Below are 72,089 nucleotides of genomic sequence, written 5' to 3'. Positions count from 1 at the left end.
TCTTCCAAATTTGACGGAACACCCTCCTCTCCCCTTCCGGACGAAGGACCTCCAAAACCTCCCTCTCTACCAACTTATCGTACATCGATTTTACCGAAAAGGAATGATCCTCCTCCAAACTGTTCTACCTGTTCTACATAGATAAATAGCATAACTGTTCTACCTGCAAACTATTATCTCATGAAAATTATATAGCGCATCACTCCATAAACACACATGTCTTTGAGATAATTAGAAACTATACCAAGTTATAACAAGCAACATTACGACATATAAACATATCATGCTTCATAGGCTATTATAGAGTAGATAAATAACGAGGATTTTGCTTACAATCTCTTTTTAACTAATCAATATAATCATGTAATTAACTAGTAGTACTGCTACTATTAAAAGATAAAGCAGATAAACCAGATCAATATTTGCAATTCACTTAACATGTAAACACAATTTCCCTCAATGAAATCGAAATTAAACCATCCGTACAAACATAGAAAATACTTTTGTGAATCAATCAACATGAGCAACCAACCAAGAAGAAGAGCCACTTGTTTATCAACAACTATTCCTACAAAAAAAACTGCAACAGTTCAGATCCAACACAAAATCTAGCAGAAGAAAGATCCAAATACACATCAATCTTACAACAATAAGCTTCTAACTCTTACAAACCTTTCTCTTTGAAAACACCCAAGGTTTTATATCAACTTTACATAAACACTGATTTGATGAATCATCAGTTCCAACACTAAAACCTTGACCCAACAAACCCATACTCCATTGAACTGCATTTTAACCAAAACAAGATTGAAATAAAAACTCAAATGACCCTCGATGTAAACAATCATGTGGAAAATAACGTTAAATGAATACAATCAGACCAGATGTTAGAAGAGGCAAAAACAAGAAATAACTCACCTTCAACGGTGAAGCAACATCGAATGAGAGGAAATGGAGCGGGATGAAGGAAAAGAGAAGAGAGGGATGAAGGAAAAAGGAAAAGAGAGACAATTAGTGGAGTGTGGGGCCCACATTGCCACATGTCATTTTTTTATGTGGGTGTAGGAGTGGTATTGCCACCTATGGTGGTATACCTATCAGGACTCTATATATTTATAATGGTAGAAGAAGAAAAAGAGAGTGAGTGGCTCGTAACTTTATGGCATATAGTAATAAAAAAATATTTGAGGGGTAATGGAATATAATAATTTTGTTGACTAAAATGTGTCATAATAATGGCTAATTTTCTTAGTCAAAATATAATAATATATAATTGATTACTCCCTATGTTTCTTTTTAGTTTTCCTTCTAAGGTTACTTGTATCTACCAATTAAATCAATAAATTATTTCTTTTGATATACTAAGTGTTGGAACAAAATGTGTTTAACAATGAACCTTAAAGAGTTTTGATCATAACAAGGTATTAAAAATTGTAAATTGGACTAGCTAATATTTGTTCAAGTGTACATGACCATAATTAAAAAGTTACATCATTTATTGGTTCTGAATGAGCAAATAAAGAGCAAAAAGGATCAACAAAATTGAAGCTTAGACGCTCCTGAAGGCAATCTGCTCCTGAAGAGAATAAGCGCTCCTGAAGTAAAGCCGCTCCTGAAGTTAGTAAAGTGCTCCTGAAGAATAGTGCTCCTGAAGACAAGAGGTCCAGAAGCTGCGTTATCAGAAGCTGCATCATCAGAAGCTGCGTTATCAGAAGCTGCCTCATCAGAAGCCATTTCACCAGAAGCTGAAGATCAACTGAATTTGAGAAATTCAAGGATTCAAGAGCTGTGTCATGGATCGAAATTCATCAAAGGACAACAAAAGATCAGTGGAATTTTGCAACGGTCATTTCAAAGATGTTTGAAGACATGTGCTTGCAATTTTGGATGAAAGCGTTGACATTGTACTTTGTACGAACTGTACAACCACCTTCTCCACTACTCTGTTTTGTGTCCACGCTACAAGATAAGAAAACAGCTCCAGAATACGGCTTTGCCTGCATAGATGTTCCTTTGAATAAGGAATGGATTTTAAATTGGTTCTTCATAGGACAACAACCAAATCAGGCAAAAGATCATTGGTGAAAGATCAAGCTTCAACAACGACTTTTTGATGTACTGGCAATTTCACAACGTCTCTTTCACACCTCTATATAAAGGAGTGAAGACTTAAAGATTTGGCAATGCTGAACGAAAGACTCACAACATTTTTATAAGTGTCAAACCTCTGCTGAAATTGTTCTGCATTCACTTAGAATTTCTGTGTCTTAAAGTCATATCTTAGAAATTCTTAAGTCATTGAGTCTGTATCTGATTTGTATTGTGAGCACCTCTGATTGTATATCAAGTGTTCAACCATAAACAATTTTCTGTGTAATTTTGTTTAATTAGAAGTCTCTTGCAGTTGTGCTTGAGCAGGGAAGTCTCTTGATTGTGTTCTTGAGCATAGGAAGACTCTTGCAAAGTGTGCTTGAGCAAAGGAAGTCTCTTGCAGGTGTGCTTGAGCAATTGTAATCAGATATTACTCTTAGTGAAATCTCCTTGGAAGTGCAAGGGGGACTGGACTACTTCCGGATTGTGGAAGGAACCAGTATAATTGCTTTGTGTCGTTCTTCTTCTCTCTCTCTATTTTATTCCGCTGCGTTCAGATTCTGATTATCACTTCAGAAGTTGTTTCATTTAGCTTCTGATCAGTGTGTTCAGTTTTAGGAGAAACGAAGAATTTTTCAAAACACAATTCAACCCCCCTTCTTGTGTTTTTCTCACCTTCAATTGGTATCTAGAGCCTTGGTTCTGTTGATAACACCTAACAGTGTAACAGTCCAAGATCTGAGAAAAACATGTCTACTGAATCTTCTACTTCTGGTCAAACTAGCTATAATAATGTTTCACATGATTATAGTGACAGTAAGAAATCTAGTGTTGGGAAGATTCCAAAGTTCAACGGAGATGCTGAAGAATTTTCTTGGTGGAAAACCAACTTCTATAGTTATATCATGAGCTTAGATGAAGAATTATGGGATATACTAGAAGAAGGAGTTGGTGGCTTAGTTCTTGATGAAGAAGGAGCTGCTGTTGATAGAAAGAAACATACTCCTGAGTTGAGGAAACTCTACAAGAAGCATCATATTATCAGAGGAGCACTTGTCACTGCTATTCCTAAAGCAGAATATATAACGATGAGTGACAAGTCCACTGCTAAAGCTATGTTTGCTTCTCTCTGTTCAAACTACGAAGGCAGCAAGAAGGTCAAAGAAGCTAAAGCTCTCATGCTTGTACATCAGTACGAGTTATTCAAGATGAAGGATGATGAAACTATTGAGGAGATGTACTCAAGGTTTCAAACCTTAGTCTCTGGGCTACAAATTCTAAAGAAGAGCTATGTTGCTTCTGACCATGTGAGCAAGATACTCAGAAGCTTGCCTGCAAGATGGAGACCAAAGGTGACTGCCATTGAGGAAGATAAAGATTTAAACACTTTAAGTGTCGAAGATCTTGTTAGTTCTCTCAAAGTTCATGAGTTAAGTCTTAATGAACATGAGTCTACTAAGAAGAGTAAATCAATAGCTTTTCCATCCAAAGGCAAGTTATCAAGAGCTCTCAAAATGGTTGAATCTGAAGAGGAAGAACAATCAAGTTCAGATTCTGAACCAGATGCTGCTGAAATGGCCATGCTCTCCAACAGACTTCAGTATCTGGCCAAGAAGAACAGAAAGTTTCTAGCCAGAAGGAGTAACTCCAGAAGCTCAAGAAAAGAAGATCAGAAGGGATGCTTCAACTGTAAGAAGCCTGGACACTTTATTGCTGAATGCCCTGATCTTCAGAAGGAGAAGTCAAAGGACAAGTCAAAGAAGTCAACGTTCAAACCAAGCAAATTCAAGAAGCAGATCAAGCAGAGTTTAATGGCAACCTGGGATGATTTGGGAAGTAAATCTGGATCTGATAAAGAGGAAACTGATGAAGATGCAAAGGTAGCAGTTGGGTTAGTTGCCACAGCAACTTCAAAAGCTGGATCAGAATCAGATTCTGAAGATGAAAATTAGGTATATTCTAAGATTCCCAGAGATGAACTTGTTGAGTCACTTAAAGAACTTCTTACACATTTTGAAGTAAGAACCAATGAGTTGAAGGATTTAAAAGAAAAATATGCTGATTTGGTAAAACAGCAAAAATCAACTCTATTGGATCTGAAAGCTTCTGAACAAGGACTTAGGGGCTTTGACTTCATGTGTAAAACTTATGAAGATCAGCTCAGGTTCTTATGTCAGAAGCTACAAGAAAAGTGTAATGAAAACCCTTTAAGCAACCATGAAATTGCTCTTGAAGATTTTATCATATCTGGCATTGACAGAAGCAGAGTGGCTTCTATGATTTATAGCATTTACAAGAACAATGGCAGAGGAATTGCTTTTCCAGAAGTGAAACTTGAGAAAACCAATCTTAAATCTTGTTGTAAATGCATCAAGGAAGGTCTGAAAACCTTCTTTGTACCTGAAGGTGCTGAGTTGGAAACTATTGTTCAATCAGAACCTGAAGCTTCTGGCTCTAAGGCTAAGATTACTTCAAAGCCAAAGAACTCTAAGCCAAAGGCTATGATCAAATCTGAATCCAAGACTTCAAAGATCAAGATCCTGAAAAGATCAGAACCTGTTCCTCAGAGTCTGGTGAAACCAAAATCTGAGGTTCTGAAGTCTAAGTTTCAGAAGAAGACAGTTACTGCTTCTGAAGTACCAAAACCTAAGGTGATGGTTAATCAGAAGCAATCCAACTCACAGCACAAGGTACAGGAAGTGAAGAGTAAAGCCTCAAGTACTAACCTTTCAGGACCCATAGGACAATAGGTACCTAAATCTGAAAATGTCAATGATGCATGTATGTCTAAGAGCAGCACCAAAGCAAAAATCATGGTACCTAGACAGCGGTTGCTCAAGACACATGATAGGAGAAAAGTCCAGCTTCCTCAGCCTAACAATGAAGGAAGGAGGAAGTGTGAAATTTGGAGGCAACCAATCTGGCAAGATCATAGGTACAGGAACTATTGGTAATTCCTCTACCTCAATTAATAATGTATGGTTGGTAAATGGTCTTGAACATAACCTTTTGAGCATTAGTCAATTTTGTGATAATGGTTATGATGTGCTTTTTGAGAAAACCAACTGTACTGTAATCAACAAGGAAGACAAATCCATTGTGTTCAAGGGAAAGACAGTTGATAATGTCTACAAAATCAATTTTTCTGAACTGGCTGATCAGAAGGTGATTTGCCTTCTATCAGTGAATGATAAGAAATGGATGTGGCACAGAAGGTTGGGACATGCTAACTGGAGATTAATCTCTAAGCTTAGTAAGTTACAACTTGTCAAAGGGCTGCCAGACATTGAATATCATTCAGATGCACTCTGTGGTGCATGTCAGAGAGGGAAAATTGTGAAATCATCTTTTAAAACCAAAGACATTGTTTCAACCTCCAGACCCTTAGAACTACTCCAAATTGATTTATTTGGACCAGTAAGTACTGCATCCTTATATGGAAGTAAATATGGATTAGTCATTGTTGATGATTATAGCAGATGGACTTGGGTGAAATTCATAAAGAGTAAAGATGTTGCTTGTGATGTATTCAGTAGTTTCTGCACTCAAATTCAATCTGAAAAAGAATCAAAGATTTTGAAAGTCAGAAGTGATCATGGTGGAGAGTTTGAAAATGAGCCATTTGAAGCTTTTTGTGAAAAACATGGAATTGTCCATGAATTCTCTTCTCCTAGAACTCCACAACAAAATGGGGTTGTAGAGAGAAAGAATAGAACTTTACAAAAAATGGCCAGAACCATGATCCATGAAAACAATTTACCAAAACATTTTTGGGCAGAAGCAGTGAATACAGCATGTTATGTCCAGAAAAGGATCTATATCAGACCTATTTTGGAGAAAACAGCATATGAACTTTTTAAAGGAAGAAAACCCAATATCTCTTACTTTCATCAATTTGGATGTACATGTTACATTCTGAATAACAAGCTCTACCTAAAGAAATTTGATGCCAAGGCCCAAAGAGGAATTTTCTTAGGTTACTCTGAAAGGTCAAAGGCATATAGAGTGTATAATTCAGAGACACTCTGTGTTGAAGAATCTATGCACGTTAAATATGATGACAAAGAGGTTGAAGATAAAACTTCAAAGCAAGGTGAAAGTTTTGCAGAGATACAGGTTCCTGAAGTTACTCCAGAACCTGATCAGATAGATGAATCTGAAGATAGTCCAGAAGCTGAACCCACATCAGAAGCGCAAGATGAAGCAGCTTCTGATGAAGCACAAGATGGCTCACATCAAGCAGATCCTCGCAGAAACACATTCAAGCACAAGTCTTCACATCCTGAGGAACTAATCATTGGAAACAAAGATAGTCCAAGAAGAACAAGATCATACTTCAGACAAGAAGAGTCAATGATTGGACTGATCTCAATGATTGAACCTACAACAGTTGATGAAGCACTTTCAGATGATGGATGGATCTTAGCTATGCAAGAAGAGTTGAATCAATTTCAAAGAAATGATGTGTGGGATCTGGTACCCAAACCTCAGCACAAGAACATTATTGGAACAAAATGGGTATTCAGAAATAAGTTGAATGAGCAAGGAGAAGTAACAAGAAACAAAGCAAGACTTGTTGCACAAGGGTATAGTCAACAAGAAGGCATTGATTACACTGAAACATTTGCTCCAGTTGCAAGATTGGAAGCAATCAGGTTACTTTTTTCCTATGCAGTTAATCATGGCATAATATTATATCAAATGGATGTCAAGAGTGCATTTCTTAATGGTGTCATAGAAGAAGAAGTGTATGTCAAGCAACCTCCTGGATTTGAGGATATTAAATATCCTGACCATGTTTTTAAACTGAAGAAATCACTATATGGCTTGAAACAAGCTCCCAGAGCTTGGTATGATAGACTAAGTAATTTCTTAATCAAAAATGATTTTAAAAGAGGACAGGTTGATACAACACTCTTCAAAAGGACCCTTGGGAAAGATATTCTTGTTGTTCAAATATATGTTGATGATATAATATTTGGTTCTATTAATGCATCTCTTTGCAAGAAATTTTCTAAGTTAATGCAGGATGAATTTGAAATGAGCATGATGGGAGAGCTGAAGTTCTTCCTAGGCATTCAAATTAATCAATGCAAAGATGGAGTTTATGTTCATCAATCAAAGTATACAAAGGAGCTTCTGAAGAAGTTCAAGCTTGAAGATTGTAAAGTGATGAACACTCCAATGCACCCTACGTGCACCTTAAGCAAAGAAGATGAAGAAGCTAAAGTAGATCAGAAGCTGTACAGAGGTATGATTGGTTCTTTGTTATACCTCACTGCATCGAGGCCAGATATTTTATTCAGTGTATGCTTGTGTGCAAGATTCCAATCAGATCCTAGAGAATCTCATATGACTGCTGTCAAGAGAATCTTCAGGTATTTGAAAAGAACAACTAATCTTGGACTCCTTTATAGGAAATCCTCAGATTATAAGCTAATTGGATTCTGTGATGCTGATTATGCTGGTGATAGGATTGAAAGAAAGTCAACCAGTGGCAATTGTCAATTTCTGGGTGATAATCTTATATCCTGGGCTAGCAAAACACAAACAACTATTGATATGTCTACAGCAGAAGCAGAATACATTTCAGCTGCAAGTTGTTGTACACAACTACTTTGGATGAAACATCAGTTGGAAGATTATCAGATAATTGCTAACAGTATTCCCATTTATTGTGATAATACTGCTGCTTTTTGTTTGTCTAAAAATCCAATTTTGCATTCAAGAGCTAAGCATATTGAAATCAAACACCATTTCATCAGAGATTATGTTCAAAAAGGAGTTTTAGATATACAATTCATTGATACTGAGAATCAATGGGCTGATATATTTACAAAGCCTTTAACTATTGAAAGATTTGATTTTATAAAGAAAAATTTGAACATGCACTTTGTGTCTGATTAAATGTGTGCTTGCTCCTGAATAGGATTTTAGGTTCTGAAGTTAGTTCAGAAGCAGTAGTCCATCAGAAGCTCTTTATTGAGATTCTGAGGAAAACTCGCTTCTGATGATGACGTCAGCATCTGAAGTCCAGAAGCTGGATTTTATGCTTCTGAATAGTAGAGTTAGTGGAAACGTTGGGAGTTACTTTTTATGGTAACTTCTGGCCCACTAACTTGGCAGTTGCTCTGAAAGTTTCTGACGTGGCCTGTCTGTATTGGTGTATAACTTAAAAGGGCAATGATGATTTAAAAGCTTCGAAAAGTACTTTCACGCGCCCCCAATTTGTCATTAATGTTGATTGTTTGTCTCTTTTGAATTGCAATCGTTTTTACTCTTAACACTTTGTCAATTCACACACTAGTCACTCACAACAAACACATTTGCTTTCAAACCTCTTGCGAAGTAAGCGCATTCTCTCAACCCTAGAACCCTAAAATCATCATCTTCTTCAATCAATCAAATGGCATCATCAAGCTCAAAAGTTTCAGAATTTACTGCACGAAAGGTTCCTGAGTATGACTACAAAGGAAGAAGCATGAAACTAGAAGAATGGGAACTACAGGTTCATATAGAAAATCCAGTGGATTTCAAATCACTAGCTTTTCATAAGTGTTGGATCAGAAGCTACTATGAAAAGCAAGGACTCATGAAATACTTCAAGATGTTGAATGGACCAACATACGAAGCATTAGTTAGGCACTTCTGGGTAAGAGCGAAAATCTATGACAAAATAGCATCTCTAGCTGAAGAAAGTCAAATGGTTTTGATTTATCCAGAACTGGAGGGGAAGACGAGAGAAGAAATGGGACTTGAGCCTTTTACCGGTGTTGAAATCAGGTCCAGTATCTGTGGAATTCCAGTAAGGATTGCTGAATGGCAGATAAAAGCTGTACTTGGTATAGAAGCTTCTGGAAAATATTCTGGAATTAATCTTTCAAATGCTGCTGAAGAACGCATCTGGAAAGCAAAAGCTAATTTGGTCATATATAATTCCACGAAGGAAGGAAAATATGCTGACTTAAACATGGAAAAGAAGATGCTTCTGAAGATTCAGAATGAAGATTTACTTCCATGTGGTGGAAATGAGAAACCCAATTTGGCTCAAAAAGTCTTTCTCCAGCACTTCATCAAACAGGAAAAGGTGAATGTGCCAAAATACATGTTCAAATATTTGATAGAATATCTGAAAAAGAGTCAGCTACAGAACAGTCCTTGGGTTCCTTATGGAAGCTCTTATCAGAAATATTCTATCAAGGAGGAGTTTTGGACAGGTTAAGCAGTGTTGAAGCCTTCACGGATAAAATGATTGACACTAAAACTGGGAAGTTCATCAATGCTCATACACTCTTGCATATGAAGCTAATCGGTGAGGTCACCAAGCTTCAAACTGATTTAAGTGAATCCCATGTCAGGTCTGATCTTATGAGAGATTTTCCACCCATCTGCAAGAAGGATCCTATTGAGGTGCAGATGTACTACGTCAAAGATCACTATGAGGCAACCAACAAGGTCATCAGGTTGGATGAGGTACCTGAGGAAATGTATGGTGGTGCGGTGCCTCTAGCAAAAGGCAGAAGATCAAAAAGAAAAATGACTGCAAAAGAGTACCTGGAAGTTGAGAAATCTGCAAAGAAGGCAAAGGTCACTTCTGATAAGTTTAAGATTGGTGGTTCTGCAATGCCATCAATTGAGGAAGTAGTTGAAGACATCAATTCAAGTGTGATCCTGTGTATTGGTATTGCTCCTGAACAGCCTGCTATACCAAAAAGGAAGAGGAAACCAGCTTTGAGGAGGACCAAGGATTTTCCTCATGTTACCAAGAAAGCTGAAGCTGCTTCTGATTTGGCTTTGAAGGATTTACAAGGGAAGAAGGCAAAAGCTGAAAAAGTCTTGGAAACTGCATCTGAGCTACAAGAGTCTGTAGTTTCAGAAGCTAAGCACTTGATGCTGATGGCAAGTGAGTCTGCTCAGAAGGATTCTGATCCTGAACCAGAAGAGGTAGTCAATATATCATCAGATTCCGCATCCTCATCATCATCAGATTCTGATGATGATATACCCATAGGACTCCTTTTTCGAAAATCAGTAAAAAGCCATTCAACATCAACCAAGACCAACAAAAAGCCCTCTCAGTCAAGCTCTTATGAACCAGCTGGTCATATAATGAATCAGAAGTTAGAAGAAATGGCTGAGTAGAGAGACAGAGTCATTGATATTATCCTCCGCCATAACCCTCAACCTCTTAACATTCAACCGCTCAACATGATCATACCAGAAAATGTCAAACCTTCCTCAGAGAAAGCCTCTAAGACAACTCCAGAAGCAGCTGCTTCTGAAAAAGTTGTTTCAGAAAGCCCCCATCAACAAACACCAGAACCACACAAACCCTCCTCAGCTCCACAACAACAATCACTCATAACTGACATTGACCCCCAACCTAACATTCAAACACAACAAACTTCACCACAACAACCACCAATCAATACTGAACCTGAACCCCAACCAAACCCACAACCAGAGCATACAGAACCTCAACCAAAGCAAGCTTTGTCCCAATCCACTCCAATGGATATTGACAACCATCAAGTCAATCTCCAAGTTTCAACCTCAAACGCACACATTGCTTCTGACCAACCATCCTCTTCAACTCAATCTGATCATAACCTCACTATTATAACACCTGAACCTGTTAAGGATCTGTCCCTTAGTGACTCTGACCAATCCTCAGACCTAGAAATCCTTGAACAACCACCCCTAAACATACTGGAATCTGAGTACATTGATGTTGAGTTACTCAAGATACTCTCAAAGATGCAAGATCTTGTACAGAACAGAAGGATGATTGATCTGTCATCAGCCTATGAGGAACAATGGGAATCCTTGCAGAAGAGAGCTACTGATCTGATAGCATCTGTAAGAAGAAAATGCATCAGAATCAAGACTTTTGCTCTAAGAAAGTTTTTGAAGGATATGAAGTTAGCCAAGAAAAGTCCAAGGCTGCTTCTGACAAATGAGCCATTCTACTCAGAAGCTGACTACATGACTAGAAAGGCTAGGATGTTCAACCTACTAAGACAGAAGATGGCACAACAACAGTAGGAAGCTAAAGCAAGGGAACTGGAACTTCTCCAGAGGCAATAAGTTCATGAAGATCTGTTGAAGAAACAAGCAGAACAAATGGAGAAGATGATGAAACAACAACAAACCAAACCTTAGTTGCACACCCTAGTGTTTATTTTTGTTTGTTTTTTGTTTTAACTGTTTCCGTTCTTGCTTCTGAACATCGTTTGTTTCTGAATGTTAATAACTTGCTTAGTTAGTTCTGATCCATCATGCTTGATATTCTGCTCATACATTGCTCTGAATTACTTTATATTCATGATTATATTTTTGATAAGTTTATAGGTTCTGATTATAGTTATACTCTCTTCATGTTTAAGTTTTTCTCAAAATCTTTTTGTCTTTATTGCTTATTTGATTTTTTTTTTTTTGCTAATGGCAAAAGGGGGAGTATTTGTGATAGTATTTAAAGGCTCTGAGCCCCATTAATAATATTTGAAAATTTTGAAAAACTTATATCCTTTCGTTTTACCTAAAAAGGGGTGTATCAAAAGGGGGAGTATCAAATTTCAAATAAAAATTAATTGAACCATTCTTCTTATCTATAAGTTAATTCTTTCAATTTTAAGCTCTGATATTATTATTGCGCGCTAAATGAATTTAATTAACCTGGATAGAACTTAGGGGGAGCTTACAAACCTCACCTTAAAGACTATCAGACTCAGGGGGAGTTTGAGCTTACAAACCTCAGATTCTGAGCTTACAAACCTCAGAACTCCAAAGTCAACTTGTTAATTAGATTAACAACAATTGATCAATTTTAAATACTATTGTTTGTCATCATCAAAAAGGGGGAGATTGTTGGAACAAAATGTGTTTAACAATGAACCTTAAAGAGTTTTGATGATAACAAGGTATTAAAAATTGTAGATTGGACTACCTAATATTTGTTCAAGTGTACAGGACCATAATTAAAAAGTTACATCATTTATTGGTTCTGAATGAGCAAATAAAGAGCAAAAAGGATCAATAAAATTGAAGCTTATACGCTCCTGAAGGCAATCTGCTCCTGAAGAGAATAAGCGCTCCTGAAGTAAAGCCGCTCCTAAAGTTAGTAAAGTGCTCCTGAAGAATAGTGCTCCTGAAGACAAGAGGTCCAGAAGCTGCATCATCAGAAGCTGCATCATAAGAAGCTGCGTTATCAGAAGCTGCCTCATCAGAAGCCATTTCACCAGAAGCTGAAGATCAACTGAATTTGAGAAATTAAAGGATTCAAGAGTTGTGTCATGGATCGAAATTCATCAAAGGACAACAAAAGATCAGTGGAATTTTGCAACGGTCATTTCAAAGGTGTTTGAAGACATGTGCTTGCAATTTTGGATGAAAGCGTTGACATTGTACTTTGTACGAACTGTACAACCACCTTCTCCACTACTCTGTTTTGTGTCCACGCTACAAGACAAGAAAACAGCTCCAGAATACGGCTTCGCATGCATAGATGTTCCTTTGAATAAGGAATGGATTTCAAATTGGTTCTTCATTGGACAACAACCAAATCAGGCAAAAGATCATTGGTGAAAGATCAAGCTTCAACAACGACTCTTTGATGTGCTGGCAATTTCACAACGTCTCTTTCACACCTCTATATAAAGGAGTGAAGACTTAAAGATTTGGCAATGTTGAACGAAAGACTCACAACATTTTTATAAGTGTCAAACCTCTGCTGAAATTGTTCTGCATTCACTTAGAATTTCTGTGTTTTAAAGTCATATCTTAGAAATTCTTAAGTCATTGAGTCTGTATCTGATTTGTATTGTGAGCACCTCTGATTGTATATCAAGTGTTCAACCTTAAACAATTTTCTGTGTAATTTTGTTTAATTAGAAGTCTCTTGCAGTTGTGCTTGAGCAGGGAAGTCTCTTGATTGTGTTTTTGAGCATAGGAAGACTCTTGCAAAGTGTGCTTGAGCAAAGGAAGTCTCTTGCAGGTGTGCTTGAGCAATTGTAATCAGATAATACTCTTTGTGAAATCTCCTTGGAAGTGCAAGGGGGACTGGACTACTTCCGGATTGTGGAAGGAACCAGTATAATTGCTTTGTGTCGTTCTTCTTCTCTCTCTCTCTGTTTTATTCCGTTGCGTTCAGATTCTGATTATCACTTCAGAAGCTGTTTCACTTAGCTTCTGATCAGTGTGTTCAGTTTTAGGAGAAACGAAGAATTTTTCAAAACACAATTCAACCCCCCTTCTTGTGTTTTTGTCACATTCACTAAGTTGTTTATGGATTCATTTTATTCCCTGCGTTCAAAATACATATCGCAATTTTACAATGAGTATCATTCAATTAACTTATTTTGACTATAGTTTTTAAGTATTATATAAATACAAATGTTAGCATGTAAGATGTTGTTTGATTTGTTTCAATGAATATTTTCAAAATATCAAATTTTTATATTTTTTATTATATATAATTAATGATATTAATGGTCAAAGTTGTGTATTAACATGAATGCAATGGTTAATTGTGTCATTGTGACATGTATTTTGAAACAGGCGGAGTAAACAATAAGCATTGAACAGAAGTAGAACAACACAAGACAAAACATCACTACTTAATGCAAAAAAGAACAGGGAAAACTTTTATGGTATTGAATAATTTTTTATCTTATACGGTTTTTTGTGGACAAAATGTTATTTTGGATTACTTGTAGGTGAAACAAATAACTGTGATAAGGTTTAGTGAAGGACAAGAATTTCAGTGTTTGTCGTATCTCATGCATTCAGTTTGTCATGTTCTTGAGCTAATTTTACAAATCAAACGATGTATAACTGAAGTTGTCATGTTTTGTCATTTATTTTTTAGCAGATCAAATGTAACTGTCATACCCCAATTTTTGACCTAAGACTCCACATTCATATGCCATTTGAGCCTGATTAGTCTCTGACTTTTCAGAGAAAAATTCAGCAGAAAGGTATCTTAAAATACATCAAGTTTGGTTCCGAGTTAGGCCCTCTTCTCTCTTTATATTTTTATATTTTTAGTTTTCTTTAGTTTTTTATTATTTGTTATTTACTCTTTAATTTCCATCTTTTATTTAATTTTATAATTTTAATTTTTATTTCTAATTTTTATTTTATCTTTTAATTAGGCATTTTTCATATTTTATTTTGGTCACTTTTATTTTATTGTCCAAGTCAAAAAAAAAAAAACAAAGTGTCAATAGGTCAAAAAATAAAATGTCCAAGGTGCAAAAAAATTTCAAGTCAAGTGTCAACTTTAACATTCCTTTTTTCAAAATTCACCATAATTGTCCATCAAAAACCATTAAACCACTTTTCCATTTTCATCAAACTCCTCACCTATAAATATAGCTCTCATTTCTCACAATTTCACACACCAAAAGTTCTCGAGTTGTCAAAGAACTTTTCTCTCTTCTCCCTCATTTAGCTTGTGTTGACGAGCTATTCTTTTCTTCTCCCTCTTTTTCTGTCCCTTCGGAAAAGTCCCTTCGGGATTTTGTCCCTTCGGTAATTTTGTCCCTTCAGTTGTCCCTTTCTTTTATTTTCTTTTATTTTCTTGCATTTTATTTCTTTTTAGCATTTTTGCATTTCATTTTATATCTATTTATTATTATCATTTAGCATTTTAATTATCGTCATTTATTTTCCAGCAATTAGAATGTATCTAGGTTCAATGTAAACAATATAAATGAGAAAAGTGTGTGTGTGTCCTTTTATTTCTTTACCGCTTATATATATATATATATATATATATATATATATATATATATATATATATATATATATATATATATATCCAAAAATGCAAAAAAAATAGATTAGGGATTTTGTGGTGATCCAACGTCACTACAAAAATCCACGCGCTTTTATTTTTATTGCTCCGTTAGTTTAATTTTCATTTATTATTCCTAAACAACAAAAACATTCAACTAACAAAAATCACAAAAATATTTTCATAACAAACCTTAATTTCTCAAATCAAGTGATCCCATTTTTATTTTATTTTCTTACTCAAACTTTAATCAACTTAATTATACCTTGAGTCTATTCTCTTTCAAATTAAAAAATACAAACCAGATTCTTATTTACCACTTGGCTTTTTACTTTAAAACTTTTTTCAAAATTAATAAAAAAAAAACACAACCAATCAAATGTCAATTTCTACCCCGAACTACGAGGTTTTGATCCCTTACGGGTACGTAGGCAAAGGACCATGTCCTTCCAAATCAATAAAAAATGTAAATAAAAATGTTCATTTTCTTTTTATCACTTTAAGTCCTTCTTTTAAAAAGCAAGCAAGTTTAAGCACAAAAAAGTTAAATAAAATCAAGAGGTTCTCGTAGAGTACTACGAATATTTAGGGTGCTAACATCTTCCATAAATATAACCAACCCCCGAACCCTTAATCTTTAAAAATGTGGTATTTGAACTTTTTTCCACTTTCTTTTTGAAAAAAATAAAATGTTCAGTCGTGAAATAATTTAGTGAGTCAAACGCTAATCAAATAGCCTTGATCTCCGAAAAATAACGCGACAGAAATGGCGACTTCACTGGGGACCCCTTAAGAGGGTTAAGCCTAACTTGGCTTTGTTTAAAATTTTGTGCTTTAAACTTGCTTAAAAAATCCAAAAAATAATAATAAAAAAAAAATAAAAGATGGAAATTATGTGTATATTTGTTTTTCCTTCTTCTTTCTCTTTTCTTAAACGTGAGTGGTGAGGTAAGTCCTACACCCGGACTTGAGGGAAATTTAAGATAGGACGGGGTATAATCATAGTCTCGTGCCAAGAGTACTCTTCGGTTGTGGCACATGTGATAACCCCACTCAATGGAGGAATCTTGGAAGTATACTTTGTCAACGTCAGTACTCATGTTTGGCATGATATTTTCAAGTGACTGTCGAAGTTGAGAACCTTTAGCTACCTTTAACCCATCTTGGCCTTTTAGGACGTAGTGCAGTGGCTACTCGAGAGTACTCTTGTATTGGTTGATACGCGATACTACACCCAAACGAGACTATCCTACGAATATTGTTGGAATGGGAGTACTCCCGTCACCTGACAAATATTCGGAAGTGGTTGAAAACTTTGGGAACTTGGTAGAACCCTTGTTACAAGTGCAAATGAAACCATAGTCCTTACCAAATGACGTATTTACCCTAAGCTCCAACATTGTAGACTTAACCCCACCATGTATTCTATGTTCTTGTTGCATTATCATGCATACGTGCATACATTCATAAAAACTCTTTCTCATCAAAACATCGAAGGACTTAGATAAGTCGTCTTGTAAACATCAGAAGTGTGGACCTTATGAAGAGGGACATCAAGGAATACAATTTCAAAAGTCTTAAAATAAACCTTAGCTTTGTTGGGGACTTTGTCTTTGGCTTTGTTTTTGTTTTTAAGGGAATTGTTTTTTTTTCTTCAAATTATCAAATGAAACAATGTCCCTTATAATGTTTACAATCACTTTGATAAGTTCTTCAATAAAAAAAATGTGTCTATTTTTTGCATAAGCATCCTGCATCATTTGCATTTCATAGTCTCAAATTTGAGTCTCACAAAATTTTCTTTTCATCAAAAGGGTTAAGCCGTCTCAACAGTGGCCCGACGTATTCGTTACCAGTCAACTATCTTGTACGACACTCAGACAAATATTAAGAAGAAAATAGAATGTTTTGAGCAAGAAAGTCAGGCACTCCGGGAAGAAATGACAACCGTGAATACCAAGTTGGATGAGCTAGCATCTATGAAGACAAAGATGGAAGAGTTAACTAATCTGGTAAAGTTGTTGGCAGTTGCACAGACTCCACCACCTCCTCCTCTGCCTGTCAGCACCGAGGTCGAAGCATTTGTTTCTACTGGCCATGAATGGACATTTTATGTCGACACTCCGAAGTACTCTGCACCACAACGCTCCATGCCCGGGGGCATGCCCTTTTCTGCCGGTGAAATACTCCGCCCTACTGCTTGTGAAGGTCCAATGCCTACTTTTCAACGTGCAACTCATGTTCCTCTGCAAGTTACAATGTTTCCTCCAGCTGCTGTGACCTATTCAGCACCTGCCGTTCATACCATTCCACAAGAAAAGGAACCAATCTTCCATTCTAGGAGTGTGAGGGCCTATGAAAGGGTTAATGACCTACAAGAGAAGTATGATGAGATGCGGCGGGAGATGAGAGCTCTCTGTGGGAAAGAAACTTTTGGGAAGACGGCTTATGACCTCTGCTTGGTACCAAACGTCCGGATACCCCACAAATTCAAGGTCCCAGGTTTTGAAAAGTATAAAGGGAGCTCATGCCCTAAAGACCACCTGACAATGTATGTAAGAAAAATGTCCGCATATGCTAAAGATGATATGGTCCTTATCTACTTCTTTCAAGAAAGCTTGGCTAATCCCTCATTGAAGTGGTATATGAATCTGGACAAAACTAGCATCCGAACTTTCCAGGATTTGTGTGATGCTTTTGTGCAACAATATAACTACAATGTAGACATGGCTCCAGACCGGAGTGATCTTCAGGCTATGACCCAGTGAGACAAAGAAACATTCAAGGAATACGCTCAGCGGTGGAGAAATGTCGCTGCCCAAGTCAGCCCACATATAGAAGAGAAGGAGATGACCAAACTTTTCTTAAAGACTCGCAATCAGTTCTACTACGAGAAGATGGTCGGAAGTGTGTCCAAGGACTTTGCAGAGATGGTCGGTATAGGTGTACAATTAGAAGAAGGAGTCTGAGAAGGACGATTGGTCAAAGAAAGTGTCCCCGCTAGTAGTTCGAAAAAGAAAGAGCAGGAGGTTAGTATGGTGAAAGGGCGGCCTCAGCAAAAATATCCGGCCTATCAACAAGTGGCTGCTATTACACCTGCTACCAATGCCATTCAACAACCGCTTTATCTGCCTCAACAACCGTATCAGCAACAACAGCCTCGACAACAGGCTCCAAGGACATGATTTGATCCAATTCCCATGAAGTACGCTGAGTTGCTCCCATCTTTACTCAAAGGAAATTATGTCCAGACCAGGCCGCCTCCTCCGATGTCCGAAAAATTGCCAGCAGCTTTTAGAGTCGACCTCTCATGTGTCTTCCATCAAGGGGCGTCAGGTCACGATGTTGAGCGTTGTTATGCTTTGAGGAATTCAGTTCAAGATTTAGTCAAAGCCAAGATCCTGTCATTCACAGACTTGAATCCAAATGTGCAAAGCTAATCTGATATCGAATCCCGGTACCTAGTATTGTGTCACATGGAGTGATTAGTCGTAATTGGGTCGATGTTGACGTTCCTTCCGCTGCTTTTCGTTCAATTAATGTTTGTTTGTTGCTTTTCGCTTTTCAAAAATATCCTTTCGTTCTGCCCGAGACGAAAGTGAACTTGTGTAGGGCTTTTTGCTTTAAGTATTGTCATCATTAATAAAAAGGTTGTTTTGATCCCGACTTTGTTTTATTTTGTGCTTTTTTTTGGAAAAATGGTAATACAAAGAACCTCAAATGAATAATCTTTTCCAAATGTCTGCAATTCTGTTTGATTAGAATTCTCTTGTAGTTGTGCTTGAGCATTAGAAGTCTCTTGATTGTGTTCAGGAGCATAGGAAATCTCTTGCAGTTGTGCTTGAGCAATTTGAAGTCTCTTGCTAATTGTAGCAGTGAGCAGTTGTAATCAGATATTACATTATAGTGAACTCTCCTTGGAAGTGCAAGGGGGACAAGACTACTTCCGGTTTGTGGAAGGAACCTGTATAATTGCTTTGTGTCTTTCTTCCTTCTCTCTCTGTTTTTATCCGCTGCAAGTTAGTTCTGAACATCACTTCAGAAACAGTCTCTATTTGCTTCTGAACAGTGGTTTTCAGCTTAGGAGAAAACGAAGAAAAATCAAACACAATTCAACCCCCCTTCTAGTGTTTTTCTCACCTTCACAGTGACGCTACCAGATTAATCTTCAGTATTTCTTATTCTTAAATATCTATAAACTCAAAAAAAATGGGGTGGCATGACCATTCTCCATTCAATTTTCTGTCGACATTAGTCTATGGTATGTGAGTTTGAAACCTATTCCTTTTTTTTAGAAATCTATTTGAATTTAGCTAATGTAGATAATGTATATTTTTTTTCAATTTTTTTTTAGGGAGTATATTTTTTTCAATTGTTAACATAATGATTTTAATGTTGATATATTTTCGAAGAAATATTTATTTATTATAATATATATTAGCACATAAGACCTTTGCGAAGTTTTAATATAATACTCCTATATTAAAAGACGGGTGTAATACAAGACTTATCTCACTTATGCATCATAAAATTATCCGAAAGCATAGTAAAATAAAACTGCAGCTAGGGAAAGAAACGGTGGCTTGAGTTGAGAGTAGTAAAAACAAGTGAACTGAAACAAACACTGCTTTTACGTTTCAAACAGAAGAGAAAAAAAAAAAAAAAAGTAATGGCTGAATACGAAGCAGAAGAGAGATACGAAGGGAACGGCGGTGGAGCCGGTGGAGGAGAAGGCGGAGAAGGAAGTGGAGGAGATGATCCTTTTCCTTCTTCTGCATCTTCTCCTCAACCTCTCGATCAACCCGTTTCCAAATCGCGGGTACGCTTTCCTTTTCAATTTCCAACACTATCATATATCCAACTAAATTTGATTTTAAATTGATTCATTCATACTCTTCGTTATAGGATTTATATTGTCATAAAAAAATTAGGGTTTATTGTAATTCAAATTTGAAATTAACCAATTAGGGTTAGATAATAATTGGTTTTTAGAGGGTTTCTTAATTGTTAATTGGAGTTAATTGTGTTTCAGCTTGGTTGATTCCTTTTTATCAGTCTTGCTAGACTTTTTTTAACTAACAATTGGGATTTATTGTAAATTTGTAATTCAATTTTGAAATGAATCAATTAGGGTCAGTTAACAATTGGTTTGTGTTTTCATGATCGTTGATAATTAGGTTTAATTGCATTTCTGCTTGGTTGATTCCTTTTTAATATTCTTTCTTGGTTTTTTAAATTAACAATTAGGGTGATTGTTCAAAAAAAAAAATTAACAATTATGGTTTAATGTAATTCAATTTTGAAATTAATCAATCATGGTTTGTGTATTAATGAATAGGTTATATTGCATTTCAGCTTTGAAATTAACCATTAGTGTTAGTTAGATGTTTGTGTTAGGATTGCTTATATTCGAGCTATCAAGGATATGTATAAGGAAGTCTCGACTAGTGTGAGAACATAAGGTGGAGACATTGAGGCAGAGGCGGAGCCCTTCATGGGCTGGGGTGGGGCACGGCCCACCCGGAAAAATAAAAAATTAATGATCATAGCTCTACTTTGCTAGATTTTATACAATTTTGTGTCGGTTTTAGGTTTCGGTTGATCCAAATTCTCGCAAAGTGGTGTAGTGGCCCACCCGAAAAATTTAAATAATTCAATTATAGGTCTATTTTGTGAGTCTTTAAACAAATTTTCAACGGTTATAGTTTTCCGCAGTTTCAAAAGTGGCATACGTGATTTTTGTGATGCTTATACTTGGCATATTGTCATATCAACTGAATTTTCTCATTTAACCGTCGTAATGTACAAAAAAAGTTTCATATTTTATAGTAGCTGTTAAATACGTAATTTTATAAGTATCCACCCTAACGTTTTAGTCAAACTCCGTCATTTCAATTTCGTACTTAATGCTTATTACAATTTTAATTGGTGTTTATATATTATAATTAATTTTAGTGGCCCACCTGAGGTTTTTTTTTTCTGTTTCGGCCACTGCATTGAGGATTTTCCCATGAAATAGGATTGCACCAAGGTTCAACACCAAGCCCTTATCTTTTCACTTTAGTTTTGGATGTACTTAAGGAAAACATTCAAGAGCGGACACCAAGATGTATGCTTTTCGCAGATGATATAGTCCTACATGGAGAGTCGAGAGAGGAATTAAATGGGAGGTAGGAGACTTGGAGACAAGCCTTAGTTATGTATGGCTTCCGCCTGAGCAGAAGCACGGCATAGTATGTTGTGTTGGATGCGTGGCAGGACTAGACAGGATAGAATTAGAAATGACAACATTAAAGAGAGTGTTAGGGTAGCACCTATAGTAGAAAAGATGGTAGCAACTAGACGTAGGTGGTTTGATTAGATAGAGGGGAGTCAAATCACTAGAGGTAGAGGAAGACCTAAAAGAACTATTAGAGAAACCATCAAGAATGATCTAGAGATCAATGAGTTGGAGAAAGACATGGTTTTTGATAGAACACTGACGTTGTTTGATTTATGTAGCCGACCCCACATAGTGGGATAAGGCTTGGTTGTTGTTGTTGTTGTAAGGTTGAATGCATTTCTTTTTTGAAATTAACCATTTGGGGTTAGTTGATAATTGATTTCTGTTTTCTTGTGTTACTTAACAATCAGCATTGCTAAATATTACGAAAGCACTTGTATACAAAAGGCGTGAATGTGTCTTCTGAACCATTTTAAAAAAGTTTACATTGCTAGGTCCATCGCTGGCTGAAATCATGTGTCCTATATTCTGAAAATCTACGGCTGACAATCGTTCTTGTGTTTCTTTATTGAGTCTCTTCATAAGAATGATCAATTTCCATTTTGAAATTAACCAACTAGGGTTAGTTAGCAATTGGTTTGTGTTTTATTGTTAATTAACAAGTAGGGTTAAATGCGTTTCTTCTTTGAAATTAAAACCTATCTACAGAGGTAGAGAGGGATTTTTTTTCCCTTTTGGTTTGAGTAATTTATAGTGGAATTGGACTCTTACACATAGCTTATGTTGTTTTTTTTTTTGTTTTGGCAGCATGAATCTCGTGATTATGATAGAGAATCTTCGAGAAGCAGAGAAAAGGAACGAGAGAGAGACAGGAAAAGAGAAAAGGATAGGCCCAGAGATAGAGACAGAGAGAGAGATCGTGGTGATGGGGAGAAGGAAAGGGATCACCACAGAGATCATCGACATCACGACAGAAAAGATAGGGAAAGGGAAAGGGGTAGAGATAGGGATGATGGTGATTCTCACAGAAGTCGTGACCGTGACCGCGACAGGTTAAAAGCTCATATGTGATTTGCAATATTGATGCCTTATTTATCTTGCCCAGTCATGAATTTTTAGTAATCTTGTTTTTTTTGGAATTGTTGTTTTTGTTCATTTTCAGTTTTCCTTAAAAAACTAGTTTATATTACAGAAGAAGGGATTATGATCGAGAGGAAAGGCATAAGCGTAGGTCTCGGTCTCGATCTATTTCACCGTCTAAGGATAGATCTGAGCATGGAACAAGGTCACGGTCTCGCTCGAAGAGGTAAATTGCGTAAACAAAAGCATACTTACCATTTAAGAGTCCGGAATATGGCAACACATTTGCAAGTATTAATGCATGTCACAGCTATTTGGAAAATTATTAATTTCTGATTCTTAAAAACATCCGGTGCATGTAAGGTTCAATATTATTATTTTAATTATTATTAAATTATTATAGTTCAATATTCTAACAGTCTAATTACATGATAAGTGTTTCTTGGTGTGAGGTAGTATTTATTTATATTTGAATGCTAACATTATTTACTTACAGCAAAAGGGTTAGTGGTTTTGATTTGGCTCCCCCTGCTTCAATGTTAGCTGGTCCTGCGGCTGTTACAGGTATTTGCTCTTGTATTTTGTACAAACTTTGTTTATCTTAACTGCTTTCTTTTTTTGTTGGTCGTAGTATGGGAAAAAGTTCATATCAAATTGCATGCTCTTATCTTGGTAAGCTATATTCAGTTATTATCCGATCATGTTACTCTTTGAGAACTCGTCTCCTATGGTGTGCAATTTAGTCTTCTTTTGGTTTACTTGTTGATATCCTGGAACTAAAAGATGCTTTGGTTTTTTGTCTTCTGTTTGGTGTTTGTTTTTTTTTTGTTTCTATGTCTTGTCTTATGCTCTAAGAAGGCAATGTTGGGCTACTTGCCCCACTGTGCTGACAATGGGCGTGAGCCGACATCTGTAGCTTTTATGTCCAAGGAGGAATCAATGCACCGGTTTTTGGTGGGTCTTGTTCGTCTTCAACTGGAAACTATATCTACTTTGGACTGGAAACTATATCTACTTTGGTAGACGTACATATATTATCTCCAAAACTTGTTTAAATGTTCCTTCAATTGTATGCCTATATTAACAAGGTTAAATTCTGCTTAAATAAATGGAAATTGGAGCAAAAGGACTCATTTGATACTTAATCTAACAATTGTTATTCAAAAGATAAAAAAATAAATTTTTTCTTGAGGTTCTAAGTTGTAATATGCCTATATTTGCAGGTCAGATTACTGTGCCAAATCCTGCAATTCCTGGAGTGTTGCCAAACATGTTTCCAATGGGTACTAATCAGGTATATCTCCCTTTATTTGTTCCTGTCCGTGGTTTTGTATGGTTTGGCTTATATTGATTTCTGTCTTCCTGTTTTTCTCCTTCGTAAGATGCCGCAGTTCAGTGCTCTCCCTATGATGCCAATTCAGGCTATGACACAACAGGTAGAGAAAGACATTTTAGTGATATACTGATAATTTTTTCTTTGCTTTTAGCGTTGTTGTCTCTAATTTAGGCACTTCATTTATGTATGAAATTTATACAGGCTACTCGACATGCTAGGCGGGTGTATGTTGGTGGACTCCCTCCTACAGCCAATGAGCAGGTACTGGCCTTTAGCATCATGATCTTTGACCTTATCTTTTTCCTTGCTGCTGGTTTTTGGATAATTGTAAATACTGCATGAAATAGGTTTTGTGGAATTGTTCATATTTTTCAATGCTCAAATATTATATTTATAAGATTGCTCAGAGTACATCCCTTTTGACATCTGAGTGACTTTTAACTAAGCTGCCTTGTCGAATTGTTTTTCTTGTTTCATCGTATGACCAACCATTTACAATCTGTTATAATGTACTTCGTGTCTTACTTGAATCTCTGAACGAGAGAATGAGTGAGTTGGCAATCTGCTAAACTGCCGCCTTGTCAAATAGTTTTTCATATTTTATCAAATGGCTATCTAGAGTCTTATCTTGTATTCTATTCGATTACTTTATTGGGAAGCTTTTACTTTTACTTATGAATTCTGGGACCAGTTTTAATATGTCATTATTATTGACCAACAAACAAGTGGAAGACAAGACTTTAATTTTTAAAGCTGGTTTTGTTCATGTTTGTTTTGCCACTAACATTTTTAAGTGTTTTTTCATGTTATACTGCAGTCTGTTGCTATTTTCTTCAGCCAGGTGATGGCTAATATTGGAGGAAACACTGCTGGTCCAGGTACATACAATCTTCAAATATGATATACTTCAGCCTGTTAAAATTTTAGATTGACCATCACTGTTAGGAACTAATTTTTGGCTGTGTGTGTATGAAGGTGATGCTGTGGTCAATGTTTACATTAACCATGACAAAAAATTTGCCTTTGTTGAGATGAGGTCCGTTGAGGAAGCTAGCAACGCAATGGCTTTGGACGGGATTATTTTTGAGGTTTAATGAGACTTCTCTCTGTCCCTCTTTCGTTTTTTGAAGTAAATGAATGTTGATCATCTGAATCTAAACAAATTTGATTTAATTTTAATTTTAACTAGGGGGCACCTGTCAAAGTCAGGAGACCTACTGATTACAACCCTTCTCTAGCTGCTACGCTTGGCCCAAGCCAACCTAACCCAAACCTGAACCTTGGCGCTGTTGGCTTAACACCTGGGTCTGCTGGTGGACTTGAAGGTCCTGATCGCATTTTTGTTGGTGGACTTCCCTATTACTTTACAGAAACTCAGATCAGGGAGCTTTTAGAAACTTTTGGGCCTCTTCGGGGTTTCGATCTAGTGAAAGATAGAGAAACAGGAAACTCAAAGGGTTATGCATTTTGTGTTTACGCGGACCTTGCAGTTACAGATATTGCCTGTGCAGCTCTGAATGGAATTAAGATGGGAGATAAGACCCTTACTGTTAGACGAGCTAATCAAGGTACAACCCAGCCTAAACCTGAACAAGAGAGCATTTTAATGCATGCACAACAGCAAATCGCTCTGCAGGTATAAAATATTGCCTCTGAAAATGTTTCTATTACCAATGTTGTGGTGCCCATTTAAAATTAACGATTTTATACTTTCAATTTTGCAGAAACTTATATTTCAACCAGCATTAGTGGCTACAAAGGTGGTGTGTTTAACTAACGCAGTTGCTCCTGACGAGCTCAAAGAAGACGAGGACTTTGAAGAGATTATCGATGACATGAGGCAGGAATGCTCCAAATTTGGTAATTACTGATTTTATGTGCTGGTTGTCTACCTGCAATGCATGTTTATTAATTGCTTTATTGATTTGTTTCACAGCCATTTGTAGTCCGACATTCGTTGTATCAGGACTAACTTACACTCTTACTTTCACAACATGCGCAGGTACTTTGGTGAATGTTGTGATCCCTCGCCCACAACCAGATGGGGATCTATCCGGTGGAGTTGGAAAGGTCTGTATTCTGGACCTAACGTGGTAGAAATTTTTGTTGCCATGATACAATTTTTCTTCTTCCAGTTATCATTCTTGTTTTCTTCATGATGATGACGATGATAGCTGTTGTTATTATTATTATTATTATTATTATTATTATAAAAATTAAGGGTGCATGGCGTTTTTATGCTAGTGATATATTGATGTATAGTTACTGATGGAAAATGAATATATTTTGGATACCATTATATTTTGATGCATATAAAAGTTCTAATCCATGAAATTGACCAGCTAGAGTGCATGTTTTCTGGTGGCTTTTAGAGTTGTTTTTAAAGGGTTAAAATCTGCGGTAAGCTGCAGAGCTCAGAGTAGTGAACTCAATTAGGCTCCGTTTGGATTGAGCTTATTTTGAGCTTATGAAAAATAGCTTATGCAAATAAATAAGTTTTTATTTTAATTTATAAGCTCTCACTAACAAAAATTGCATCTTCATAAACTTTTTTTTTTCTTCATAAAATACCTTAACAAACTTATAAATAATACATAAAAACGTATTTATTTGCGTAAGTTGTTTTGTATAAGCTCTAAAATAAGCTAATCCAAACGGACCCTTAGTACTTTAAAATATGCTTTTTGGTGTGGTTTGGGACTTGAAAACATCAGGGTTATAGAATTGGTAGCAAATACACTTTAAACACATTTTCCAAATTCCAACACACACACACACACACACACACACACACACACTCCCTCTTTTGGTTAAAATTCAAATACATCTCACTAATCTACATGGGTCTCATAAATTTGGTGGAATCCTTTAGAATTTCAACCAATAAAAGGGGTTGTAAAATGTGAGTGTGATATCAGAGTTTCTATCATGGTTATAGAGCAGTTCTCATGTAATATTGTGCGCAAACAAAGAGTGACAACTTTTCTGTTTTTTCGCATTTGCAGGTGTTTTTGGAATATGTGGATATTGAGGGTGCTACAAAAGCCCGCACAGGATTGAATGGGAGAAAATTCGGTGGAAATGAAGTAATAGCCGTCTTCTATTCAGAGAACAAATTTACTCAGGGAGATTATGAAGGCTAATTGCCGTAATGTCACTTGGATGATATATCTTAACTTTTCATGTATGTTGTGAGATTTTCAATATACGTTTCTTTTTGTTATTTGTTGTAACCTTTAGTTGGGAGTGTAGAAACTGGTAGCTTTGGTTGTTAAATTTTTCATATAAACAACACTGGTTGATAATCTGCAATTTGTGATATCTTTATATGCTCTATCTGATATCTTGATATGTTTGAGCTGCTTTATTGATCATTGACGTAGACTTTAAATTATATTAATTTGACAATAATATCAAAACTTGTTTAAGTGACAGAATATTCGCATGTTCCAACTATTATATATATATAAAATACATGTAGTCCAGTCAGACGACAGTGCACACGTGTGCTGTGGTTATATGTTGATTGCATGCATGCCCCAAGTATCATTCCACTATGTTATACGTGGACTTCTAGCATTTTTCAATTCACACGCTAGTATAATCATAGTCATGTTTCTACAAAACCAAAATCATACTAAATCAATTCTACCAAAAGTCGTACTAAAACATATGAACCCAAATTTGTGAACTAAAGAAAAAAGGTAAATACTAATCATCATCCTACAACAAGCAAGGCACATGAGGTGAAGTTGAAGAAGCTTTTCCATGAGCATTTTTGCAATAAGCTTCGGTAGCTTTTCCAGAAATCGTGGTTATGTTAACTACATCCATCAAGATATTGGTGCAACCTGAAATCTCGTTGCAATTCAATTCAATTGCAAATTTACTTTGGGTAGTTCCGATAATCTTGTGATATGTTACACCACTTATTTGTACTTCAGATTTCTGGATAATCATATTCCAAAAATAAATCATTTAATTAGTATATCTCTTTATTCAAAAGTAACAATGTTATGTATGGTATGATTATTTTGTAAAAATAAAAAAAACATGGCATGACTATATAAGTCCTAATTTTGAAGGGAAAAAACATACAAGTCTAACCTGCAAAGTGTTTGCTTTGCCCATCACCAAATCCGTATAGTTTTGGTTAATGATGATTGGATGTTTGGTGTCTACAAGAATGATTTCTTCAAAAGAAATATATCTTGCATACCCAGATCCACCCTGTATAAATGGAAAATAGAATTAATTCTTGAACTAATCATGAAAATGTGTCACCAGACACACATTTGTCAACTTAATTTATTACTTGATTTCAAAACCTAAATTTACAAAATAACAACATACGGAGTATGTGCAAATTTTAATTTATTTAGATAATTTTTTTAGCCCCTCCAAATATATATCCAAGTCCAAATTTATTCATTTATTTCTGACCAAATTCCGAATTTGTGATATGTTCAATTGGTTAGTTCTACATAAGTTTCAAAAGAAAAAAAAGTTATTCTTTTTTGTCAAAAAAAAAAAAGTTATTCTTTGTAATATCATACAAAATATTTAAAATGAATTGAAAAGCCACAAAAAAAAAAGTAGTTAGTGTTATTTTAATTTATTCTTAGTTTAATTTTAAGCGAAATTTATTCTCAGTTTTCTTTCGTAATAATTTTTTTTAAAAATGGTTTAAGTAAATTAAAAAAAAAAAGAACCAAACACGGCTATAAAAAAATGTCAACAAAAAAAACCAAATAATACAAATTATGGTACATTTTATTATATAAACTTTATTACCTTACATTATTGTTAATCAAGGAAATTACGGTCGATGAAATCATTGGTGAGCTAGCAAACAAAACACTCTGAAAAATATGCATCAAGCTTTAGACCAAGTTGCTGATCTACTCATCACCAAGCCCTTGTTTCCTCTAAAATTTCATACACTCAAAGACAAGCTCAAAGCTGTTGGCAAAAGCTCTCTAAGTTGACTGTCCTGACTTTGAGGGAAAGTAATAGAGCATATGATTAACTTTGTAGTAACTATAGTTAATCGAATAAGAGAGAAAATAGTGTTTGTGTTGTTTGTGTTTGTGTGTTTAAGAAAGAGAGTTAGATTTAGATGATGAATGAAGAGAGAAGAGAGAAGAGAGAAGAGAGTGTGTTTTACTAATTCCTATCCACCGTGAAACAATGAGAGAGTGTGTTTGTATAATGATTCAATGAAAGTGAAACAATGTCGTGAATATATGTGGTAAATGTTACACATGTTTGTTTAAAAGGTTGGTGGCATATTTTGAGCATTAAATATTTTGTGCATTAAATAAGTGGCAGATGGTAAGTGTTACTCTGATGTTGGTTTACGAAAGAATACTCAAAGTTGGATATTTGAAGTTTCTATAAATATATCAACTTTTCGTTTTAGTTTTTCTAAAAAATTTCTTCAACTTTTAATCCTTATAAAATTTTCAATCACTACTTTTTGTCTCTATTTTTAAGTTATTTTTTTGTATTTTTTTAATAAAATTGTGCAGAAATGTGTAGAATATTGTAAAATAAATTCAAAAAAAATAGAATTATTTAACAAAACACAAATTAAATATGAATTTTTAATCGTCAAAAATATAAAAATTCATATTAAAATTCATGTTTTGTTAAAAAATTCTTATTTTTTTCCTTCAGATTCTTATAATATTATGAATTTTTTTACAAAATTTTATTCAAAAATATTAATTCTATATGAGTTTAGTTTAAAGGAGAGACCAAAAGTGAAGATGGAAATTTTTTTAGAGGCTTAAAGTTGAAGAAATTTTTTAGAGGGACTAAAACGAAAAGTTGACATATTTATAGGGACCAAAAACATATTTAACCATAGATTTTTCTAATAAGATAATTAACTCAATCAAACTCATTATGTTCTATCTACTATTAAATTCTCAATCCATACTTATATGCTTGCATAGGAATTCAGCTATGATATCAAGCTACTTCCTCCGTCTCAGATATGTTCAATTTGAGTTTTACATAGAAAATGATTAGTAATATTAATTTTAATGATAAAATATGTATCATTGACTAAAATATATTTATTAATTATAGTTAGTGAAGTAATTATAGATGATTGAAATACAATAAATAAGTACATGTTAGTGGAAAAAAAAAATCATGTATTGGTATTATAAATGGAACATACAATTTGTGACAAAAAATAAGAAAGAGAACATGTAATGTGAGATGGAGGGAGTATTTAACTATTGTGTTCGCGATGCGGTTTAAATCAGTTACGAAACAAAAATTATCTAATCCAAAAATTTAAAGACATTCGGTTTGGTTTAGATGTCTTCTTAAAAAATTATGTCTAATCAAAATTTCATGTAATTCGAAAAAGAAATCCAAAATTCAATAGTTACAAAAATACATGGCAAAATACCTCCGAGTATCATATTAGTTCTTTAAGTTTGTTAAGTTTTTAAATATAGTCTTTTAAGTTTTTTTAAATATCAAATAGGTCTTTTAAGTTTTTTTAAATTTCAAATTGGTCATTTAAGTTGTTAATTTAATGCACATATTTGAATTTTTTAAGTTTTAAATAGGTCCTTAAAATGGTAGTAAGAATCTATTTAAAACTTAAAAAACTATCGGACATTTGTATCAAACTTAAAGGGCCAAAATTGATATTTGACCAAAATACATTTAAAATCATCTAATAAATTAAGTTTCGCTGATTATTTGTCTCATTACTTGACAATAATAAAATCAGTTTTTTTTAATTTCTGGAGTCCTATAAGAATGTTAGGCTTAACATATAAATTGAAATTTAATCGTCAATTTTTTTAAAAATTTAATAAAGACATACTCCATAACGTAACATCTAAATATGAGACGAATACATTATTAACCCAATACATGATCAAGTTTCAATAATGGAACTCATCTAGTTTCAATTAGGAGATGAATTCATTAATCTTTCTTATCAATACATCTGTGAAGATATTTGTTTCCATTTTCTATCGTTGCTAAACTAGGCCCATTATTTGAGGTTAAGTGGAAATATATTTGTATTTATCTCAACCAACCAAGCATTTACTTAAGAGTATTACTTTTCCCACCCTATGTCTTTCCTCGCGCGCCCTATTTTTTTTTTCAATTTTACCCCTTGTCCGGATTCCGTAATCCGGAATCTATTGTTAGTAATTTTCAGATGTCTCCGGATTATAAAATCCGGATATGTATTTTAGCAGAACTTTTGCAATTTTAAGCTCTACAATTCGTAAAATAAAATGCGAATAAAATAAAAAACATTAATAAAAAGACACAAACATAAAAACAACTCATTTTATTAATATATGAACAATACATTACAATAATTTTCAAGCTTTTTAAGCTTATTACATAACATCCTAAATCTATTTCTAATCTCCTAAAAGCCTATTTCTAATCTCCTAAGAGCCTAATTCTAATCTCCTAAGAGCCTAACCACTGCTATGTGATCGGACATAGCAGTAACTTGGCTATTGGAGGAAAACCGGAGGAGGAGGGAAGAGGGTGCTCACACTTACGCCCAGGCAGGCGAAGCTAATAACCACACTGACCCACATGACCCTCAGATGAACCGCGCTTTGTTGCAGCGCGGTTCCATCCTCATTGATCGTTCATACAAACCCTGAAAGTTTTCAACGAGGCCCTTATCTATGAAAGGCCAACGATGGAAAACCATGGTTGTAGAAGGAAGAAGAGGAGGAGAGGGATGGTGTGAGAAATGGTGGGGTTTGGAAGGGTATTTATAGGGAGGGGTGGGTGAAAAACGGCTGGGAAGGAATAAATGCTGTCAAAAAACGTGGTAAAACACGTTTTTGACTTGACCACAGTAAAAAACGCGTGTGGCAGACCACCGGCCATGGCACTGAGGCGTTCCGGAATATACAATCCGGAATGATCCATCAAATTCCGGAATATATTTTCCGGATTAGTGCGATTATGGTGCTCTTATGGTGAACGAGGGGAACGTTTGCACTTCTTTGTAGGGCGAAGGACATTCCGGATTGTATAATCCGGAATGCTTCAGCATTGGCTTCTTTTGAAAGATTGCTTGGCTTCTTTTGAAAGAGTGCCATCAATTAGTGGTTGGACGGTTACAACCACTAACACGTTTTCATTGACTGTATTAATGACCTAGGACTTGTTTAAGGCTATAAATAGGCTTCCATCTTCAACAAACACCATCATTCTTCACTTCACCTATTTTCTTCCATTCTCTTCAAATTTTTTAAGTTTTGTAGGAGTGTTTGTGGTGTCATGGTCATTGTTAACCGTTCCTATGAACCCTGCAATTGCATTGCAGCTTGTGTGGGGTTCATATAACGGTCAACAGAGACCTCTGACATCAAAGAAAGACACAAAAAAGCGTATAGCATCTGGTCCGGATTCTGTTTTCCGGAACACATTTCACCACTTTTCTTCAATTTTCGTCGTATGTATTTAGTTTTTTACGAGATTTGTGGTGTCATGGTCATTGTTGACCGCTCATACGACCCTTGCAATTGCTTTTCAGCTTATGCGGGGGTCGTATAACGGTCAACAGAGACACTTGACATCAAAGAAAGACACAAAATATGCCTATCGAATTGGTCCGGATTGTATAATCCGGAAACTCTAACAATCTTGTCCGGAAAATGTAATCCGGACCAGGGGTATTTTTGGAATTTTTACAGGGCGCGCGAGGAGGCCATAGGGTGGGAAAAGTAATACTCTTTACTTAATGGGAACTTTGTTAGGTGTATATTCAGATTTTCCCTTATGAAGGATTGATCCATGACATATAATAAAAGTATGCTTTCCTATTGCAAGCTAGTACACTCATTAGTAGGAAAAAGAGTTTTCAAAACACGTCAATGTAATGAAGTTCATGTCAGACCATCACATTCACACACCTTATCACCTTATTTACTTCCTATCTGTGTTTTCCCTAGGGTTTGTTGGATAATACTTTGGTGACATAATGTCACCGTGACATTAAATCTGGTCCACACAAAGGGTTGTGTTGTGTGGCCCAGATGTGTTGTATGGGTGACATTAAATCTGGGCCACACAAAGGTGTGTGTTGTGTGGCCCAGATTTAATGTCACGGTGACATTATGTCACCAAAGTGCCACCCGGGTTTGTTGGGGTCTAGGAAAAGGTTTTGGAGGGAGTTGGTTGAAAGAAAAATATAATCAAATCTTGTATCTTTATTAATTGTGTGTTTTTATTTTTATTTTTAAAGTGTTATAAAATATAGATAGATTAGATTTAAGGAAATTATTTAAACCCTCTAAAACCATGCAAACTCTTTGTTTAGTTACCTCATCCCACTAACCTAACATAACACCATTTTAACACATCTGAAAGCATCTATTTTATGGGTTCAGATCTAAATAACACCATTAACCAACCTAACATAACGTCATTAAATAACAACGTTAATAAAAATATTTATACACCAAGTCACATAAATTACTTTGGCATGGTCATTTTCCTCATTAGGTAGATTATCAAAACATTATAATCTCTAAATCATGTGTATAATCCTCGAAACTTTCATTCCAAATAACCAATTATATTTGTTATATAACTTTAATCCGTATACTAGTTCCTTGTTGAATATCAAGGTATGGTTCGTTTGCAAGCTAGTCCATTTATCATTCAAACCCCTTTCATCAAACACCAAATGCATGTGATGTGATTCCCTACTTCATAATATGACACCAGATCAATATATTAGTAACAAAAGGTCCAACCAAACATAATTGTAGATCGTGTGATGCCTCTACTTCCTCATGGACATAAAAGAACAATCCTTCATGCACATAATTATCTACTATTGTAGAAGCAGAAGTATTCTTTGAGAAGATGAAAAATCCATGGTCATCACCATCATTTGTTTTTCTCTTCCTGTTTTTTCCCATTAACTTATGCACATAAATGGAGTCTAAACACAACAGACTAGCCAAATTAAATGCATGTGATCACTTGCTTGGGTTTGAGTCCAAATATATAGAAATGTATGCTCTCAATTTTTCAAAACTTTTGTATACCTATACAATCAAATTAGAAAGTAACGGTGCACCCAAAAAAAGTAATAGAGTTGTAATAATGCAGCACAAATAACAAAAATAACAGATTGCAGACACGTTATCTTTTTTGAGGAAATTGCAAACACATTATCACATTGTAAAGCTGGTCAACTTGTACTATACATAAGTAAATATCATGACAAACAAGCTCAAAAATTCTGCGAGTAATAACAGGAATTTTTTTTACTCATAAATGACAATTCAATACCATCTTCAAAGTTCTTGCATATAGTTTTTATTTTATTTTATGGTGTCTTCTGCGATTATCTTCACCGAACTCTGCGATCTCTGTCTTCCTGTCCTATGCCCATGGATTTCTGGGCAGCTGCAATGCCTTCAGGATCTGCAGTGCAGCAGGTAACATACACCACCATATTAACAAAAACAAAGCAAATATCAAAATTTGTTGAATATTCGTCCTATTTAAAATGCATAGGAACATCAGAGAAAAAAAAAAAAAAAACTTGGTTTGCTAAAACTACAAAAATATCATGCTAATCCAACGAGGAGGCGCAAATCACACTTTTGACCATGATAAGCATAGATATGGTTCTGTGCCAATAATTGATTGAGAAACACAGTTGGTCAATTTGGAAGCTGTATAATGCAAGAGAAAGTGTAAAATGGTTATGAGACTGCAATTCATATATAAAGGATGGCACCCACACAGATGACTTGAAGAACTTGACAGTTTTGCCAGAAAATCACTGGAGAGAATGTCTGAAATTTGAACTAAAACTATATTCAGATTAATGGGAAGAGGTAAAATGTTGAGCTAAAGCTATATTTCAATTGATGGGAGAGGGGAAATGAAAAGGAATATGATAAAATGATATCAATTACCACTGTTTAAACTGTTAAAAATATGACAGAATAGAATGTAACACCATGAAATCTATTTTATCGGACTCCAGATCCTGTGTTTTGCTTCAAGCCAACTTCTCAAGGAAATCTCTAGTTTGTGTTGAACCAAAGAGGCGATGTTTTATGTGAATGGAAGGTTTCAAGCCATATTATATGTAATAGCGAGCCATGGATTTGACTCTGAAATATGAAAGTTAATTAAATGGTGATGGAGGGACGTGGGAAGATGAGTTCGTACTACAGGTTTTTGTTTCAGGAAGGATTTCAGTTCAAAATGCACTTTGTCAGATATATTTGACTTGAAGAACAATGATGAGACATGTCAATGGTGGGGGATGTCACATTCACACTGAAATTATTCAATCTCGCGATAATCTTTGTGCAGCTGAATTGTTGGGTGAGGTGGAGGACAATGTCTGGGCTGGGGCGCATTTTAAAGTAAAGACCACTGTTGAGCGTAGAAACAACGTAAGAGCTGTTCATGCTCCTAGTCCTACGTATTTGGGCCTTTGAGTTTGATTTTAAGAGAAGAACGGAATAATAATCCTTAAAATAATGGGAACTTTGAAACATTTATTATATTATTATATGCAATCTCCAGCTGTGTAAAAAGGTGCACTGAATCTAACATACCAAAGAATTGAGTGAAAATGCGCGTAAAGAAGTTCAAGTTGCGAGAGACATTGTAAGCCATGACGGGTGGGAGAGGTTTCACCATTGTGTCAATGGTAAAAACTCGCTGAAGAAACTGCAAATACAAAAAGAGAAGTATATTACATTCAAAACTTGGTTTAATTGTACGATAGCGGAAGGGAAACAATGATAAAAAGGGGCAACATGTAATAAACATTTATGGTGCACATAGACATAAAGTCAAACAACAAAACAGAAATCATAGGTAATATATTAACTGCATGTTTTGATACATGGTAATGGTAGCAAGTGTCAAACCAGTGTGTCAATAATACACTGTAGTGGCAGAGCAGCCCCTAGAGGACATGCAGTAGTGGATCAGTTTAGTGTAGCGGCCGTAAGCTGAAATAACTTCTGTCCCAGCTGCTATAGTGGCCAAAATACCGGGTTATAGACGCTGTAGCACTGCACCTCCTAATGAGATAAAAAAAAATTATAAAAAAAAACCTTAAAATCTAGGGCTTTGGTTGGAGTATTTTAGGACTTTGCAATAATTAAACAACCCTAAAGTGCGTTTGAATTTTTCTCTCTCACTCTCATCGTTGTCATTTTCCACTGTGTCAGTGGTCAGCCATAACTAGCTGAATTTTTATACATATAGTATAAATTATATTATACACTATAAAAATTTCAAAAAAACTGTCATCCCACTCTGTTATCCTCCTGTAGAGTTTTGGGGTCGGTCACTACACTCCACGGTCTGGGATTGATTAGTTGATAGCACAATTTCAAACACGACTTCTGGTTGTCAAATGTGATTTTGATGCAAATCTAAATGCATAGTTAGTTTGAATCAAAATTGACATTGTCTCTAAATCTTGGTTTCACTGCGATGAAAGACAAAAATCAGGCAAAACTTGGGAGGTTGCAAAAGCATCACTCGGTTTTAAAACAATTATAACCAAATCATTGATACAAAATAGAGTTAACTAAAATTCCTTTTTTTTCAAAAACTCAGCTGCAAAACCTAAATTACATATAAAACCCAGAAAGAAAGCCTGCCTGAAAATGTTACAGTTTATAACGATCACTTAAAGGTATATGGTAATCAGTTCCAACACTAGCACAGCCAGTTCCTAATTTCACTGATGAGTCTATACTAGTTGATGATATTGATCAGTTACGGAGTATAATTCAAATTCAAATGAAATGAAATCTATCAACCGTGCATCCCATTAGTCAGCTATGAAGCAGACACTAGACACAATGACGATACATAGACATAGTGATAATTAAAAAAAAAAAAATTAAAGTAATTGAATAATCACATGTATTAGTGTCCTAATTACATGTCTGGCACACACATTCGATCTGAAGTGTTGGCGTCATAGTTTTAAATTGACATCCACAACTGCGCAAGTAATAGTTTTAGAAGTCTCCGCAACAACACTGTAACCACAATTTTGACAACATTAGCCCGCTTGCATTTTACCGCAATATAGAGGTTTGCAGCGTAACTACAACCACTTGGTTATAATGGTTTGATGCTTCAACTTGTATGTGCGGTTATGCTGCAAATCTTGTACAGTAAAAAAGAGTTTCAAGTTTTAACTTATAAACACATCCGTTTGTAATTATAAGCAAAAATGAGTCAAACAAAGTTGATATATTTGGTCAAAACCTTTCTTGCTGTGACACTTCTGATGGGAAGTGTTTGTTGTTTTCCAACATTGACATGACACATATGTAATCACATTAAATTAAATAAATGGGTCTTGTTAACGAGTGCCTCCGGGGCACTCTTTAAACATACTAAATTAAGAAATTATTTTTTATATTGCACTGATTACACAAACTTTTATAACCATTTAAGGCCCTGGGCACTAGTTAATAGGAGTATTTCCCTAAATTAATTCAAATTTTTCATGTGTCAGTGTTTTTGCTTCATAGGTCAAAATTAACTTTATTTGACCTATCACAACCTAATTTGAGTTTACTTTACAAACAAAATTGCAAACAGGTTGAAAACAAGTATGAATTATTTGAATACATTGAAGAAAAGAAGACCTGATAATTGCGTTGAAAACTGTAACGAAGTTCAGGATCAATTTCAATTCCATCATCATCATCATGATTATGAGTATTGGATTTGGAGCGAGGGACATGCATAGTTGAAGTTCCATCAGATTGACTGGTGACTTTGAGATTTGCGTCTGGGAATTGTTCGGTGGTAACCTCCTCGCCTCTCCATGGCGCCGATGACATCAGTTGCTTCTTCCCCTTCGCCATTCAGTGATGCTCGGTTCTTGCAGTGTCGATTTGTTAGAGCTTCAGGGTTCAGTGAAACGAATGTAAATAAACAAGATAAACATTATCCCATTCCTTTTCCACTTATATGCTTCCTCCTTCACATTTTATTTATAATTAATTTTGTATGGAAAAGAAATATTATGAATTGTTTTATAGAATTGTCTTTAATAAATACCATGTGAAAAATAAATTAAAGAATTAAAATAGTAATAGAAAGTAATAATTAGTTAAGGGTATAATATAAAAAGTAACTTTAATTCTTCATTGGTATTTTAAATCGGCTTATAATTTGAGACGAATTTTTTTTCCAAAACAACTTATAAAATACTCTTATTAATTATAGTTAGTGGAATAGTTAAGTTGAATGAAATTCAATAAATAAGAGTATAATGGTTGAAAAAAATAATAAACGTTGCATTAGTATTTTAGATTGACAATTATTTTGAGACAGAGAAAAAATGTTAAAGAGACAATTAAAATGAGACGAATATGAAAGTGAGAAAAACACAAGAAGGGGGGTTGAATTGTGTTTGCTTTTTCTTCGTTTTCTGCTACTGAAGTCACTGGCCAGAACTAGATAGAGTTCAGCTTCTGAAGTGATGTTCAAATTTTAAATACAGCCGATAAAAACAGAGGGAGAGAGAGTGAAGAAAGACACAAAACAATTATACAGGTTCCTTCCATAAACCGGAAGTAGTCCTGCCCCCCTTGCACTTCCAAGGAGAGTTCACTAAAAATGTAATATCTGATTACAATTGCTCACTACTAAAACTAGCAAGAGACTTTAAACTACTCAAGCACAACTGCAAGAGATTTCCTATGCTCAAGAACTAAATCAAGAGACTTCCTATGCTCAAGCACACAAGCAAGAGACTTCTATTCAAACGGAATTACAAAGAAAAATGTTTGAGGTTGAACACTTGATATACAATCAGTGGTGTTCACAATACAAATCAGATACAGACTCTTAAGACTCTAGAATTTCTAAGATATAAACTTTGATAAGAAATTCTAAGTCAACTTTTGATGCAGAACAATTTCAGCAGAGTTTTGGCGCTTTTAATTGTTGTTGAGTCTCTTGGAAATCTTCAAGTCTTCACTCCTTTATATAGAGGTGTGAAAGAGACGTTGTTGATTGCCAGCACATCAAAAAGAGTCGTTTGAAACTTAATCAAATCACCAATGATCTTTTGCCTGATTTGGTTATTGTCCTATGAAGGATCAATTTAAAATCCATTCCAAGTCTGGTGGAACACCGTTGCAGGCACAACTGTTGTTCTTGTCTTGTTATAGAGACAAAACAGAGTAGTGGAGATAGTGGTTGTACACTTCGTACGATTGTCCTTTTTCAACTCTCTCCACGAAAAAACATTCAATGCCTTCAAATCCATTTGAATTAGCCGTTGCTTCATTCTTCTAGTCTTCTGCAATAATAGGTGTGATTAAATCATTTGAACAACCTTTAAAGCTTCAATTCTCTCAGTTTCTGATGATCTTCAGCTCTTGATGATCTTCAGCTTCTGATGAGAACTACTTCTGATGAACTTGCTTCTGATGACGTCATCACTTGAGGAGCACTTGTCTTCAGAACCTCTTTTCTTCAGATGCTTCAAGCTTCCTTCTTGTTGATTTCATTGCTCTCATTTGTTCTTCCAGAACCTAATAAAGATACCAAATTTTTGTCTATGGTCCTATACACTTGAACAAATATTAGCATATCCAATTGACAATTTTTAATACCTTGTTATCATCAAAACTCTAAAGGGTAATGTTAAACACATTTTGTTCAAACGATCTCCCCCTCTTGATGATGACAAACATTAGTATTTAAAATGTTCAATTATTGTTAATCTAATTAACAAGTTGACTTTAAGGGTATGAGATTTGTAAGCTTCCCCTGAGTCCAATAGTACTTTAAGGTGAGGTTTGTAAGCTCCCCCTGAGTTCTATCCATGTTAATTAAATTCATCATTAAACACGTAATATCACTCAGAATAATCTCACATTAATAGACTAAGAGATGAGAAGAAGGTCATATTATTTAACTTGATTAAAATTAAATTAATGGGGCTCAGAGCCTATAAATACTATACATCTACTCACCCTTTCGTCATCAACAAAAAGATAAAATAAAGACAAAAAAGAGATGAGAAAATATTGTGAGAAAATTAATTCAAAAATAAGGCAGATAATATTAGTTCAGAAGCATAAAAAAAATAGGTTCAGAAGCATAAACAAAGTTAGAAGCTTAAACATTCAGAAGTACAAACAAGGAAAATAAACAAGCTAAAGGTGTGCAACTAAGGCTTTGCTTGTTTCTGGAAAGTATCAATCAAATCTTTGATGAGGTTGTTTGTAGATTATGCTTGCTTCTTCATTTCTTCCTTAAACTCATTGTTGCTTCTGATAAGATTGGTTCCCTCAATCTTGCTTCTTCCAATTGAGCTTCAGCTTGCCTCTTGTATTCAACAAATGCCGGTCTGTGCTCTAGAAGTTCTTTTTTCAGCTTCTTGTTCTCCTTATCTACTTCAGAATCATTCTTCAACTTCTGAAGAATAGGAGAATCTGTTTGAACCTTCAGCTTGGTCAACCACTTAAGATCCAGATTCTCAGAATGAACACTTGAAGAGATGATGCTAGATGCATCCAAGAACATGGGAGTGTCTGAAATGTAAAGATTGCTTCTCTCTTGAGTTCTATTTATTTCCACTTCCTGCATGCTTTTAACAACTTCTTTGAACCAGTCATTTAGAGTATTTTGAGCATTGCTGTGTGCTTCAAGAGATGACTTCTGAAGTTCACTCATAACAAAGTCTACTCTTTCTCTCAATCTTCTCCATTCCTTGACATAGTCTTCTTCATGGACTAGATTGTTCCTGGCCTTTACTAACTTGTTCAATTCCTTGAAAATACTTTCACATACATCTGTTAATATAATAGAATCTAGAAACAGGGTAGGTGGGGAAAAGATATTGATAGGAGCACAAGTTTGAAGGGCTTGGGTTGAAGATGAAGGTAAGTCTGTGGCATTGTTTTCAGTAACAACCATTTGAGTGGATGGTTCATGAGGTTGATCAAAGACAGACTCTAGAACAGAAGTAGAGGATGAGCCTAAGGATTGTTTCAGGAATCCAAGTCTAAACCATTGATTGGTTTGCTCATCTTCATCATCAGCAGAAACTGATGTGATTATAAAATCAGGTTCAGTAGAGTTGACAGACTGAGGTTGAGAAACAAATGTAGCTTCTGATGGTGGAGCTACATTCAAGGATTGCACAACAAGTGTAGGTTTCTGAGTGTAATCAGTGCAGGTATTTGAGGCCATTTGTATGTTTGGTGTTTGGTGTTGGTGGCTTTCTAAAGTAACTTCATCAGAAGCTGCTTCAGATGCTCTTTTTAGGTTGGGCTCAAATCCTGGTAATTCACCTGAACAGTGATTAGCCAGTTCATCCAAAAGAGATGGATCAGAAGTTTGGGTAGTTGGTTTGGAATGAGATGATGATGATTCATTAAGATTAGCAGACTCAGACACTGCTGGTTCACCTACAATCTCTGCATCAGCAGGAATAGATTGAAGAGGTTCAATTATAGGAGGTTGGAAAGGATGATCAGCAGGTAGTCTTACACAAACATTCACTCTCATTTGTGACATCTCACCTATTCTTTCAAGAACAGATGGATACATAGGCACAAATGTATCATCATCAGGCTTTTTCTGGTGCTTGGAAGATGGTGATGGGGATAAGGATTTTTGTAGATTTGCATAGACTCTATTCAATGGAATATTATCTATGTATGAAGAGGTTGACACCGAGGTTGAATGAGAGGCTGAGGTTGAACTAGATTCTATTTCTATTACGTTAGAGATGTTATGTGAATCATTATTACCTCTTGTTGCTTCTGGAGCATCAACTCCTGAACAAGTGTTTCCTCCCTTTGAACATCTTCAGTAGCATTCAGCAGATCACCAGTCACCACCAGCTGTTGAAGATTCTCTGATAGCTCAATCACCTTATGAGCAACTTCAATTGTTGATTCCTTCAACAAGTGCTCAGCAGGAACACCAATCTCCTGAGCAATTTCATCAGCCTTCTGCAGTGTAGCTTCATCTGCAGCTCTCTTTCTTCTGACTTCTCTAGTCACCAACTCAGTTGCAGTTTCTTCCTGATCATCATCTTCCATCACACAAGGTGATTCCTTCAATTTCCTAACAACATGTTTCCTATTCTTCTTAGGAATTGATGGTTGAGGAGATAGAGACTATGAAGAACCAACTGATTTGCCACTTCTTGTCCTCTTGTTCAGAATTTCAGCAGGTTCTAAGTCCTGAACTTCATCCTGGACCATTCAACATGTAGAAGTAATCATCTAAGTCCTGAGCTTGATAGTAACCTCTGAGCTCGCAACCATGATGAGCTAGAGAAATAAAATCCACTGGATTTTCTACATGAACATTCAATTCCTATTCTTCCAAAGACATTATTCTTCCTCTGATTTGATTCGATTCACCAGTAGCTACTTGCATGGTGGTTCCTTGATTTGAACTTGAAGTTGCCATTGATACTGATGAGGGTTTTAGGGTTCTAAGCTTTTGATAACATTATTTTTTGCTCACGTTTGTTACTAATATTTTTTTAGAGGATTTAAAGTCCAATCTTTAACATTATATTTTGCTCACGTTTGTTACTAATCTTTTTTTTTCAAGAAGATTTAAAGTCCAATCTTTAACATTATTTTTTGCTCACGTTTGTTCTAATTTTTTTTAGAATATTTTAAGTCTAATCTGTAACATTATTATTTTTTGCTCACGTTTGTTACTAATCTTTTTTTAAGAGGATTTAAAGTCCAATCTTTAACAATATTTTTTGTTCATGTTTGTTACTAATATTTTTTTAAGGACTTAAAGTCCAACCTTTACCATTATTTTTTGCTCACGTTTATTACAATTGATCAAAGGCTAAGGAAGAGTAACTTATATTAATATAATAATGTGGAAATATTGTTTTTTGTGGAAGTAATAAAATAATATGGAATTTTTTTTGTGTGGAAGGGATATGATTATACTAGGCAATCTTTGTCGGTTGTATTGAGGGAAACAACACAGATGTACAACATAAAATCGGCTGGTAAAAAAGTAACATGAGTTTTTGTTTTGTGCTAGTTTTTGTATTGAGTTTTTGTGTTATTTTATAATTTGCTAACAATAAGAACAATTCATAAGGAATTGTGTGTAAGTTTTCTCCTTAAATTAAATTTATTATTATTTATTTGTTACATGTTTCATTTGGATTTTAAATTAAAATTAAAAATTAAGGGTATTTTTGGAAAGAAAAATCCAACCCAAAAGTGTGCTGAAATGAGTAGTTTTCTTTATATATAGTATAAATTTATTACTATCTCTATGTTACATGTTTTATTTGTATTTCAAATTAAAATTAAAAATTAAGGGTATTTTTGGAAAGAAAAGTCCAACCCAAAAGTGTGATGAAAGGGGTAGTTTTCTTTATTTATAGTATAGATATATGGTATAATATTAATAGATATTATAGTCTCTTTTATGAGCTTAAGTTTTAAGATCTCTTTCTAAAAAAAATTTAAATTCCGCTTACAGAAATAATTGTAAATACTTTTGTATTAATTCAAAAATCATATGGGTATTACATACAATTTCCACATTGACATGCTATAACTGCAATCTAAAATTTTCTAAAAAAAAACAAATACCCTTGGTTGTCTTTTGGGATATCATCTTTTACAATAGACTAAAAGATGAATAAATACTATAATGAACTTTCATGATTGTTAAAGATTTTTAATAGCGATGTTTGCTAAGGTTAAGTAATCAATTGAGTTATGAAAAGAGATAAACTTGATTAATTGATTAGACATATTAGTATTAATTTCAAATTTTATTAATGACTTCTTGCATTTCCTAAGTGCTAATTTACTTGAAGCTATTAAAATAATAATTTTTTTGTATATATAAAGGGATCAAACCCTAAAACCTAATTTCTAACCCTAGTTCTCTCTGAACCTCTGATCGCTTGGCTAGCACCGGGAACCAGAGGAGAGCTGTTCGTGTGGACGAGTAGAGGCACTGCTACGTTGCTTTGTTGTGATCGAAATCCTTTTCTGAACTTCAAGAGGTAACAATTCCATCACTGATCATGTCAAATTCGTATGAAGGTGGGAAAACACAAGAAGGCGGGGGGTGAATTGTGTTTTATTTTTCTTCTCAAAAACAAGTACTAAGTTCAGCTTCTGATGTTAGATCAGAATCTTAAACAGAGTTCCAGAGTTAGAATGCATCAGTTAAAGATATGAGAGAGAGAGAGAGAGAGAGAGAGAGAGAGAGAGAGAGAGAGAGAGAGAGAGAGAGAGAGAGAGAGAGAAGAAGAAGAAGAAGAAGAAGAAGAAGAAGAAGAAGAAGAAGAAGAAGAAGAAGAAGAAGAAGAAGAAGAAGAAGAAGAAGAATAAATAATAATAAATAAACTAAAAGTAATAATAAATAAAAAATTGAGAGAAGAGGGTCCGACTCGGAACCAAATATGAGGTATTTTAAAATACCTCTCTGCCGAATTTTTCGCTGAAAAGTCAAAGACTGATCAGGGTTAGAGGACATGTGCCAAAAACCAAAATAATTTTGACTATCATAGTTCCATATCCTAAACAAAACTCGACAATAGTTCTCTAATCTCTTCTGCATATCTACTCCAAAGATGTTAGTCATCTTACTCCCTTGTAGTGTTCTCCAGCTAATTTCTCTGCATCATAAATGACAAACGTATGTTTATACTGTTAGTGTCAAACAAACAAATCCAAAAAGAGATACATTTAAGCATATAGATGAACAAAGAACATACAAATGGCATATTATGGTACTTTCTAATTGTGTGCATTACCTCCAACCTAAAGATCGAATTTTGAGCTGGTTTTTTTGCAGACACCTCAATAAAAATACATCTAGAGGGTCTGCAAAGTTTCGTGGCAAACCGACAACGTTTCGATTTATTTTGATTTTTCGACCGAAACGCGCAAAATCGCAATTTTTTTTTTTTTTTTTTTATGAAATTTGGGATAATCAATACCTTCAATACACACACACACACACACACACACACACACAGATATATATATATATATATATATATATATATATATATATATATATATATATATATGGGATGTATCAAATGAGAGGAGTGATCATTATGAGAGGGTGAGAGGACCAAATAATAACTTGCTTCTACTTGCTTAATATGTTGTATCTTCAACATATCATCTCTTATCACAAAAGTGATTCTTGCCATCTTACTACTTCTTAACGATCTATGCCAAGTCTCTACACAAAGAGTTTCTCTTGAGTTTGAGGGTTGAGTATGTGTTTTGAGGGTGATGTTTGGAGCATGGTTTTGAGCATGATAAGGTATCTTGGTTTGCAAGATAAGGACAACAAGTTTGAAAGGCATGAGCTTAAATTTATTGATAAATTTTTTTTGGTAATAATTTTATTTAGAACATTTTTTATTTGCTCCATTCGAAACATGCTACTTCGAAACTTATAATATCCGTTTTCAGGTTAAAAGTGTTTGTGTTATTTTATGTTTTTTTAATCCAAATTATAAATTCGGTTATCGACACTATTTTGGAGCTGAGGCATTACATGTGAAAAAATTTGAGCTCAATGTTGACAGGATCTTTATGCCGGTTGTTAATATTATTTTGGAGCTGATGTATTATGTGTTAAAATTAGAGCTCAGTGTCGTTGGGATCATTATGCCGGTGATTGACACTATTTTGGAGCTGAGACAATGTGGTTTTCCGTGGATATAAGGTAAAATTTCCTTAGTGAGATGTTGGGGTCCAATTATCCAATGATTTCAACATTCTTAACGGACCCCTATTTTTTTTGGCCCAAATTTTAGATTTATTTTGAATTCTGCTCTTCCCCTCAGCACATTTTGCTCGTGTCCTGCAGTCATGCCAAAAATGCCCTTGCGTTAGTTAACTAACGCATGTGTCTAGGCGAGCAACACAGTGGGGAAACCCATTATTTTGTTCGCCTTAGGTCGTTCCGGCGTTTCGCGGGCGGTTTTCTTGAGCAGTCTTTTTATTAAAATAAACTCCTCAAACCAAGATCCATAGTGGACTGAGTCAATATTATTTGTTTTAACATACAACTCCTATAGTGATGCTCAATGTGCAGTCACTAGTCGTTAAATACTTATCTGAAAGATGTTCTAGTTTATATCTTGTACCATTTAAGTACAATAGGTTACTCCTAATGAAGTAATCCTAGAGTCATAGTCTTCTTAAGGCACCTCATGACTCTTTCTATAGCATGGCAATGCTTTTCTTTTGTCTACTAGTAAACTTGCACAAGAGTTTTACGACTCTACAATTCGTAAAATAAAATGCGAATAAAATAAAAAACAGAAATAAAAAGACACAAACATAAAAACAACTCATTTTATTAATATATGAACAATACATTACAATCTCTGAACCAGAGGTAAGCCGAGGTGTAGAACACCTCAAGCCAACCATATGTATTCAAACTGATTCACGTGTTGGACTGCATGTAAGGCATCGACAATGATGCTTCCGCAGGTTCACCTACGGAAACCTTGTTACGACTTCTCCTTCCTCTAAATGATAAGGTTCAGTGGACTTCTCACAACGTCGCGGGCTGCGAACCGCCAACGTCGCCGCAATCCGAACACTTATTTAAAATTCTCATTTGTTATGTTTGCAAAATTTTCTTCTATTTTTAATGTGAATACTTAAAGCAAATTTTTTTTTAAAAAAAAACTTTTTCATATCTTTCCGCGATGATTATGTTATTCTTAAATACTATTATGAGTAGCTAAATCCATTAGAGGTTAGGACTGAGATGATTCGTTGTAACCCTAATTGATACCTTATGTTGTGAAACTCTATTTATTGTGAATGATATTCTAGTCTTTATTCAATTCAATTGTTCTTAATGCTTTTTATATCCTGATCAAATATAAACATGATTTAGTGAGAATGAATGACTACTGACCATAGCTTTCTACTTACCAGATTCAATGAGCCCGGTATTGCGCGCCTGCTGCCTTCCTTGGATGTGGTAGCCGTTTCTCAGGCTCCCTCTCCGGAATCGAACCCTAATTCTCCGTCACCCGTCACCACCATGGTAGGCCACTATCCTACCATCGAAAGTTGATAGGGCAGAAATTTGAATGATGCGTCACCAGCACTTGCGGCCCAAATTTTGAACTTATTTTTTCGGGCCTAGGGCGGTCGCCCTCCTCGCCCTGCCTCAGATACGGCCATCTTGGGGAGAATATTGCACCAGGTAGAACTTCAAGAGGTCATTTCAACCATATTATCAACAAAATTCAAAACAAGTTAAGTGGTTGGAAGCAACAATGTTTAAGCTTGGCAGGTAGAATCACTCTATGCAGAATTTCAAATGAACTGTAATAAATAAAGATGTAATCATATGAAATATGTGATCATATGAAATAATTATTAAATAAAGATAACATGATTATCACATAATTATATTCATTCATGCATTTATAAGCATACACGAGTCTATTAGATTCAATTCTAGGCATACAAATTACATTAACCTAATACATTTTTGTGTGGCTAAAATGCCACTCATATTCATGATAAAAACAAAGGTAATTAAGTATCTAATAGATGCAGTTTTAATTAAATTGTGTAACATACATTATTTATTGAATGAATCTAAAAAGTGAAAAGTTTCTTACATTTGAGACCGGAGGGAGTATTTATTTTGGTAATGTGAGTAAACTATATAATGAGTGACATAGATAAACATATATAATGTCACATACTATGATGTTAGAAAGTAACACAATGATTGTTTTTTCTAGTCCTTGTTACTAAAAAGAGATTTTTCACTTTAATCCTTAAGATTACAAATTGCTCAAGCACAAAGCAAGAGACTTCCAGATTGTCAAGCACAAAGCAAGAGACTTCAAATGCTCAGGCACAAATCAAGAGACTTCAAATCAAACTAGGAAGTTTAGCATGTGCGTTATACTCAGTACTGGATACATTAAAATTTACAACAAGAAAAGTTCGAATGAATATTATATACAACAAATCACGTTCATACTACAACAAAACAATGCATCTCGACCATACATAATGAAAATATCCTTGAATCCATGATATCCTGCAGCTATACGAATGAGCACTTGCTGAAATATCCATCCGACTTCAAGCTTGCAAAACCATCCTGCTTATCTGAAACAAATAAGGATTGGGATGAGACATAATGTCTCAGTGATTTCTACCTAATCCTAGGCTATAGGTAACCTCGAGGAAATCCTACGGTCACCACGTGTCTACAATACAACCTGACGGTTGATTATATGTGTGTGGTCATGCTTTCCTAGACGGTAGTGCATACTAGATCCATCATAGGTTCATCTTTCTTGTCATAGGTCTTTACTAACATCATACGTGTCATGGCGGTTAAGGGAATCCTAAGACCGCTATGCCAAGATACGCTAAACGCATCGAGGCCTAAACATAATATATTCATGACACGGTCCTAAACCGGACGATTAGGGACACCTAAGATCATCATCGATATATCATTCTTATTTTGTTCTATTCCATAACTTGCTCATAGTCATATTCATTCATTATGTTAGCGTTGAACAAACATTCATTATCTTGATTCATTATACAGATTGCCTCGGGTGGAGTAACCCCGAGTACAATCCCATACTTAACCGATGAAAACCTAGCTAAGGCACATCATACTCCCTCAGTGACGTGCGGGCCCCCCTTGCGGAGCTTATCCCGTTACTCCTAGTGGAAACCCCTTGAAATCCAACCTAGTGTGGATGACAAGAGACACGACACCTACGTCTTGTTTACTCAGTGACTTGTGGGCCCCCCTTGCGAAGCTTATCCCGTTCCCATGATGAGAACCCCTTGAGATCCAACCTAGTGTGGATCACAAGAGACATGTCACCTACATCATTCATTATAATCATATTCTTAATCATTCTGAAAGGTTTCTAACTTATACATGCTTTCTCATTTACCTCTGATCCAGGGTCGATCCGATTAGCGATAAACTACATACTTGATCATTCATGTTCATGTGCGAAGAGAATACACTTCGCGCCTTAACATACATAGGGATTCATGCTATCATTCTAGTTCTCGACAAACTATGTCGAGGCTCTACATTCATTCCCTATCTTAATTGATTCCTACCCGAGTAACTCGGCTTAAACTCTCTTATACCATTCTTGATGTATATGTTAATTTTGCCATGATTTCCATTTCAAGAATCGTTTGATGTTATGTGCATGGATTAGATGTTGTTTTGGGGTTATCAAGTTGTAAATCGATGAAAGAAAGACTTCGGATTGCACCACCGGCCCTAAAAAGGGCCAACAAGCCAAAAGGAAGTTGGCCAAGTCAGAGAATTTCTCTATTAGCTAACTTTTTCTGGGCAGGTTCTGGAAATTTAGCTATTAGAGAAAATTGAGCTAATAGCGACTTTCATCTGGGTAATTTCGCTATTAGTGAAATTATTTCGCTAATAGTGAGTTTCTTCGGGTCTGTGGTGCAAATTTTGCAATTTTGACCCAAAACTCGTCCAATTCGATTCTGCAATGCACCATACACATCCAGAAACATATATAGACTTTAATAAACATATTTTATGGTAATTTTAACATATAAACAACAAGAATTGCTTTGGGGTGCTAAATTCATATCTTACTAACTTAGCATAATTTCATAGTTTTCTCACAAGAATTACACAACCCAAAGGAGGAAAAACTATCTAAAGAACTCACCATAACATAAACTTGCAATATCTCCAAGCTTCACACCACTTCACACCTCAAACCCTAGCTTCTCAATCCTTTCTCTGGTGTTATAGAGTTGGAATTCAAGCTTTAATCTCTTCTTCCATTTGATTCTTAGCCATGAAGCTACCATGATGCTTGCTTGATTGCTTGAAGAGGGAAGGATGGGGCAATTCTAGAGAGAAGGAGGAGAGAATTATTTCTCTCAAAACCTAGAGAGAGAAAGAGAAATGGAAATGAAGGAAAAATGGCCCTTGTGGCCTTAAATACTCTTGTGGCTTAATCGCGTCTGGCTTGGCACTGATACATAACCTCATACTTAACCGATATAGTTTGATAATATTCTCCGTCACTGACGGCTCAACCCGTATTTGAGTGACATTACATAAAAATATCTTTTGTAGTACTCAGCATTCTTCATCACTTAACCTCTGATACATCCGATGGGTAAAATTCTTATTGCTGAAGAGCAGGATGTTACACTCTACCCCTCTTAAAAAAATTTCGTCCTCAAAATTTAGAGATCACTTAACATTAACCATCCATATAAGTAAATTATCATTAACTGGAACACTCAGGATTTGCCTTTTAACTGGGGTCCAACTTGATTCCAGGTTTGCCCTGCAGTGCTCGATTCCATCTAAGACATCTTATCATGCATACACATAGTTCATGCATAATCTTCTTTATTGTACCTTGAGACTCATGCCTGTTACTTACATTACTTATCTTGACGATTCTACGAATCTCTCATCTCTTTTCAGAGTCTTAAGAAATCTTTCGATCTCATTACAATCTCATTGCACCCGGATTCATGGGTAGTTCATACAACTTGTCCAAGAGAAGCGAAATCAAACACGCCGATACAATTGACATCCATTAACCAGTCTTTTAGTTCGCATGCTCTTGAAACTTCTGTCTTAAACCGCTTGCACTTGAACATTCATTGCAAACATCCGTATATTCCATATAATCTTTAAGCGAACATTGTTGTTCTCTTCATCAAACCTTAACTTTCATGGTGTCTTACATACTCTCAAGTGTCACATCTTGTCAGATCATAACGAAACTTGTTCTAACATTTTGCTTTAAGAAATCTTCTAAACATTGGTATTCGGGTCCTTGGAACGAATAGTGGCATAATTTTTTTAAAAGAACATTGCGAAACCAAACCCATAACAGTACTGCAGAACCACAGGACGAGCACTATATTTTTGAAAAAGGTTTACAACTCATCCCAAGCTCGCCAATGATGAGTTGATCTTGAAGCCCGCACGTCTTAAGTGAGCTTTCTCGCTTACAATGTGTGTCATTGGTTTCCAAATATAAAGATATCATGATTTTTTTTAAAATAACTTCGTTTCCAAGTCTCTTACTACCCATCTTAACTTTAAAAGTTATAAAATCATGGTTTGACATTATTCTAATAAGTATCGTTATCACTTAACAAGTATAGCACATGGGGTATGAATCTCTTCGTGCATAACTCAGGAATCGTATCTCCATTTGCGATAAAATTCTTAAACTTCAAAAGTGGATTCTTTCCTCTTCCTTCTTAACTTATTTGTATATCTCAGAGACATACATTACTGCATAACTTAAACCATGTAGGATCCTTGACCCATATGACAATATCTCGTTCCTTTGTCCCAAGAACACTGAACTTAAATCTTCAGAACATCATATTCGAGTAACGCTCAAATGTTATTACCTTCTCCCGTATAGCACTTCTTCTTCGAATACTGGTTATCTCCCTTGATGCCTCGATCATTACTTTGAGTCCCAAGAAGGAACCTTTCGACTCTTACATGTATTCAACATCACCAATTAAGCAACCCGATTACTTCATTTGTAATGGCTCCAGCTTTTTCCTATCTTACTTAGGTGAAGACACATCCATTATACCTTTACCAATTAACTTTCGTTGCGCCACTCTGATTCCTACCGGTTGACTTCAACCAATACTTTAATCCCTTGAGACAAGTAAAACTTCACATTCCATTTCCTATATGATTACCATCTTCTTGAACTCTTCTCAAGACCTTTCATGTAGCAACCAACGCCGCAATCTTGCACTTTTCATTGCCTTGTAAGATTGAATCTCACTATAGACTTATCATATTATCATATTACTTCATGACATACTCATGTCATACTTAAACTTGTCCCCAAGCAATCTTGAATTCCTATGGTAGACTCATCATACACTCATACATGCCTTAATTGAACATCCAACATTGAATCTTCGTATTCTCGCATACTATGTTTTGCGTAATCATACTAATACTTGCTCATTAATTTCTCTCTTTAAGAAAACTTCATAAATTAACACACGGATCATTGGCGTTGATGATTCTTCATCATATATTTAAAAACATAGTGAATCTGGGTCCTAGTCGTTACCATATAATTCACAGAATGTGTTGATAACACAACCGTGCCATCAAATCTCGATCCAAGTGAATTTAGCTTACTCTACGCGAGTCATGACCGACCGGTACCTGCATAATTCCATTTAAATTTCAAGAACGTCAAGCCCAATCACCCATATGCGTATACTTTTCTAAAACCATGTAAACTTCATGATTCATCATCATGACGAGCCTTAGCAAGTCAATTAAGCAAAACATAGACTCGAGGGATACTCATAACTCCTCAAAATCAGGAAATCTTGTGATTTCACACAACTCTCTTCCACTTTACGTTCCATCTCATGTCTTCACATCCAATACGACCATTCCATAAGCTGGAACCTTAAAACTCTTGGTCTAAGCTCCTTCTTAACTCTTGACACATTAACCTCCAAAGTTATCTTAAACCGAATCAATTCCGTTAATGGTTGTCCATGCCTTTTCCTTTGGAAATCTTAGGATGTAATGTGCATTCGATACTTGATGTTATAAAGGGTTTTTATTGCGTAAAAGATTGTGAAAACAACCCCCCAATAGCTACTTCTGACCCTAGAGACGAACTGACAGTTTTCGAAAAAACTGAAAATTTCGCCCCAGGTTCGCTATCAGCGAATGCTTCTGGAGCAATTTCGCTATTAGCGAAATTTTAGCTATTGGCGAGTTTCTTCCGCTCAGTTTTCCTGAAAACATGTTTTGCATAAAAAAATAGTATTTCTCAAGTAACCCAATGCACATCATTCATTACGAACACCATAAAAAAAACAGTTCATAACCTTGCATGACATCATTAACATCAATCGATACAATTCTCGGCACATCTGAGATTAATGCCTTAATCGTTCTAACTCTTAACATAAATCCTTAACTTCTTCCATTACGAATAGCTCATCTCTTTACTTATACTACTATCTCTCAGAGCTTACTGATTCTGTCAACATATGTCTCCTATTATTGTAATTTTGCATTTACGTTCCAAAATACAATTCCTTTCTATATCACAATCCTGTTCCAACAACGACTCTTACTGAAACTCCTGGTCAAACTTAGATATTTCCAAATTCTTCTATTTCGAGTATACGAAGTATCATTACCATCTCACCCAACGTTGTCGGAACATTCCATCTTAACATTGCTTTACATTCCCGGAGGACTCAAACTTCTATTGCCTAGTTCACCGGCCACCTTCTGGCACGATCAAACTCTTACTATAACTCGCTCTGAGTTTTCACTTCTCAGTTCATCTTCATCACATACTTCGTTCCTCGTGGATTACAAGAGACACGACACTTATGTCTTACTTACTCAGTGACATGTGGGCCCCCCTTGCGAAGCTTATCCCGTTCCCATGATGAGAACCCCTTGAGATCCAACCTAGTGTGGATCACAAGAGCCATGGCACCTACATCATTCATTATAATCATATTCTTAATCATTTATGAATGGTTTCTAACCTATACATGCTTTCTCATTTACCTCAGATCCGGGGTCGATCCGATTAGCGGTAAACTACATACTTGATCATTCATGTTCATGTGCGAAGAGAATACACTTCACGCCTTAACATACATAGGGATTCATGCTATGATTCAAGTTCTCGACAAACTATGTCGAGGCTCTACATTCATTCCCTATCTTAATTCATTGCTACCCGAGTAACTCGGCTTAAACTCTCTTATACCATTCTTGATGTATATGTTAATTTTGCCATGATTTCCATTTCAAGAATCGTTTGATGTTATGTGCATGGATTAGATGTTGTTTTGGGGTTATCAAGTTGTAAATCAATGAAAGAAAGGCTTTAGATTGCACCACCGGCCCTAAAATGGGCCAACAAGCTAAAAGGAAGTTGGCCAAGTCAGAGAATTTCGCTATTAGCTAACTTTTTCTGGGCAGGTTCTGGAAATTTAGCTATTAGCGAAAATTGAGCTAATAGCGACTTTCATCTGGGTAATTTCGCTATTAGTGAAATTATTTCGCTAATAGCGAGTTTCTTCGGGTCTGTGGTGCAAATTTTGCAATTTTGACCCAAAACTCGTCCAATTCGATCCTGCAATGTACCATACACATCCAGCAACATATATAGACTTTATTAAACATATTTCATGGCAATTTTAACATATAAACAACAAGAATTGCTTTGGGGTGCTAAATTCATATCTTACTAACTTAGCATAATTTCATAGTTTTCTCACAAGAATTACACAACCCAAAGGAGGAAAAACTATCTAAAGAACTCACCATAACATAAACTTGCAATATCTCCAAGCTTCACACCACTTCACACCTCAAACCCTAGGTTCTCAATCCTTTCTTTGGTGTTATAGAGTTGGAATTCAAGCTTTAATCTCTTCTTCCATTTGATTCTTAGCCATGAAGCTACCATGATGCTTGCTTGATTGCTTGAAGAGGGAAGGATGGGGCGATTCTAGAGAGAAGGAGGAGAGAATTCTTTCTCTCAAAACCTAGAGAGAGAAAGAGAAATGGAAATGAAGAAAAAATTGCCCTTGTGACCTTAAATACTATTGCGACTTAATCGTGTCTGGCCTGACACTGATACATAACCTCATACTTAACTGATATTGTTTGATAATATTCTCCGTCACTGATGGCTCAACCCGTATTTGACTGACATTACATAAAAATATCTTCCGTAGTACTCAACATTCTTCATCACTTAACCTCTGATACATCCGATGGGTAAAATTCTTATTGCTGAAGAGCGGGATGTTACATAGTCCAATCCCCTTGTTACTAAAAAGATATTTTTCACTTTAATCCTTAAGATTACAAATTGCTCAAGCACAAAGCAAGACACTTCAAATGCTCAAGCACAAATCAAGAGACTTCAAATCAAACTAAGATTACAAGGAAATAGTTTGGAATGAACACTTGTTATACAATCAGAGGTGTTTACAAAATACAACACATATAAGACTCTTAAGACTTAGGAAATTCTAATGTAGGAAAGTTTGTAAGAATTTCTAAGTGTTTTGTTTGCTTTTCAATTTGATAGAGTTTTAGCACAATTGATATATTTTGAGTCTTGTAGTTTCTTCATATCTTCAATCCTTTATATAGAGACTTGAAAACGAGACGTTGAAGAAGTGCAAACTCATCAAAGAGTCGTTGAGAGAAGCTTAATCCAATATGTTTATTTGTTCCTTGATTTGGTATACGTAATAGGAAGAATAACTTTTGAATCATTTCCTTAAAATAGCGTCGATGTTCTTCACCAAGGAGACAAAGTTGCAGACCACGATCTCTGAGTCTGAGAAAGTTGTGTGTTAATTAAAGAATAATGTAAGGGTAATATTAGAGATGAGGCAAGATAAAGAATCACTAGCAAGATAATGACCTAAGATAGAATGAATTAAGGATGATAAGAGTGAATGAGGTAATAGTTATACTGTTTGACGATAATAATAACGACCCATATCGAGAGAATAACTCCTTAATTTATAACGAAGTCTTAGTGAGGAAAGTTGCTGAAGTCGAAAGTAACTATAAGATGAGATAATCAATTTAAAATAGAATGAAGTTAAGGTTAAGAGAATGATTGGTGTATAGATGACGACGAATGTGAAAACGAGGTAATAAAGATATAAAGTCGCTTTAATGGGAAGAATAAGTACGAAGAGTTAATGATGATAGCGAGAAAGAACCTAGTTGTATAGAGAGGAGACTCTATATGATTAACGATGACGATATTGGTGAGTAAACATATAAATTCCGGTGATGTTATTGGTGAGTAATTATATAAATCCTGATGACGTTATTGGTAAGTAATTATATAAATTCTGGTGACGTTATTGGTGAGTATTATATAAATTCTAGTGAAGTTGTTGGTGGCTAATTATATAAATTCTGGTGACGTTATTGGTGAGTAATTGTATAAATTCTGATGACATTGTTGGTAGGTAACTATATAAATTTTGGTGACGTTATCGGTGAGTAAATATATAAGTTCTATGGTGTTGTATTTGGTGAGTTTCTTCATGCATCATATCATGATTAGGATTCTGGTGACGTGTATGTTCAGTAACATAACTCTAACATACAATTTTGGTGAGTAGATACCGGTACCGGCATGCATATAGGTGTTGGGAAAGAGTTGCATCTTCAAATATACATGATGATATTTTGTAATTTGGTGACGTCATGAATGATGTGTAATTGTTTATATTTATGCTAATTGTTTATGTTTGAAATTGATGTGTTGCTGTGAAATGTGAAAGAAAGAGATTATATATAATGATTGTTGAGGCGATGATATAATGGAGATTGTATTATTCTTGATATTTATTTATTGTGTGTGCTTTTCCTTATTATTATGTCATGGCCGGATTTCTCACCCCTTATTTTGTTGTGTTGTTTTTCGTATGGCGGTTGTACTTTAAGTACAAATACCTAGGTTGACGAGGAGTAGTTGTGGGACGTTTTAGAATGTGGAGATGAGGGGATGCTCTCTATTTAGTTTTGTTATTCGGTAGTTGAATAAGCATGTAGTCGCTACGAGCTCTGATATTGTAACATTAGGGTTGGGATTGACGATTTAATTTTAATTACATTTTGAGTTGAATCTTGGGAACTTTGTTATTATATATTTATGATATATTGGAAGGCAAGTATGATTTTTTTTTTTAATGACACTAGTGAATGATTTTCTTCTTCTACAATGGATTTATTTTAATCAAAAATATATTATTTTGTGATATAATATCGAGTTTTGTAACATCCTTATTATTAAATAAAATCTTATTATTTAATGTTTATCGTCGGGAAGTAGGGTGTTACATTTACAACATTTAAAATTTGATGCGTAGCGATCTTTCCAGCTTTTTTTGTTTAATTAATGTCTTCTTTCTTTCTTTTCAATATTATATGAATATCTATATCTATACTATATATAAAGAAAATAGCCTCTTTTGGGCTGGTTTTTTCTCCATCCAAAATTATACTCAACTTTCAATGTAAATAGAACATATAACAAATAGATAAGAGTAAATTCAAATATTAAAACAAATTGTATATGTCCGATTTTTTTATCATTTAAAAAAGATAATAGATGAGAGTGAATTCAAACATTCAAAAATGTAACAAACACAATATCTTTTTTGTTACCACGCAAAATATATCTTGTACAAACACGATATGACTATATGTCTAGTTTTTCTCCTTTATCCTTAAAAAAAGTGTAACAAACTAGATCAAGTATATGTCACTATAAATATAATCAATAAGTAAATGATCGTTATTTTGTTTTATTCTATATATTGACAAATCAAAATACACCGAGTTGATAAATAATTTCTTTATATGCTTTGACAATAATTTGTAGATGAATTTATGTACGAATAATTTCCATTAATATTTAAAAATTTAAAAATTGTAATCAAAATTCTACAAACAAACATAATAAAATATACACGCACGTTAGCGCGGTACCGTGCCCGTCTTTCCGCTGTTATGGTATAATATTAATAGATATTATATCTTTCAAAAAATTAATAGATATTATAGTCTCTTTTATGACTAAAATATTTAAGATCCATTAGAAAAAAAATTATTATAATTATTGAGTTTAACTATATTTTGTTTCATTCCACTACACGAAATAATTGTAACTCGTTTAGAACTTATGTTTTAAGAGCTCTTTCTAAATTTTTTAAAATTCCGCTTACAAAAATAATTGTAAATACTTTTGTTGTAATTCAAAAATGATATGGGTATTACATACAATTTCCATATTGACATGTTATAACTGCAATCTAAAATTTTCTCAACAAAAACAAATATCCAATGATACTCTTATATATAACAATTTTTTTGTTACATCTTCAATGTGTTATATATAAAACTAGTTGTTTTCATCATTCATCATATTGATAGACTCAAAGATAAATAAAAACTATAATAAACTTTCATTACTGTTAAAGATTTTTAATAGCGATGTTTGCTAAGGTTAAGTAATCAATTGAGTGATGTAAAGAGATAAACTTGATTTATTGATTAGACATATTAGTATTAATTTCAAATTTTATTAATGACTTCTTGCAACTCCGTACTGCTAATTTAATTGAAGCTAATAAAACAAGTAATTTTTTGTTATATATAAAGGGATCAAACTTTTGTATGTTTATATCATGCAAAGGAGGAAAAATATGGCTCAAATTCTCTTTTATGTTTATGCTTTGATCATCCTTTTTTCTCCATTTCTTGTTGCACGAATAGTGGGTATGTCACTTTTCACACCATTTTTTTCTTTTAATTTATATTATTCACAAAATGTTATCTCCTTTTAGTAAAATTCTTTTTGCTTATTTGACATTGCAGTATTCAATCCCAACAATCCCTGTGTTACTGACGCTGATTGTCAGCGTTACCGACATGAATTAGCTATTCGTATGATTTGCAATCAAGGCTTTTGTCTTATGGATTTCACTCATGACCCATATGCCCCGAGTTTACACTGATGAGGAAGAGAGAGAGGCGACAATAAGATATTTGAAGAACCGTTCTGCTGCCACGGAAGAGCCCTTCACTGAGGTGGTGTCTAGGGCCACGAAAAAGAAGAAGCAGAAGGGTTTTTAGGTCCATAATACTCGATCCAAAGGCAGGTTACCGGATTGATTCTTGGTCTTTCTTTGGGTTCTTCTCGTTTCTTTTGCCTTTTCTTTTCCTTTTTGTTTGTTTTGCTTTTTTGTCTTGTTATTTTCTAGGTTTGTCTTTTGTCTCGCGTTTGTTTTATCTTGTATCGTTTGAGAAGGTTTTAGTCTAGCCCCCCTTCTCTTGTGTTCTTGTTTCCTTTTATATATTTATATATAGGGTGTTGCAGTTGGTTCACCTTCTGCACCCCATTTGTCTAAAAAAATATATATCCCTAAGCCTCTCTCTCTCTCTATCTATCTATCTATCTATCTCTCTCTCTCTCTCTCTCTCTCTCTCTCTCTCTCTCTCTCTCGGTGTGTGTGTGTGTGTGTGTGTGTGTGTGTGTGTGTGTGTGTTTGTTTGTCTTGCATCCGCAACCGTCCATAACCCTAAGTACTCAACTTCAGCTTAGCTGTAATTTTTATATGAAATCACCCATTTTAATAATTTTGTTCTTTCTTTTTTATTTAAATATGTGATCTTATAATATATTTAGATATTTTTCGTTATTACTTCGTCTTAGTCTGATTTTCGTCGTCTTGGTGTGATTTTGTTTTGTTTTCTCGTCGTCTTGTTGTGGTGTTAGTTTACTTCAGATTGTCGGATCAACTTCGATCAAGTGCAGATCCAATCAATGTCTACTCCTGAGATATGACTTCAGATAAGCTTCGATCAAGTACATCTTCATTACAAATGCAGAGATATGACTATTCTAGACAATTGAATATAGTCACATTGGTAGGCTTATGTATATTACCATTTTAGGTTATGAACATGAATGTTATGAGTTTGTTCGGAAATTCATCATTTTTGTTTTTAACGAATTTGTATTGTATCAACGTACTCTAACAATTTGAATGAAAAAATGTTGTCTGTTTTTAGTAAAAAAAAAAACAAACAACAATACCCATGGATAATTATAGCTAACTTAATAAATAAAGACATTATGCGAGTATGTAGATTAATTATTTATTCTACTTCTACTTTTAATGTTTTTTACTAGGAAATTTAGTACGTATTTACAAAGTTATTCAAACAAACTAAACCTAAAACAATTTGTTATGTTTTTGTAAGCATAACTCAGTTCGCAGAGACATTGCGATATAAAAATGCTAGAGTTTCAATCTCGAATTCCCCACATATTTACCTCAAGGGGTGAACTTTTAGCCATCAGACCACTTGATCAAAGAATGAAATAATAATTTGTTATACTCATGAAATAACGCTAAAATACACATCAAATGTATGTAATTTAAATATCTAATATATTTATAATTACATAAAATATACCAATGGTTTTACCAAACATAATTATAATTTTCCAAAAAAAAACTAATTAATATTATTATATTAATTATTTTCGAAAAAATAGTATTTTAATATAATGCATCATCTATGTTTTTTGTTTTTGATATAACTAGAAAATCGTTATATTTTGCGGGCTTGTTGAATATATCGTTGGTATGGTAATATTAGCAAAATATATAATGAATAACATGATTAACTGGTTAAACTAATAGAATTCAAATTGCACAACATAAGTAACAGAAGACGTGTTTTTCATCGAAGGGATAGACACTATTAACGTAAATGAATATAATGATTATGGTCATTGTGATTTGATTTTGAATATGTACATTGAATTATCAGGATTAATGTTTACAACATTGAAGCATATTTGATTTTATGGTTCAAATATGGTCTCTTTTTTATATGAATTCATGACATATATTTATCCTATGTTTTTTTTTTAAAAAAGTTATTAAATATAAATATTTGTATTTTGTTTATATGAGTGTGTTTGTGCGCGCTCGTGTGTGTTGGTGGAAAATTTGTCTAATATCTTAATTACAAATATTTGTCAAATTGTTTTTTATGTATCAAATACTAACCTATATCCCCTGCTTTTTTATTTATTTATCCATGATAATATTTATTCTGTGTATTTTAACATACCATTGATAAGTATTTGTCTCGTATTTTATATACTAATAAATTATATGCTTCAACAACTTCTTAAATGACTTACATTTAGACAAACAATTTGAACAACATTGAAGAGCAAATATAGTTAATGTATTATAATTGTTTTTCATTTTGTTTACAACATTAAAATAATAGTAATTTTAACTAATTATTTAGTGACAAACATTTGTTGCATATATGGTCTTTATAACCAGGGACGAATCAAGAAACTTATAAGATAGAGGGCTGAAAGCTTTTTAATGATAAATTATTTAAAAAAATTAAACAAATGTAACTGCCCAATTTTCGTTACATTTATTTTAATTGTTTTTATGTGTGTTTATATATGCTCATATGTGATTATTTGTTTTTGGTGAGTATGAATAGTTATTTTTACTAAGTTACTAGTGAGTGGGGTAATTAGTAAGAACTGGTAACTATTCATTATTTTTTTAAACCGTTAAGTGAGTAGAAAAGTTTTGAATTGATTAATGAGTGTGTTGAGACCATTAAGATAATAAGGGTTAAGCCCAATAGTGAGGAGCCTATTTAAACCTTAGTCTTGGAGGAAATTAGGTCACATAGAATCACTTGTTCATTTTCACAAAACATTTCAAGAGAGGTAGAAAGAGAAAGAGCTAAGGGTTTTGAAGAGAGAAGAACTTGGAGAGCAAGAGGAGGGTAGAGACTCAAGGGATTGGAGCTAAAGTGAAGCATTAACTAGGTTTGTGAATCAATTGAGGTAAGGGGGCTAGGATTCTCTTATAATCTTTTGTATAGTCTCTTTTCTACTTAAACCCATAAGTGCTTAATTGTGAAAAGTGATTATGGTGAATTTTGTTGGTGAAATTCGTGCTCATATTTTGATGTAGTGTTTGGGTATGTGAATTTAATGATAATTAAGTTGTTGATGTTGAATTTACATGCTAGAGATATATATACATGTATACTTTGTGTTTTACCCAAAATTGGTGAAGTATGGTATTTTTGTTGTTGGATTGTTGATGAATTCATGCATAACTGATGTTGTTGTTGTTATGAGATGTTGTTGTTGATGATTGAAACCTTGGGTAATCATAATCATAGAGTTGTGGTGTGAATTTGTGTGGTTTTGAAAGTTTTACAAAAATGGGTTAAATAGTGATTTGAGTTGGAATGATGTTTTATTCAAGTTTTATATGGATTTGAGTGCCTTTTTATGTTTATTAACTATTAGACAAACTCTGGGATGAATTTGGGCATTGGCGAATCAAAAATTGGGATTTTGGAGTGAAAATGGAGTTTTACCCGAGAGTTGACTGTCTAAGCTCGCCATTGCGAGCAAACTGGTGGCCATGGCGAGTGAAGAAACTGTCCAGCTCGCCATGGCGAGTAATTTGGTGGCCATGGCAAGTTGCATAGTGCAGAAATTCATATTTTGTCGTTTTAGGGTTTTGGGGTCGATCCGGACCATTCCAAACTGATTCTTTTGATGTAATTAAATGTAATCAAACTTTGTAAACCTCTATAAACATCAATTGAATTGATCTGAATTTGGTTTGATGAAGCAATCCTCAAACTTTCAAAAACGTCAAGAACATCGATTTTTCGAAACTTATTTTTCTCAAGGAAAAGGGGTGGGGTTAAGGTTGTATACTGATTACATGATTTCTAAAAATGGTTATGATTGGTTTCTTTAACTTTTAACTTGTTTTGCTTTGAAAATGGAATTCTTTTGAAAAAGGATAAAGAGAGACGAACTTTGTGATTTTAATGATTGTGTCGTAGTTGGCCGATGAAACGCACATGTATACTCAATTGCACTCATATGTAATCAAAGTGTATACATAGTTGAGGCACTAGAGTTTGTTTACTTGGTTTTGGTTCAATTGTCTTTATTGTTTTAAAGTTGTAAAATGATAGACGAACTTTGTCGAAAATGATCTTTATGGTCGAATACTTTGCAAATATTTTGTGAATAGCTTTTTATGATTATAAAAGATGTATGAATGATTGATAGGTGTTGAATATGATGTTTATCATAGTGTGATGCATTTTCTCCTTTACTTGGATTGTGAGGAATTATTGAATAATATGATGTAGTTGATGTTGATGAATGCATTTATGTTAATTGATGGTGATTTTGTTGACGAACGCATATATGCTAAATAATGATGATGATGTGGTGAATTGTTTATGTGAACATATGCATTTTTGTTGAGTCATATGTTCATGCATACATGACTGATGGTGATGGATTTTATATCCAAAAATGATGACGATTATGATGTTTTTGTTGCATCAAAGGTGACGACCTTGTTGGTGGTGATACCGCATGCATATAGGAATCATGTATAGGTGCATTATACGTCCTTGCATGAGTCTTATTTGCATATGTGTTGGTGATGAATGTGATTGGTACATTGCATACGTGAACTTGTTTGTGTTGATGAATAATTTTGAAGTTGAATTATCCATTGTGTAGTTGATTGAAATGCTTATATTTTCATTTGTTTATGTTGATTATGATTGATGTGAAGCTAACCCCTAGTGGTCTTTGACCGCATACCTGTTTGTATGAATGGGTAGACGACGTGCATGAGTGATCTTTTAGCTTGATTGTTGAGTTGCTCGAGGATAGCGGGAGCTTCCTCTATTTATCTGTTTAGAGTCTTAGTATAGTCTCTGATGTAGGATTGTCGGTCTATGTTTTATTTTGGATTGAATATGTCGATTGAGATTTTTCCCATATGTTGGGATTTGGAGATTTTATGGGATGATGTATGACATGTATATTTTGGAGATGTGTGTTTTATATCCACTGCGACTTTTGAGGAATTTTTAATATGCATGTTTTGAGATCTTTTGGAGAACATAATGTCTATTTCTTGAATAAATGCATTATTTGCGTGTTTTATCGCTTTAATAGAAGTAGAGAGTTACAAGTTGGTATCAGAGCCATGGTAAGTCTTGTCTGGACTAGAACCCGGTGAAATTTCCTATTTGTACGCGAATGTTTTTGAGTTACCTTTGATACTTGTTTTGTTGTGATGTTGTTCTTATCTGTTGGTTTGCTTTTATGTAGAAGTGAGATGGTTGGTGGTAGATATGATACTGCGACTGCAGAGGCTTTAGCTGCATTGGCACAAGTGTTGGCATGAGCCAATGAGCAGGCGGCGGTTGGCCATCGTGATCTTGGAGAAGCTGAGGAGCGGAGGCTCGATCGTTTCTTGTGAAACAATCCGCCAACATTCAAGGGTAGGTTTGGCCCGGTGGGACCTTAGACATGGACACATGCCATTGAGAGGATCTTCCGTGCTATGGTGACTAATGATGATCATAAGGTCAGGCTGGCTACAAACATGCTTGCTGAGGAGGCTGAGTATTGGTGGACGAATGCTAAGGGAAGGTTTGAGGCTAGTGGATAGGTTGTGACTTGGACAAGGTTCAAGACTGAGCTTTTGAGGAAGTATTTTCCAGAGGATTTGAGGACCAGGAAGGAAGTGAAATTCTTGAACTTGAAGCAGGATAACTCGTCTATTGCGGAGTATGCGGCTAAGTTTGAAGAGCTTTAGAGGTTTTGTCCTTATATCAATGCCGAGGATGCTATGATTTCGAAGTGTGTGAAGTTTGAGAGTGGTCTGAGTCCAGAGATTTACCTGTACATGTGTGTTTAGGAGATCAATGATTTTGATACTTTGGTGCATAAGTGTCGTATGTTCGATGATGCCCGAAAGGCAAAGGTGAACCATTACAAGGCGGTGAACGATAAGAGAGGAAAGGGTCATGGATTTGGGAAGTCGTACAACAAACACAAAGGGAAGAAGAAAGATGTTGGTGGAGGCTCTAAGCCTAGTTTAGCTAATGTCAGATGCTTTAAGTGTGGAACTTTGGGTCATTACTCCAATGATTGCAAGAAGGGAGATAGCTGCTTCAAGTGTGGGAAAGCAGATCATAAGGCATTTGAGTGCAAGAGGGAGATTACTTTTTACAATTGTGGTGAAGCGGGTCATCTTAGTACTAAGTGTACCAAGCCGAAGATGGCGGCGGGGAAGGTGTTTCCTTTGAATGCGGAGGAAGTGGAGCAGCTGGATAATCTTATTTGAGGTATGTGTTTTATGAATAATACTCCTTTGATTGCAATTATTGATACCGATGCTACTCATTCTTTTATCTCGATTAGTGGCTCGGTGACTACTTCCTTGGTGTGTGCTAAGTGTCCTGTTAACTTTGGTAATGTTGATTTTGACTTTGATCTTGTGTGTCTTCCGTTGAAGCACATGGATGTGATTTTCGGTATGGATTGGATGTTATCTTTTGGTGTTAACATTAATTGTTTTACCAAGAGTGTAACGTTTTCTAAGAGCAAGTGAAGATGAGGTAGGTGGGTAGTTCTTGACCGCGGAGCAAGTGAAGATGTCTTTAGACGGTGAAGCTAGTGTGTTTATGACGTTTTGCTTCTTTAAAGGAAAGTAGTAAGAAAGGAGTTGGCGATTTACCAGTAGTGCAAAAGTTTCTAGAAGTTTTTCCGGACGACATTACCGATTTACCTCCGGAGAGAGAGGTGGAGTTTGTGATTGATTTGGTGCCTGGAACGAGTCCTATTTTGATTGCGCCGTATCAGATGTCTGCATCAGAGTTGGGCGAGTTGAAGAAGTAGTTAGAAGAGTTGCTTGAGAACTAGTTTATTAGGCCGAGTGTTTCGTCGTGGGGTGCTCCAGTGTTGTTAGTTAAGAAGAAGGATGACATCATGAGGTTGTGTGTGGACTATCGGCAGTTAAACAAGGTGATGATCAAGAATCGGTATCCGCTCCCGAGGATCGATGATTTGATGGATCAGTTGGTTGGTGTAGAGGTGTTTAGTAAGATTGATTTGAGGTCAGGATATCATCTGATAAGAGTGAAGGCGGAAGATATATTTAAAACCGCGTTTCGAACAAGGTATGAACACTATGAGTATTCTTTGATGCCATTTGAAGTGACTAATGCGCCAGGTGTCTTCATGGAATATATGAATAAAATATTTCATCCTTTTCTAGACCGTTTTGTGGTGGTGTTATAGATGATATTTTGGTGTATTCGAAGTCGGAGGAGGAACATGTTGAGCGTCTGAGGATTGTGTTGCGTGTCTTGAAGGAGAAGAAGTTGTTTACTAAGTTGTCGAAGTGTGAGTTTTGGTTGCGGGAAGTGAGTTTTCTTGGTCATGTGATTTCGAAGGGTGGTATTGCAGTGGATCCGTCGAAGATTGATGCAGTGTTGCAGTGGTAATCGCCGAAGTCTGTTTTTGAGATTATCAGTTTTCTTGAATTGGCAGGTTATTATCGAAGGTTTATTGAAGGATTTTCTAAGTTGGCTTTGCCATTGACGCAGTTGACTCAGAAAGGATAAGCGTATGTATGGGATGCTAAGTGTGAGAAGAGCTTTCTAGAGTTGAAGAGGTTGACTTCAGCGCCGTTGTTGATTTTGCCTAACCCGAAGGAATCGTTTGTTGTATATTGTGATGCTTCTAAGATGGGTCTTGGTGGTAGGCTTATGCAGAATCGTCAGATTGTGGCTTATGCGTCGAGGCAGTTGAAAGTGCATGAGAAGAATTATCCGACTCATGACCTGGAATTGGCGGAAGTTGTGTTTGTGTTGAAGATTTGGAGGAATTATTTGTATGGTTCGAAGTTTGAATTGTTCAGTGACCACAAGAGTTTGAAGTACTTGTTTGATCAGAAAGATTGAATATGAGGCAGAGAAGGTGGTTGGAATATCTTAAGGATTTTGATTTTCAGTTGAGTTATCATCCTGGGAAGGCGAATGTGGTGGAAAATGCTTTGAGTAGGAAGTCTTTGCATATGTCTTCTTTGATGGTTAAGGAGTTGGAGTTGTTCGAGCAGTTTCGAGATTTGAGCTTGGTTAGTGAGTTAACGCCGGATGGTGTGAGATTCAGAATGTTGAAGCTGACGAGTAATATTTTGGAAGAGATCAAGAATGGTCAGAAGAAAGATTTAGAACTTGTGGATAAAGTGGTGTTGGTTAACCAGGGTAAAGGTGTGAATTTCAGGTTGGATGAGAATGGAGTTTTGATGTTTCGTGACCGAATTTGTGTACCGAATGTGCTTGAGCTTAAGAAGCGGATTTTGGAAGAAGTTCACAGGAGTAGTCTGAGTATTCATCCAAGAGCGACGAAGATGTATCAGGATTTGAAGAGGTTGTTTTGGTGGCTTGGAATGAAGAAGGAGATCGCAGAGTTTGTTTATGCTTGTTTCATTTGTTAGAAGTCGAAGATTGAACATCAGAAGTCGTCGGGATTGATGCAACCGTTATTTATGCCAGAGTGGAAGTGGGATAGTATCTCTATGGACTTTGTTGGAGCATTGTCGAAGATTGTGAAGGGTTTTGATTCGATTTGGGTGATTGTTGATCGGTTGACGAAGTCGGCACATTTTGTTCCTATCAAGACCGGCATGTCTGTGGCAAAGTTGGTTGAGATCTACATTGAGCAGATTGTCAGGTTGCATGGTATTCCTTCTAGTATTGTGTTAGATCGGGATCCGAGCTTTACTTCTAAGTTTTGGGAGAGTTTGCAAGCTGCTTTGGGAAATAAGTTGAGGTTGAGTTCTGCTTATCATCCCCAGACTGATGGGCAGACGGAGAGGACTATTCAAAGTTTGGAAGATTTGTTGAGAGCTTGTGTTTTGGAGCAAGGTGTCAGTTGGGTCGAATGTTTACCGTTGATTGAGTTTACTTATAACAACAATTTTCATTCTAGTATCGGTATGGCACCGTTTAAAGCTTTGTATGGTTGGAGGTGTAGAACTCCGTTGTATTGGTATAAGTCAGGTGAAAGTGCTTTGTTAGGATCGGAGGTTGTGCAAGAGACCACGGAAAAGGTTAAGATGATTCAAGAGAACATGAAGGCGTCTCAGAGTCAACAGAAGAATTATCATGATAAGAGGAGAAAGGACATTCAGTTTCAGGTTGGAGATCATTTGTTTTTTAGGGTGAATCCTATAACCGGTGTTGGACGTTCTTTAAAGTGTCAGAAGGTGACTCCTCGATTTGTTGGACAGTTTGAGATTGTTGAGAAGGTTGGGGTTGTAGCGTATCGGATTACCTTACCACCGTCTTTGTCGAATCTTCATGATGTGTTTCATGTGTCTCAGTTGCGGAAGTATGTGTATGATGCGTCTTATGTGATTCAAGTGGATGATTTGGAAGTAAGGGATAATTTGGCCAGTTAGGATTGAGGATCGTGAGGTGAATCGTTTCCGAGGCAATGAGATCATTTTGGTGAAGGTCATTTGGGTTGGACCAACTGGCGAGAGTGCTACTTGGGAATCGGATAGTAGGCTGAAGGTTTCGTATCCGGAGTTGTTTCCTTCAAGTAATTTTCGAGGGCGAAAATTCTTTTTAGGGGGGAGAGTTGTAACAGTCTGATTTTCGTTAGATTTATTTTTATTGTTTTTATGTGTGTTTATATATGCTCATATGTGATTATTTGTTTTTGGGTGCATCTTGATGGGTTTTCGTGTTGGGAGGATATTTTAGTCATTTTGGACTTAGGGTTATTTTGGTCATTTTGTGAGCAAGGGTAAATTAGTAATTCCAATGTGTAAATTATTTTAGAAGTGTTTTGTGTAAGAATAGTTATTTTTACTAAGTTACTAGTGACAGGGGTAATTAGTAAGAACAGGTAACTATTCGTTATTTTTTGTTAACCGTTAAGCGAGTAGAAACATTTTGAATTGATTAATGAGTGTGCTGAGCCCATTAAGACATTAAGGGTTAAGCCCAATAGTGAGGAGCCTATTTAAACCTTAGTCTTGGAGGAAATTAGGTCAAATAGAATTACTTGTTCATTTTCACAAAACATTTCAAGAGAGGTAGAGAGAGAAAGAGCTAAGGGTTTTGAAGAGAGAAGAACTTGGAGAGCAAGAGGAGGGTAGAGACTCAAGTGATTGGAGTTAAAGTGAGGCATTAACTAGGTTTGTGAATCAATTGAGGTAAGGGGGCTAGGATTCTCTCATAATCTTTAGTTTATGCTTGTTTCGTTTGTCAGAAGTCGAAGATTGAACATCAGAAGTCGTCGGGTTTGATGCAACCGTTGTTTGTGCCAGAGTGGAAGTGAGATAGTATCTCTATGGACTTTGTTGGAGCATTGCCGAAGACTGTGATGGGTTTTGATTCGATTTGGGTGATTGTTGATCGGTTGACGAAGTCGGCACATTTTGTTCCTATCAATACCGGTATGTTTGTGGTAAAGTTGGCTGAGATCAACATTGAGCAGATTGTCAGGTTGCATGGTATTTCTTCTAGTATTGTGTCAGATCGGGATTCGAGGTTTACTTCTAAGTTTTGGGAGAGTTTGCTAGCTGCTTTGGGAAATAAGTTGAGGTTAAGTTCTGCTTATCATCCCCAGACTGATGGGTAGACGGAGAGGACTATTCAAAGTTTGGAAGATTTGTTAAGAGCTTGTGTTTTGGAGCAAGGTGTCAGTTGGGTCGAATGTTTACCGTTGATTGAGTTTACTTATAACAACAATTTTCATTCTAGTATCGGTATGACACCGTTTAAAGCTTTGTATAGTTGGAGGTGTAGAACTCCGTTGTATTAGTATGAGTCAGGTGAAAGTGTTTTGTTAGGGCCGGAGGTTGTGCAAGAGACGACGGAAAAGGTTAAGATGATTCAAGAGAAGATGAAGGCATCTCAGAGTCGACAGAAGAGTTATCATGATAAGAGGAGAAAGGACATTGAGTTTCAGGTTGGAGATCATTTGTTTTTGAGGGTGAATCCTGTAACCAGTGTTGGACGTGCTTTGAAGTGTCGGAAGTTGGCTCCTCATTTTGTTGGACAGAAGGTTGGGGTTGTAGCGTATCGGATAGCGTTACCACCGTCTTTGTCGAATCTTCATGATGTGTTTCATGTGTCTCAGTTGCAGAAGTATGTGTATGATGCGTCTCATGTGATTCAAGTGGATGATTTGGAAGTAAGGGATAATTTGACCGTTGAGCTTGGCCAGTTAGGATTGAGGATCGTGATGTGAATCGTTTGCGAGGCAAAGATCATTTTGGTGAAGGTCATTTGGGTTGGACCAACTGGCGAGAGTGCTACTTGGGAATCGGAGAGTAGGATGAAGGTTTCGTATCCCGAGTTGTTTCCTTTAGGTAATTTTCGAGGGCGAAAATTCTTTTTAGGGGGGAGAGTTGTAACAGCCCGATTTTTGTTAGATTTATTTTAATTGTTTTTATGTGTGTTTATATATGCTCATATGTGATTATTTGTTTTTGGGTGCATTTGGACGTGTTTTCGTGTTAGGAGGGTATTTTAGTCATTTTGGACTTAGGGGTATTTTGGTCATTTTGTGAGCAAGGGTAAATTAGTAATTCCACCATGTAAATTATTTTAGTAGTGTTTTGTGTAAGAATAGTTATTTTTACTAAGTTACTAGTGAGTGGAAACATTTTGAATTGATTAATGAGTGTGTTGAGCCCATTAACACATTAAGGGTTAAGCCCAATATTGAGGAGCCTATTTAAACCTTAGTCTTGGAGGAAATTAGGTCACATAGAATCACTTGTTCATTTTCACAAAACATTTCAAGAGAGGTAGAGAGAAAGAGCTAAGGGTTTTGAAGAGATAAGAACTTGGAGAGCAAGAGGAGGGTAGAGACTCAAGGGATTGGAGGTACAGTGAAGCATTAACTAGTTTTGTGAATCAATTAAGGTAAGGGGGCTAGGATTCTCTCATAATCTTTTGTATAATCTCTTTTCTAATTAAACCCGTAAGTGCTTAATTGTGAAAAGTGATTGTGGTGAATTTAGTTGGTGAAATTCGTGGTCATATTTTGATGTAGTGTTTAGGTTTGTGAATTTAATGATAATTAAGTTGTTGATGTTGAATTTACATGCTAGAGATATATATACATGTATACTTTGTGTTTTACCCAAAATTGGTGAAGTATGATATTGTTGTTGTTGGATTGTTGATGAATTCATGCATAACTAATGTTGTTGTTGTTATGAGATGTTGTTGTTGATGATTGAAACCTTGGGTAATCATAATCATAGAGTTGTGGTGTGAATTTGTGTGGTTTTAAAAGTTTTACAAAAATGGGTTAAATGGTGATTTGTGTTGGAATGATGTTTTGATTCAAGTTTTATATGGATTTGAATGCCTTTTTATGTTTATAAACGTTTAGACAAACTTTGGGATGAATTTGGGCATTGGGAAATCAAAAATTGGGATTTTGGAGTGAGAATGAGTTTTACCCGAGAGCTGACTGTCTAAGCTCGCAATGGCGAGCGAACTGGTGGCCATGGCGAGTGAAGAAACTGTCCAGCTCGCTTTGGCGAGTGATTTGGTGGCCATGGCGACTATCATAGTGCAGAAACTCATATTTTGTCTTTTTAGGGTTTTGGGTTCGATCCAGATGTTGAATATTTGTATGTTGACTTCACTTTGGCCTAAAACAAATATTCGAATGTGATGTTGGATACGATGTTCCTACATCCTGGCAAGGTTCAGTGTGACCTGTTCCTATGCCTTGACTTACGCACGCGTTTTATATTTAAGGAATCCACGCATTTAATTCTTGATTGTTCAAGCCACATGTTTTTATATGCAGAATCAGAACTTTTATTATTTCCTAAAGGAGTGCTATCAACTTAGGAAAGTATGGATGTGTACAAAGATGTTCCTAATGATGTGCCTACATATTAGGACTTTCCTTTTTGATTCTGATTGATTTGAAACGGATCACCGTTTGTTCTAAAGCCCAACAAATTGTTTTAACTCGTATTGCTTCAGTATATATAGAAGACTACAAGACCTGATTGAGCATCGAAGCCGTCATTAGAAGATTAGATCATTTCTAGGGTTTTGAGTCTATTGTTTGTGAGCCTTTCGTGTGTCACCTTGATGCATGCTTAGGACTGTGTTTTGAGTTGTATTATTATTCACTCCTCTGAAGCTTTTAAGCAAAGAGGTAGGCAGTCTGTGTACTAAACCAAAGCTGTGAAGCACGGTGTTAAGTTGTTTGTTTTGAAGGTAACTTCATATTTGATTGAGTCTGTAAACTGAGAATCATAGGGGCTGTGATTGTGTTGTAGGGAGTGAGATGGGATCTCAAATTTAGGAGTTCCTAGGTTGAAGTCAGTACGGGTAGGTCCTTCGTCTTTGGTGTAAACAAGATGTTTGTTGAGAACTAGAGAATTAGACTACACTAGTGGATTTCCTTCCTGGCTTGGTAGCCCCCAGATGTAGGTGTGTTTGTCATCGAACTGGGTTAACAATATCACTGTGCCATTTACTTTCTTGTCAGTTATTTTACTTTTTATTGTTTATATTTGTTAGATTAATGTTCTAAACATCTCGTACAGCGCTGGAAGTTACTTTTTAGTGACACCTGGCCCACTAACTTGACAGTTACTCTGAGAACTTCTGACGTGGCTTATGTGCACGGTTGTATAACGTAAGAGGGCAATGACGATTTAAGCTTTGAATGTACTATCATGCGCCGCCTATGTCATTAATGTTTTGTTTGTTTGTCCCCTTTACTGAATTGCAAACGTTTTTACTTAAAACACTTAGACAATTCACACACTACTCACTTCACAACAAACACTTTCTGCTCTCAACCCTTCTTTGCGAAGTAAGCGCAAAATCTCTGCAACTTCAACCTAGAACCCTAAAAACTTCCTTCATTATCAATGGCATCATCTAGTTCAGTTCCAAAATCATCATCAAACATGCAACCAGAGGTTCCAGAATCAACCACTCAAAATAAACCTGCCTACGAAATC

General features: G+C 35.3%; 2 protein-coding genes, 3 long non-coding RNA genes and 1 pseudogene across 7 annotated transcripts in view; 3 read left to right on the top strand and 3 right to left on the bottom strand.

Moving 5' to 3' along the window:
* Positions 1-1,104, bottom strand: part of LOC146927501 (uncharacterized) — a 2,437-nt gene extending 1,333 nt beyond the window's left edge. The window contains exons 1-3 of the long non-coding RNA XR_015005692.1: positions 919-1,104; positions 673-785; positions 1-568 (exon numbers count right to left, since the gene is read on the bottom strand). The exon at positions 1-568 is cut by the window's left edge and continues 1,333 nt beyond it. This is a non-coding gene — a long non-coding RNA (uncharacterized LOC146927501). The remainder of the gene's footprint in view (positions 569-672; positions 786-918) is intronic.
* Positions 1,105-16,827: 15,723 nt separating this feature from the next.
* Positions 16,828-18,327, top strand: LOC146927500 (uncharacterized; annotated as a pseudogene).
* A 1,192-nt stretch (positions 18,328-19,519) lies between these two features.
* Positions 19,520-26,900, top strand: LOC146927499 (splicing factor U2af large subunit A-like). 3 transcript variants are annotated; one of them, XM_085700743.1, is made up of 15 exons: positions 19,520-19,706; positions 21,918-22,162; positions 22,303-22,416; positions 22,687-22,754; positions 22,822-22,862; positions 23,049-23,185; positions 23,412-23,484; positions 23,573-23,626; positions 23,728-23,787; positions 24,344-24,404; positions 24,502-24,614; positions 24,716-25,162; positions 25,251-25,386; positions 25,529-25,596; positions 26,532-26,900. In XM_085700743.1, the coding sequence occupies exons 1-15, from the start codon at positions 19,557-19,559 to the stop codon at positions 26,667-26,669; spliced, it is 1,905 nt and encodes a 634-aa protein (XP_085556869.1). In that variant the 5' UTR covers positions 19,520-19,556; the 3' UTR covers positions 26,670-26,900. The 3 variants fall into 3 exon arrangements, with proteins under 3 accessions (XP_085556869.1, XP_085556868.1, XP_085556867.1); XM_085700742.1 differs by lacking the exons at positions 22,822-22,862; positions 23,049-23,185 and having other exon boundaries at positions 23,414-23,484; positions 23,582-23,626; XM_085700741.1 differs by lacking the exons at positions 22,822-22,862; positions 23,049-23,185 and having other exon boundaries at positions 23,414-23,484.
* A 55-nt stretch (positions 26,901-26,955) lies between these two features.
* LOC146927498 (uncharacterized) lies at positions 26,956-28,744 on the bottom strand. Its single transcript, XR_015005691.1, has 3 exons — positions 28,321-28,744; positions 27,634-27,756; positions 26,956-27,474 (listed from the first exon to the last, which is right to left on the bottom strand). It is a non-coding gene; the product is annotated as an uncharacterized LOC146927498 (long non-coding RNA).
* Positions 28,745-33,554: 4,810 nt separating this feature from the next.
* Positions 33,555-37,519, bottom strand: LOC146927497 (zinc finger/BTB domain protein). Its single transcript, XM_085700740.1, has 3 exons — positions 37,200-37,519; positions 35,133-35,247; positions 33,555-33,978 (listed from the first exon to the last, which is right to left on the bottom strand). The coding sequence occupies exons 1-3, from the start codon at positions 37,419-37,421 to the stop codon at positions 33,905-33,907; spliced, it is 411 nt and encodes a 136-aa protein (XP_085556866.1). The 5' UTR covers positions 37,422-37,519; the 3' UTR covers positions 33,555-33,904.
* Positions 37,520-43,385: 5,866 nt separating this feature from the next.
* On the top strand, positions 43,386-45,039 carry LOC146927496 (uncharacterized). The gene is made up of 2 exons (XR_015005690.1): positions 43,386-43,588; positions 44,834-45,039. It is a non-coding gene; the product is annotated as an uncharacterized LOC146927496 (long non-coding RNA).
* The last annotated feature ends 27,050 nt before the right edge of the window (positions 45,040-72,089 follow it).

Source organism: Medicago sativa, chromosome 4 (genome assembly GCF_051527215.1).
Source record: "Medicago sativa cultivar Bolivia chromosome 4, Bolivia_mono, whole genome shotgun sequence".
Classification (NCBI taxonomy): Eukaryota; Viridiplantae; Streptophyta; class Magnoliopsida; order Fabales; family Fabaceae; genus Medicago; species Medicago sativa.
Note: the sequence above shows the minus strand (reverse complement) of the source record. Positions and strands in the feature narration are given on the sequence as shown.

Bases quoted from the DNA above. Each gene is read 5' to 3' on its own strand.
- LOC146927499 (XM_085700743.1), top strand. From the start codon at position 19,557: ATGGCTGAATACGAAGCAGAAGAGAGATACGAAGGGAACGGCGGTGGA. The intron at 23,186-23,411 runs GGACTGGAAACT...GCCTATATTTGC, and splicing joins CTGGAAACTATATCTACTTT to AGGTCAGATTACTGTGCCAA. The intron at 24,615-24,715 runs GTTTAATGAGAC...AATTTTAACTAG, and splicing joins TGGACGGGATTATTTTTGAG to GGGGCACCTGTCAAAGTCAG.
- LOC146927497 (XM_085700740.1), bottom strand. From the start codon at position 37,421: ATGGCGAAGGGGAAGAAGCAACTGATGTCATCGGCGCCATGGAGAGGC. The intron at 35,248-37,199 runs GTCTTCTTTTCT...TTGTATTTGCAG, and splicing joins GTTTTCAACGCAATTATCAG to TTTCTTCAGCGAGTTTTTAC. The intron at 33,979-35,132 runs GTATGTTAGATT...GCTGCACTGCAG, and splicing joins CATTTTCACTCAATTCTTTG to ATCCTGAAGGCATTGCAGCT.